General features: G+C 35.8%; 4 protein-coding genes across 10 annotated transcripts; 3 read left to right on the top strand and 1 right to left on the bottom strand.

The window, feature by feature from the left end:
- Nucleotides 1-6,152: 6,152 nt before the first annotated feature.
- On the bottom strand, nt 6,153-11,971 carry LOC120629616. 2 transcript variants are annotated; one of them, XM_039898603.1, is made up of 5 exons: nt 11,822-11,971; nt 11,166-11,304; nt 9,931-10,104; nt 9,323-9,464; nt 6,153-7,993 (listed from the first exon to the last, which is right to left on the bottom strand). In XM_039898603.1, the coding sequence occupies exons 1-5, from the start codon at nt 11,899-11,901 to the stop codon at nt 7,617-7,619; spliced, it is 912 nt and encodes a 303-aa protein (XP_039754537.1). In that variant the 5' UTR covers nt 11,902-11,971; the 3' UTR covers nt 6,153-7,616. The 2 variants fall into 2 exon arrangements, with proteins under 2 accessions (XP_039754537.1, XP_039754539.1); XM_039898605.1 differs by having other exon boundaries at nt 6,153-7,990.
- Nucleotides 11,972-19,869: 7,898 nt separating this feature from the next.
- Nucleotides 19,870-29,390, top strand: LOC120629266 (ubiquitin carboxyl-terminal hydrolase 7-like). Of its 3 annotated transcripts, none has more exons than XM_039898151.1 (10): nt 19,870-20,099; nt 21,175-21,494; nt 22,036-22,199; nt 22,914-23,173; nt 23,618-23,792; nt 24,393-24,543; nt 24,760-24,913; nt 26,545-26,678; nt 28,539-28,639; nt 29,203-29,390. In XM_039898151.1, the coding sequence occupies exons 1-10, from the start codon at nt 20,043-20,045 to the stop codon at nt 29,340-29,342; spliced, it is 1,656 nt and encodes a 551-aa protein (XP_039754085.1). In that variant the 5' UTR covers nt 19,870-20,042; the 3' UTR covers nt 29,343-29,390. The 3 variants fall into 3 exon arrangements, with proteins under 3 accessions (XP_039754085.1, XP_039754084.1, XP_039754086.1); XM_039898150.1 differs by having other exon boundaries at nt 24,351-24,543; XM_039898152.1 differs by having other exon boundaries at nt 24,351-24,543; nt 28,539-28,629; nt 29,203-29,290.
- A 4,935-nt stretch (nt 29,391-34,325) lies between these two features.
- On the top strand, nt 34,326-48,268 carry LOC120629293 (ubiquitin carboxyl-terminal hydrolase 7-like). 3 transcript variants are annotated; one of them, XM_039898194.1, is made up of 11 exons: nt 34,326-34,417; nt 34,509-34,588; nt 35,697-36,019; nt 38,168-38,331; nt 38,608-38,867; nt 39,146-39,320; nt 40,376-40,568; nt 40,773-40,926; nt 42,443-42,576; nt 46,724-46,830; nt 47,785-48,268. In XM_039898194.1, exons 2-11 carry the CDS (start codon nt 34,532-34,534, stop codon nt 47,922-47,924), a joined length of 1,707 nt encoding a protein of 568 aa, XP_039754128.1. In that variant the 5' UTR covers nt 34,326-34,417; nt 34,509-34,531; the 3' UTR covers nt 47,925-48,268. The 3 variants fall into 3 exon arrangements, with proteins under 3 accessions (XP_039754128.1, XP_039754126.1, XP_039754129.1); XM_039898192.1 differs by having other exon boundaries at nt 34,326-34,588; XM_039898195.1 differs by having other exon boundaries at nt 34,326-34,588; nt 46,724-46,820; nt 47,785-47,861.
- Nucleotides 48,269-60,660: 12,392 nt separating this feature from the next.
- LOC120629200 (WD repeat domain phosphoinositide-interacting protein 3) lies at nt 60,661-69,830 on the top strand. 2 transcript variants are annotated; one of them, XM_039898050.1, is made up of 6 exons: nt 60,661-60,757; nt 61,966-62,247; nt 62,995-63,146; nt 68,250-68,453; nt 68,772-69,009; nt 69,493-69,830. In XM_039898050.1, the coding sequence occupies exons 2-6, from the start codon at nt 62,073-62,075 to the stop codon at nt 69,594-69,596; spliced, it is 873 nt and encodes a 290-aa protein (XP_039753984.1). In that variant the 5' UTR covers nt 60,661-60,757; nt 61,966-62,072; the 3' UTR covers nt 69,597-69,830. The 2 variants fall into 2 exon arrangements, with proteins under 2 accessions (XP_039753984.1, XP_039753983.1); XM_039898049.1 differs by lacking the exon at nt 60,661-60,757 and adding an exon at nt 61,720-61,853.
- The last annotated feature ends 2,259 nt before the right edge of the window (nt 69,831-72,089 follow it).

The following is a 72,089-nucleotide window of genomic DNA, read 5'->3' as shown; positions in this document are numbered from 1 at the left end:
AATTTGCCTACAAATCTTTGACTCGGGCTTTATACAGCGTATCTAATGCAAAAATCAGAAGACCATAATTTGGCACTATAAAACGAAGGAGATTATACTTTGACGATATTCAATACTCGAAAACGACTTATTGAAATAAGATTAGTCCTGTAACAAAAAAGCTCTACTACTTAATTCTTAATACCTACTACGAAAACTACTACGGAATTTCAGGTTTTAGAGTCAACAAAAAACGTTGAAGTCTGTCTGTTTAAGCGCCATTTACGCATAGACATCGTAGTTAGCTTATCTTCCTACCTTTATTTACAAAGCGCCCATGTTCCCAGTCGTTTAAGTAATCGTCCGCTACCCAAACTGCTAATTGGAAATGCGGTGAACCCACGAACTGCCACCTTTGAAATCTGATGCATGCACTTTCTGAAAGCATTTTCGTAACGACGTTGCATTTTGCATTTTTGTTAGAGTTCGTTACTAAAGCGGCAGTTAGACGACGCGATATTTTCGATGCACGCCAGCCGCTTCATTCCCGCATACCTACGTATATGACAAATATGAATTCTATTACCTAAGCAACAACATTTAAAATACTCGCAATCGGTAACTCACGCGACAAAGTGGACGCTGTGCGGAATTCGCACAATCGTTGATTACTCCTAGAAATTTAAATGATGGGTGGATAATAATTACGGACAGTCGATTGGCGCTGCTTTTCTGAGTCCAAGGCCGTAGGTTCGATTCCCACAACTCGAAAAGTTTGTGTGATGAACATTAATGTTTGTCAGTGTTGCAAACGAATACTCGAAAACGACTCCTCGATTTCGAGCGCGCAAAACTTTTACTAAGGCTACAGCATACAAATGCAGTGCACTAAACCCACCACGACATCAGTCATCCCATTATCAAGGTATGATTCATACATTTAATATGCTGTACAGGAGAATGAATGGGGCAATTTAGGATATAACGAGGCTCCGTTTAAATATTTCGTTGTAGCGTTGTGACACGAAATTATTAATGCTTCCATTTGTTACGCGCTTTGAGATTCTGGAGAGCGCAAACAAATGCCACATTACAGAGATGGCGACCCTTTATTTATTAAATAAATTGTATTATACCACGGAGGTGGTAAATGATAGTACCTACGTAATAAAATAAGTAAATCAAATCAAATACAAATTGTTTAGAGTGTTCTGAAGATCGTCGACAACCCAAATCAATAGGGCCGACTAGCGCAGTGGGCAGCGACCCTGCTTTCTCAATCAAAGGCCGTGGGTTCGATTCCCACGACTGGAAAATGTTTGTGTGATGAACATGATTGTTTTCCAGTGTTTGGGCGTTTATCTGTTATATTATAAGTATTTATTTATTTATTTATTAAACATCTTTATTGCATATAAAGGAAACACACACAGGAACACTTACGTTAACATAAATTATATGCAAAAGGCGGCTCACTAACAGTGATCTCTTCCAGGCTACCTTAACTATTGGAATAAGGCAATGAGAGACGGGAAATCGCAATTATATATATAAAAATATATATAGATTATATACATAAATAATTAAATAAAATAATAAATGTAATAATATAATTTATATAAATATAATATATATTAATAAATATGGATAAATACACACACATATACATATAATATTAACATGTTTATAGTGACAAATAGTGCATCCTTACACGACTTTTAAAAATCCCAAAGGATTTAGAGCGCCGAATGTCATCAGGGAGTTCATTCCACAGCATTGCCGCTTTTATTGTAAAGGACTCTGAATAACTGCGAGAGTTACACTTCACCATTCTAAGCTCATTTTCTCGGGTGAATCGCTGAGAGCCTTGGGATGTGCACGGGCCAAGAAAATTGAATCTTTCTTTAAGGTAGGGTGGTGTCCAAGGAAGAAAAAGAGTAGAGTAGAGGATAGATAATACATGCAGATTACGCCGATGCCTTATAGGAAGCCATTTTAGTTTTATTTATGTGTATTATATTCATAAAAAAATTCAACAGCTATCTTTGTACCCATAACACAAGCTACGCTTACTTTGGGGCTAGATGGCGATGTGTTTGTCGTAGTCAAAAATAGAGAAATAACTTATACGTTTCAGACACCCAGTTATCGATTGATTGACTGTTTAATATATCACCTTGATTAGTTAGCACCAAGCGAAGATTGGTCAACGGACCATTATCTAGTAGGTACCGACATTAATACATTATAATAATAAAATAATTAATAAATTAATTAATACTTAGTCTATTAAACTCTCCGAGACCGGTCAAATCACGGTTAGTTGTCCGTTTTTTTATTTTTATTTACAGGACAGCACTCGAACTCGATGATAGATCCACATTCCTTAATCAGTCGCACCAAAGGAAGCCGAAGGCATCGGCGAAAGTCAGTCGCCAGAGCTGTATCTTTCATAGAAGCCTATACAAAACTCATTCGTTTAAATCGCGTTCTGTACTTTGTCTGTATTCTCTCCGGACAACTGGCCGGTAATCCATTTTATTTAAGCAGAAATTCTAAGAAGTACGTCTTCTTAGAATTTCTTCTCTCTAGTCTTTTGGTCGTGGGTTCGATTCCCACAACTGGAAAATGTTTGTGTGATGAACATGAATGCTTTTCAGTGGCTGAGTGTTTATCTGTATATGTGTATTATATTCATAAAAAAAATTATTATTTTCAGCAGCTATCTTAGTACCCATAAAACAAGCTACGCTTACTTTGGGCCTAGATGGCGGTGTGTGTATTGTCGTAGTATATTTATTTATTATTTTTATTTATTTATTTCGGTGGTACATTTTTTGTTGCCTTTAGAATTGTTGCTCAGTTTATAGGCGTTTGCTTTCCACTTAACATCACGACACATGAGCTTGGCCCTTACCGTCTTATGCCCATCAACCTGAGGCGTGGACGTGAAGCGTCAAGTGCCTATAAATACAGGCACTGTCAACTACACCACGCATGCTGCTTTGTGAATAGACTAGGTAGCAGATGAAATAAAATGAACAAAATCTCCAGTAGGTACGAGTTTTAAAAAACCTAAGGATAGGCATATTAAGGGTTATAAAAAATCCTAGCCTTACGTATTTATTACTCGTACTGGACATTTTCTTCATTTATATCATCTATATACCTGTGCATACCATCTATGCACGCCACTGCTAGGTAGGTACTTATTACATGATCCGTTCAATATCTCGACCTAAAAGAAAGCTTTTAAAAAAAATAAGTACAATTCTCCCATAAAAAGCACTTGACGCTCTTAAAATGAATGATGATAAATAAATCCACATTCGTATCGGAGCGGATATTAAAAAGGCTACGTAGCACCAGCGAGATAAAAGGCAGATAAAATTATACATTACGAAACAAGTAGCTACAGCGAAAACCTACTTGACTTAAACCTACGAGTTTGAAAAAAATGAAAAGTTTATTTGAACATCAGTATTACAACTTGTTTGTTATATCATCATCATCATGTCAACCAATCGACGTCCACTGCTGGACATAGGTCTTTTGTAGGGAGTTCCACAATAAACGGTCCTGGGCCGTTCGCCTCCAGACCTACGCTGCGTTTACCGGTACGGGGTCGCCATTCCAGCACCTTAAGACCCCAACGTCCATCGGTTCTCCGAGCTATGTGGCCTGCCCATTGCCACTTCAACTTCGCGACTCGCTGAGCTATGTCGGTAACTCTAGTTCTTCTACGGATTTCCTCATTTCTGATTTGATAACGCAGAGATACTCCTAGCTTAGCTCACTCCATCGCCCGCTGAGTGACTCTGAGCCTTCTTATGGGGCCCATAGTTAGCGGCCATGTCTCAGTTCCGTAAGTCATCACTGGCAACACGCATTGTTCGAAGACTTTAGTCTTCAGGCACTGAGGGATTTTGGACGAGAAGATGTCACGAAGTTTCCCGAACGCTGCCCATCCGAGTTGGATTCGGCGGTTCACCTCTTTCTCGAAATTGGACCTACCTTACTGGATCGGGTGTCCTAGGTATATGTACTCGTCTACAATTTCGAGTACATACAGGTAAAATATTGTTATAAGTCATAACAGAATAAATCGCTAAGCTGAGCTTATTGTAATGTTTATAATGCTGAAATAAGATTAGTTCTGTAACAAAAAAGCTCTACTACTTCTTAATACCTACTACGAAAACTACTACGGAATTTCAGGTTTTAGAGTCAAAGCCAAATTTTGTGTTGACCCGTGAATTATTAAACCAAGATTACTATTTATTCGTTCTTACCAAGGTTGGGAGGTGACCGGATCTGAAGCTCTGGCGATTAATTTCATAATTAATCAAGCGTAACAAAAAACGTTGAAGTCTGTCTGTTTAGGCGCCATTTACGTATAGACATCGTAGGTATCTACCTACCTATATTTACAAAGCGCCCATGTTCTAAGTCGTTTAAGTAATCGTCCGCTACCCACACTGCTAATTGGAAATGCGGTGAACCCACGAACTGCCACCTTTGAAATTTGATGCATGCACTTTGTGAAAGCATTTTCGTAACGACGTTGCATTTTGCATTTTTGTTAGAGTTCGTTACTAAAGCGGCAGTTAGAAGACGCGATATTTTCCATGCGCGCCAGCCGCTTCATTCCCGCATACCTACGTAAATGACAAATCTGAATTCTATTACCTAAGCAACAACATTTAAAATAATCGCAATCGGTAACCCACACGACAAAGTAGACGCTGTGCGGAATTCGCACGATTTCTAGATTACTCCTAGAAATTTAAATGATGGGTGGATAATAATTACGGACAGTCGATTGGTACTCCTAGAAATTTAAATGATGGGTGGATAATAATTACGGACAGTCGATTGGCGCTGCTTTTCTGAGTCCAAGGCCGTGTGTTCGATTCTCACAACTCGAAAAGTTTGTGTGATGAACATTAATGTTTCTCAGTGTTGCATGAATATTATAAGTATTTATGGATATTATTCATTGAAATATTCATCAGTCATCGCAGTACCCATAACACTTTTACTTTGGGGCTAGATGGTGAAGTGTGTATTGTCGTAGTATATTTATTTATTAATTATTTTATAACATCTAACGTGAACTCGGCTACCAAGCGTTAAATCAAATAAGTAGGTGTACAAATGTGTAAGGTGTAATGTAGTTAGCAGGTATCATGGGTTTATTTATCTTCACGACGAGTATTGGTAGCTAAGCGACGATTTGTCATTATAGCATGCTTGGAAGCGATAAACAACCGCGCTGCAGCCACACGGTATTTTACGCGTACTCTAAACGCAGCCTTATGCTACACATATACCGAAGAGCAAACAGCTTTGTATTCTTGTTTACTAACACCAGTCTTCACAAACATTATATGCATCAGTTTGCAACTTTGCGTGCATTTCCTTATAGCATTTTCATAAAGACGGTCCATTTTTGTTTAAGCTAACTACCTATTTATACATACGGTAACTTAACTACTTAACAAAAGTAGGTAGTGCCTAATGCCTGTATTCACTAACCCCAGGCATCGCCTAAATCGAATTAAGGCGATGTATACATGAAAAAAAAGTTTCACCAACCCTTAGATTTTTTTTATGATTATAGACGAGCGCTTTGCAATCACACCTGATAGTAAGTGATGATGCTCCCAAAAGATGGAGCGCGCTTGCCTAGAAGATGATGACCCTTGATTTGTAGGTACTTGGGTGAACAATATTGGTGAACGGTGAATTTATTTATTTATTTATTTATACTCTTTATTTGTACACCACTCAGAAAAACGAGACAAAAAAAAGAACATACACATGAAGAATGAAGCAGGATACAAATTTGTGCCTAGGAATGTCCTTCGTTTTGGCGTTACTTATTTAGGCATTGCCTAGTTCCTCGTTAGTGAAAACAAGCAAAATATACTACGGTTTTTGTAGTAACTACCTTCTTAAATAAAATATTTAGTTACGCCACCGCCCAGCTAGATATTTCCTATTTAGTTAGTTACCTTTATTTTGCAGAATTTTCAAATCTTATCTTTAGTTGCTGAGATCATCGCGTTCAAGTAAACAAACAAACAAACTCAACAGCTTTATATATGAGTATAATATCTTATTATAATGAAAGTCAACCAGCGAACAAGTGTAGAAAATAAATAAAACGTGCTAAGACAAAAAGGTCTTCTAAAAGACCTCAAAATATCTTACACTATTAATGAAATGTATATAGTCTTTTCCAGCAAAAAAAGATTAGGTATTCTTAACCATATTACTGATAAAATTATTGTTCGCTTAACACGATTACCTAACGACAGTAATTAAAAATTTTATTAATTTAAATTAATAATTTAAAAATACTTTAAATTATGTAGCCATAGACTTTACTGAGTATCTTGGTTTTTTAATTTGATCTTCCTCCAAATAGGTCAAAAATCTTTAGTTAAAATATGAAATTTACTCGTAATTTCTGAGTAACTCATTGACTCCAAGAATGCATCAAAATTTTCAAAATAATAATTGTAAATTGCAACATAATTATTGTCATATCACAATTGGTCTACAAAGCTTCTTAGAAAATTGTTTATAAAAACAAAAACAAATCAATTTAACGTTTACAAGTAAGTCAGTAAATACTTAAGTGTAGCAAAATTTTAAGTCGCCCACAGGGCAAAAACATGTTGGCTTATTACTAGAGTATGTTTTACCTAATTCACAGAATTAATAAGTCTACAACAATCCAGTATTACCAAGGTTTGCGAAAAACAAACAATCTTAAAAGATGGATTTTCTTCGCCATACAACGGCGATCCATTTATGGCGCCGAATGACCGTTAATATTAAGAATTCGTCATATAGGAATTATATAATTAACACTTCAATAAGTAGTCATTCGAAGCCCTATAGATTGGTTACCCTATAGCAAATGCGACCGAAAAAACGCGATAGCGGTATCACTGTATTCCATCGGATAAGTGAAGATGTAAGATGATAAAATCGGGTCTCTATGAGTTTATTATAGGCATCTATAAAGATTATCAACAATTCCTCGTGGATTTTATTTTTGTGTAGGTAAAAATAGAGAGGCGTGCACATTTCACGTCTCTTGTAAAGCGGCACTTGGGGTATCCTTGCTTTTTATCGTCACTTTGACTCAGTTTCTGTTCATAACAAATCCTCTGTTTCTATCTCAGTTTCGTCTCCATGTTCCGATATTATTTTACTTTCTTTTAGTTTTAGACTATATGTTGTCTAATAACCTGAGAATTATTTTGAATCTTTGATGCTTAGTCTCTGTCTAAGACTTTGTCGAGTATTCGTTCTGCTCCACTCCACTTTTTAGTTCTCATGTTTTATTATATCTTCAGTTGCTTGTTAATGTTTCTTTTTTGATATTCTTTAAGGATCAGGTTGAAATCTTTTCATTCTTTGATAAGTACTACTTAGTCTTATGGAGAGCATAAACATGCCTTTGTTTTATATATTAGATGTATGCCTCTCATTCTCTCGTTTTGAAGTGCATTATGTTACGCGCAGCAGGCGTTAAATCTAGGTTCCCTTTCTAGGTTATTGTATTCGTTTTTTAAACTTTGAATTGCTGGTTATTTTGTAATCACTAACTAAAGTAATTTTTAGTTGAGTTTTGTTTCTATGACTTTATGCAAGGCATCGATAGCTTTTGTCGCCACTACTTGCCACTGTTTTTGTATGTTCAGCTCCATCTCTCTCAATCTCAAACGTTCTTTTTCTATCTCAGTTTCGGCTCGACCTTTTTCTATTACGAATTTTATGAAGCTCTCATTTAATTTGTCTTTGTTTTTTCTCTTGAACAGTTTAGAGCGCAACACTGTATGATTCCTTAATTTAGGTGTACTTTCGTATACCGGTATCTGACCTTCAATTGCCGGGATGACGGATTCTTGTTGTGTGGACGAATCTGACATAGGCGGTGACTTAGGAATATTAGTCTGTGGTATCCTTGGTGGTTCCCATTTTTCGCTTTTACCTACTTGAAAAGGAACATGAAGTTATGTTTTTGCTGACAATAGTTCGTTCAAATACAATCAAAGACTGCATTGCTCCTAGATTGCCTACAGCCTTCTTATATAACTCACGTTTAAGTATGTAATACATAAACTGCATCAAGAAGTTTTTTTAGGAAAATAGGAACAGACATACACACAAACACTAATGGTGAGCACAACTGAGATATCATTACCCTCTGTTTCTTTATAGTTAACGAACGAACTTTGTTTTGAGTCAGTAAGGCTTCTTTTATAATGAATAATATAATGTAGATAATGACGGGGCCCGATGGCTTAATGTGCTATCCCATGCACGGTAATGATCTTTAAGGCCATTTTTTTCATACTAGATAAGCTCACAAGCTTATTTCCTTATTGCGCGCTTGCCTATAAAATACCCATTCACTCTTGCTTTGAAGGCATTCAAGCAAATATTTATCAGGAAACACCGATGCCGGAAGGGCGTTCCTAACCTTAGCGGTACTTATCAAAAATGTAGATGAAAAGCGCGTCGTATGAGTTGAGTGAACACATAAGGATGCCACCGTTCACGGCGTCTGGCTGTTCTGCTGTAGAATGCTACTGACTGCTAACTTCTGATAAAAATCAAGGTACTTTTACCAATTCTATTAATACATATGTGTTGCCACAGCTAGGCTAAACTAACTATCACCAACTATCCTAAGTCTTATGTCTTATGCTATCCCAAAGCTCAGCACGGACTGTCCTGTCATAAGAGATTTATATGAAGGTCAGAACCTTAACATAACCAGTAGGATCCCATTGGGTCGACATTGGTGGCATTATTTGAAATTAATGATCCTTATCATCCTCAGCCTATTAATATGGAGAGAAATATAGATCCTTTCTATACAACGTGTAACCGAATTATGAAATACTTGAAGGGTGCAAAAGTATATTTCAAGGTGACTCCTTATGAAATATACTTCTGCCTGTAAAAATATTAAATTAAAAATATTAATTTCCATACAAAATAATTCAGAACATTCTAAGTGTTCACTTATGACAACCCTATTGAAGGTAAAAGACCGAAACGCGCATAGTACCTACGCTGTAATGTTAAGACGGTACCTGATTTCTTTTAGTAAAGACTATGCAGTGGTTTACTCAAAAACTATTAACGTTTCGGTTTCACAGATAAGCCCCAGAGACAGTACTAAATGTACCTCTAAAGCCTTCGAAGTATTATGATGATGGTGATGGACGGCTTAACATTGTCTACAAGACTCACAAATTTCTTACCCGTGGGGTAACACTGAAAATTGCTTTACAGAAAAATCATTGGTACTTACTAATCATAGGTGGGGCCTCAATTTTTATGATAGTGGGATAGTCTCTCAACCCTACAAAAGCAGGTTGTAAATGTTCCTGTGACTCTTGTGGTGGTGATAGTGACGCCACTGTTCTGTCCGAATCTTGGGTAACTGTATTTTCCTACGAAAATATTAAATTCTTAAAACCTAGATTAGGACATTGCATGCTAGATTTCATCTCTTTATTATCATTATTAGTAATAAAAATTTTCCTTAGCCTAGCAGGTTCATATATCCTTATAGATCTCCTCTCTTAAAGGAGCATGGTGTTTGAGCATACTCCAATACAGGTCAGCAGGCTTTAACAATTTTGCACATAAGTGATAATAACCAGGACTAGTGGCTTAACATACTCTCTGTGACATGGGCGTGTACATTCCCTAACTCAAGGCTGGTATAAGTTTTTTTTTCAGACCACACCGAACCACCACTCTGAGAGCACCACTTCAAAAAATATTTGAGTCAGGTAGCACATTTATTGAGGAAAATTGTAGACTTTGTTGCATTATGCGACACTGTAGGACGCAGCTAGACTTTGTAACAAAAAAAAGTACGGATAATAGGTTTGAATGCATGTATATGTATACCTCTGAAAAGCTTGTACCCCCTGCTTTACTGCATTCAGACAGCATATTAAGAACACGCTTTTCAAAATCCGACAGTTGGGCTTTACTTGATACTTTTGCTCCGACGCCATTTTGTACAGTAGCCTTGAGCTTAAGAGCTTTGCGCTTAGTGTTATTTTTTAGATCACTCCACACCTACAAAATACAAGCACATACTTTCTAAGAGCCCAACATGTATAGTTAAGTAAATATCTTAACTAATGTAATAAATTAGAAAGTGTCTGTTTTTTTTAGAAGAGCACCAATCTTGATGAAAATTGGCAGATTATATATTATAGCTTGCATCCTAAAGACAGACGTAAACAACCAGGACTTCATAGCTTAACAAAACTTGGCAAAATTTTTCAATGAGATATCCTGGACAGTAATAATAAAACAAAATTATAAATAATACATATCAATAAGCTAGGAATTCATACAATCTGAAGATGGAACTGTTGTGCTACAAATACCAACAGTCACTGTATTAATCAAATAAATTTTTTGTAGCATCATCTATTAAAATCATCTAAACCAACCAATGGTAGAAATGAATCTTTTGTTGAAATTTCTAAATAAAATGCTTTTGAGTTGTTTTTTCTTGTAGCTCCCTCTAACTTAGCACCCGTTGCTTCATTTTCCAGGGCATAATAACACATATTTAACATCAAGTATATGGACTGTGGTTAATCTGCTACTGCTTTGGAAGACAGCTGGAAGAATCCAGCAAGGAACAGCTACTCTGTTCCAACATGAACCTTAACTTTTAATTTGGTATCTAAAGTGCATGAGGAATAAGGCGGAGTAGTCCTTACATAGGACAGATAAATACAGTACAATCTAGTGTACAATTAAAGCGAGTTGACTTATTGGTCACACTAAATCTACTAAATCAACGTTCAATGTTATACTTACAATTCTATAAGTGGTATAAAGTTTACCATAGCAACTAATAGAGTTATCTAAAAAGATACCTGGCATCGATATCTTCCATGACTAACCAGCAGTTTGTAGAAAAAAACTCACCGATATGTGTTTGGTGAGTTTTTTTAAATTATTTTGTCAAATTACGTTTACACAACGTGTTAAGTGCAGTTGTAATTCACTTGCATATCAGTCCATGTTTTAGTGTGTGTGCTATGTTTGAAAACGTGTAATATGCATGTTGTTAGTGGTCTTAATAAATAAATAAATAATAAAATATAAAAGTAACGTACTTTCTTCCATTTTTCTGTTGGCTTCTTCTCCCCTGTTGGATCACTATTCAATAGTGTGGTTAGCTCCTCCCAATCTTGTATAACCTGAATTCTAGTCTGTGGATTGTTAGTTTGGACTTTATAAGTTAAATCACCATTTCTGAAATAATACTTCAGGTTAATAAAATGCTTATTTAACTTATCATTTTATAGTCATATTACTATTCAAGAACACAAACACAATTCCTGAATGCAAAATTAACATAGAACTAAAGTCTAATTCTCTCATTTATTTAAGCCTATGCATAATTAGCTGTTCTCTTCTCAATTCCTTATCGAATTATTGAAATGGGCCAACTTAGTACTCAACAACTTCAGATTCTTCCTTCTTGAAAAGAAGGAATGCAGTACAAACGAAATTTGTAGTTGTAGTGCTAGTCCAGTTGTTTCTTCAAACTTAAAGCTCGAGCCGTTTAGAGTTTGCGTGGGGATGAGGGTCTAACACGTAGAATACATCTGAATAATGAGATAGTGTTTTCCAGTTTAATTACTAACTGTATCTTTCACATCAATATATATATAAAATGGCTAAGGGCCTTCCTGTTTATGAAAGCTAATACTGTTAAATGCAATATGGGTTATAGTGTTAGAAAACAGTAAAAATAGAAAGTTCTTACAGCTCCATAAAGTTTAGCATAATCTCAAATTGGGTCGAACTAGTTCTCATATTTTTGTTATAAGACATTGATAATATCATAAGCCATTCATTGATTTTTTTTTATCGTTAATCTATAGTATTTACTAACAATTCACAATAGAAATTACAAATCCTATAGGTAATGCGGTAAATAAACGAATTTTGACACAGAAGTCTGAAATCTGACATCTGACAGTGACATTTTTATTTTTCTAAATTCTTCCTCGTAGGGAAAAGGCAAAAGTATATCACCCTACAGCCATGTCTGTAGTGTTTCATATCCACATTCAATCGCATTGTAAGGCGTAAAGCCATGTCTTAATATATATATATTCTTAAGTGATCTAATTCTTAGTGAGCCATGACTAATTTTTCCTAAAGTGGCAATTAATTAATCCTTTGTACTTGTATTCAACTGCTTTCTACTTATACATTTCCTAAACTGTTTGTTGTAAGCAAATATAAAGAAAACTTCTATGAAAACATTTGGAAACATTTTACTTGCAACGACTACGTAAATTTACACACGCAATATTCAACACCCTGTTACACTAGACTTTCCTAGTGGTTGATTAAATTATGTTTTTCTCAGTTTTAATTTTCAACTAAAATATTCCCATTCAATTTTTCACCTGCTATACCTATCCCGAGAAAGGGTTTCTAATAAAAAGTTGAACGAAACGAAGCGGCCAAAGGCTACAGAATACCCGAAACTCACCAGGGTATTTTTTTAAATTAACGAAACTGCAAACCTTTGTCAAGTCATGCTCGTGCCGCGCCTATACCTACAACCTGTAACCTGTCCTGTACAATAGGGTGAATGTAAACAGTGCAACAATGTAGTTTAACCGACCACAGACCTGGTAAACACGGGTGCCTAAGGTATACATACAACCCTTGCTAACTATTGTGGGGTCCGAACAAAGCGAAGCCAAATGGCAATGAAACTTGCTTACAATTTATTTTCAAAACGCTAAACCCCGTGAATACTCATGCGAAATTACTATTAATAAAGAATAATCATAGCAAAGATTTTTAAATAGAGCATCAACCTTTGCTAGCCTGGGCAGGAGACATTGTTTTCCCCGAGGAAAGATAAAAATGTATCTTCTCTAAACCTTATTAACATTATAATCTCCGAGCATTAGCGCACGAGTAAAAATAATATCCACATAATATTCGTGTAATATATATATATAAATGGGGCTATGATACTTCTAAAAAACTACTACCTACTAATTAATTGTTAATGTATGTATATAGAAGGTAGGGCCGGCACCGTTTTTTGTCTAGCTAAGCGATAAACGTCCCAGAACGCATTATTTCAACATTAAACGAATGTGAAAAAGCTTTCGAGACGCAGTTTAAGCGCTAAAAATTATCGGGTCGCGCAGTGTCGAGAAATGGGGAGGAAAAATTCTATAGCGGTGATTGAGTTAGCGCCTCAACTCGGGAAATGGACGTCCGATGTAGCCTCTGTAACGCAATACCGCGGCTGCGAGCACCCATTTGCACGGGATTGAGTTACTGAACACGTTTGACTGAGTTAGGGATACTGGAATAGACTAAGGCTGATTTCCTTCTAGTGTAATACCCGAAAACTACCTCGTCGGTCTAGTGGCATGTTCGACTGTGATCACGATGTCCTGGATTCGACTCCAGGGTCGGAAAGGAAATCATATATTGTCACTTACATAATTATATATAAGTGGATATTATTAAGGCCGTCGGTCCCGGTTATAATAACTGAATTGTGGAAAAAATCGTTAAAGCCCACCTACCTGCATTGGAGCAGCGTGGTGGGTATATGCTCTAAAACGCTCTCTCCTATAAAAGAGGAGGCTTGTGCCCGGCTGTGGGAGATTAATAGGCTACAAATGATAGACTATAATAAATATATTCTAAGCTCTGAATCAATGTCTAACTAACAACTACCCAGCTTAGAGATCGTGATAAAAATATCTCCGCCGCCGTACATGTTCAATTCATATCTTAGTTTAATGTGACTATTTTGGTTCTTTTATCATCGTTACAAATTGATATTATAAGTGCGCTTGTTTGACCTTCCTTCAAGCCCTGACTTAGTTGAGAGGTTGCACAGATTTAGTTGAGAGGACAGAGAGCAAAATGGGGTACTTTTCAAACAAACGGTTTCCATGGATTTTGTAAAAAACCGTAATAAACACGGATGAAAATTTAAAATTAAAAGCTTGTTACGCTTATAATTTTGGCTAAATATGTCGCTTCAATTTGCTCTTATTCCACATGTTTCTGAAAGTGACATAGCAGAGACTCGTTTGGAAGGAATGAACAAGGTTTCCGATGGTAAGTGCTTCCCAAAAATGCCCCTGATATGACGCTCAGTTTTATTGTGCTCATTCGGAAAATAGCAATCTAGCAAAATGGGATCTGTTTTATTTTTCCACAAAACTACTTATTGTCTTTTCACACAACTACTTATTGTACCAAAAAGAGTGTAAATATTAGAAAGAGAATAGGTAACTAAGAAGTTAGTGTATAGTATCTTAACATTTTTTAATGACTTAGGAACATACTTGATTTAGATAGGTTATATATATTATTTAGATAGTGCAGGTATATCAGATTAATTACACTACGATATGCATATTATAAAGGCGAAAGATTGTACGTAAGTGTATGTTACTAATTTACGCCGAATTAGACTAAAATTTGCATGGATATAGATAATACCCTGGATTAACATAAAGGCCTCAAAATTAGATTTACTGTTTTACTCTTGCCACGCTCGAGGTGAATAAGGCTGCAAAACGTAATTCAGTAAGAAAAAAAAAACATTTCAACACCCTAATAAATACCAATGTACAGTTCATAGTTAAGAATAAATTTGGTTCCAAGACAATCGGTTCACTAGCGTATGCTCAAGATGGCCCTGTCTAGAGAAACCCAAGGATAGCAGCTTAGGCATAGGCGAGTGAGTGAGGTGTTCTTATATCACTAAAAGATAACCCTTCACTGCAATCTAACCAGGTGGTATGTGATGATGCAGTGAAGATGTTCTCGGGCTAATCTTATGTCATCATTTATAATATGTATATGGATAGGAACAATACGAATATTAACATACTACACAAAACAACAGTATTTCTGTAAACCCCAATTCCTAAATGACTCCGTTGTCGATAGGTAGGTAGATCGGAAATAATATGTTTCCAATAAGAGGGTCTTTGGCCGAGTCAGCTTCCTTTACAGTTAATCGGATCTCGGAAAGGGCCTTGTTTCAATTACTGCGAAGTCAAGATTGAATTCCCTTTGACGATCACTGATATGGTTAACAAATGTATAACAAACTCCAGCTTTTGCCCACTACATCGTCAACGTTTACTAAATTTGTTCATCATCATCAATTCAACCAATTGACGTCCACTGCTGGACATAGGTCTTTTGTAGAGTTCCACAATCCAAGGTCACAATCTGGTCGCTTGCTTCCAGCGGCTCCCAACGACTCGCCTGATGTCGTCTGTCCACCTGGGGGCTGACCTACGCTGCGTTTACTGGTGCAAAGAAGGTTCTCCGAGCTATGTGCCCCGCCCATTGCCACTTCAGCTTAGAGACTCGCTGAGCTATCTCGGTAATTCTAGTTCTCATTTCTGATTTGATCACGTAGAGATACTCTTGCACAGTACCCTCCATCACCCGCTGAGTGACTCTGAGCCTTCTTATGAGGCCCATAGTAAGCGACCAATTTTAAGTTCCGCAAGTTAACTGTCGTAGCGTTCGCCTACACAAGTGCTACGAAGTGTTTAGTAAAATCGGCATTCGAAAAATATGAGAGAAATGTTTGTAGTATATACGTGACAGCACTAACGGTTTTTTTGACACAAGAAATGCGGTCTTATGCTTTACGAAATGCATTCTATCTCACGCAGACCAGTCGGTGTTGTAGTTACTCGTAGTAACATTGCAACCGACTAGCATTTTTATATTTAGAAACCAAAACCCTAGATTTGCGACAGGCATCCATTCATACTTATATTATAAAAACTAAAGTGTGTCTGCATTTTTGTTTATTACCTAGATCGGCGGGATGACTACGTATCACGCGACCGGCTTGTTCCCGGTTGTATTAAACATCACTTTTTTATTTTTATTGTAAGCATAAATGACGTTTGACACCAAAGATCGCGAGATTTACATCTATCACAATCTTCTTTGGAGATACGTAATCACCCTACCACTCAACGAATACAGCTATACTTATAAAATTTAACACCGATATAGTTTGTATCCTTGGGATGGATATAGAATATTTGTATTCCGGAATAATCACCCCGTTGATTTAAAAAGCCTTTGTTACATATACATGGCTTGCCGGGAAAATGAATGATTCCTGCGGGATTTTTATGAAACGAAAAAAACTCGGGACTTAAATCCTGCAATAGCTAGTAAAGCTTAACCCCAGTAACTTATTGTCCATGGGACGTTTTCAGTAAATATCCTGCTTGGTATATTATTTCTGCCGCTAATTAGCATTGTTGCAATGCGGCGTTCTGGTCTGAAGGGCGTGAGTTTCGATGTACGATGTTTACCCCTTTACGGGCACACGGCGACACGTTGCAGGACGTGTTCCTGGCATGGTTTTCCACGTACCATCAGGTGGGCCACCTGCTGGTACGTGGAAAACCATGGTAATTTTTTCACCTCTTTTATATATGTGTCAGTAATTTAAACACTTTTTTTTTAGTCGCAAGTCACTTTGACGCTCGATTCATCCTCCGCTCGCATCACCAAGACATAAGTAAATGCGAATGCACAACATTACAGTCAAACGGTCTTTGTGAAATACAATACCTAAAACCAGTTTTACATAGTTAATCTTAGTTTCACAAATTTATAGAGAACACAATACGCAATATCCTGCGTTCCCAATTTGTCCTTTGTCCCGTTTATTACATTTTCCTATACATAAAAGCCATTGTAATGTTCATTGAGTTGAAATTATTATTGTATGTGATTGTTATACATTTACAATGATTTATAATAAAAGGTGAAATGTCAGCTTTGCTTGCATGTAATAATGTACCTATATACGAGTATATTACTAGCTAACCCGCGCAACTTCGTCTGCACCAAATCGTTTTAATATCTTAAAAAAACCTAGAAACTTATTGCAGCGCTACCTACAACGTCCAGTTTTATTTCCAAACTATGTTATTCGCGACCCCTCGTCGCCGTTTCAATTTGAATAATTTAAAAATGAATTTGCAGGTATATAATAAAACTTAATATATATATTATTTTATTTTAGTAGGGTGGTACGCATTCATTCGATCGTTGTCCCATATGCCTTTCGACTTGCTGTTATTTGTGAAGAGTTTTGTCCTTTATCTCCGACAATATTTATCAGATCTCTATCAAAATTAGACAATACATGTTTGATAGTATACACTTTAAAAAAAAAGAATTATTAAAATCGGTTCAAATTTAACGGAGTATTGATATGGAGATAGATATGAAGCAAAATTTATAAAAAAATTCATCCCGTTTCCCGGAGGAAACTTATCGTTTATCGGGATAAAAAGTATCCTATACGTTGACCCGGAATACCATATATTTAAATCCGTTCAGTTGTTTTCACGTGATGCCCGGAAAGACAGACAGACAGACAGACAAAAATTAAATAAAAATCTGTTTTGGACTCAGTATGGATTATAAAGCATCCCCCGATCAAAATTTTTAAATGTACAGAAATCTTCCAGTTACAGTTTTATGATAAGTATAGATATTAGAGTCGAAAGCGAAAGAAGTTGTGATTTGCACTATGTTGTGCGCCGTTTTGAGACGCGTCGGACAATATGCGCTGGTAACGAACAACTCAGTCGCCTACAAAAATGTGGAGTGGAGGATGGAGGAGGTTTTTAGTCCTTAGGTCACGTCATAATTAATATATTGGTGAAGTCGGGCATGCCAGTTAATGGTATCCATGAGGATTTTCCTCCTCCATATAAAAAAATATATATATGTCAATATCAGGACTAAGTGACTATCGGTGTTTACATAGATCTCGTGACAAAAATGCGATCATCATCATAAACAGCCTATCACATTCCACTACTGGACTAAAGACATTCCTCCCAACGCATCGGGAGGGTTTGCCCGTAAACACAACTGGGCAGACGGGTTGGTGATCGTAGTAGTAGCACAGACAACTGCCTGGTCTCCGTTATACAAGCTTAGTCGCCACTTACGAGATCTGCGGCAAGAGGCAGCGTAGTGACAACTGTATTCTGATCTGCCGTCTCCACACGCCATACGGCAAAAGTTCGATAGATTATTTATATTTTTTTATCTAGAACTGAATGAACTTATTACCATAACATTCTAGAATTATCGAAACGTGTCGGTAATAATTATAAATGAAATTAAAAAATAAAGCCGAACGTAATAATCAAGGCGCAGAACAAAGGAGCAGCTCACACAAAGTAGTCAAAAGCTCGCACGCAGGCACGTGTATACAGTGCATGTACGCAAAGTGAAAATAATGAGGGGAAATATAGAGAGAGCTAATTAGTGGGCCTTGTTACTGTCTCTCCAGTTTCCTTTTATAACCGTTGTATGTATAGTTGTGAGTGGTGTTTACAGGAAGCATCTATTGTATCAATTTATGTTTGATACGGTATCTAATTTTTTTCCGCACAAAAGTACTCTGTGTACACAAAATTTCGCCAAAGTTTATACGTTGAACCATGCATAAGTAAGAAAAACAACATAACTACTCACATTTATAATATTAGGAAAGGACACTAACATGACAAATGTAGTTGTTATATTAACATTACAAATATACACATGAACATCTATATATATAAAAAAATTATGTTGGTTGTGTACGCTTCAGAGACTCAAGAAGTTCTGCATCGATCCAGCTGAAATTATAGCATGATATATAATACGCATCAGGGATTGTTTTTATCAATTTTTCTCAACCATTCAATCAAAATGTGCCACAGCCAAGCGTGGCAGGGTACAGCTAGTAATTTATGTAAATGCCCAGAGGCTACGTAGTATTTTACATAATAGGTACAGTTACAACCAATTACAAATTAATTTTGCTTTGAACGATGTCCTTTTGTCACGCCTCCAAAGCCTTATTATAATGCCAGCTTTAGAAATTAATATGTTTGTATAATTTGTCTTTAATAGAAGGCCATTTACAAATTTTAATTAAGCGCCCAGCATCTGTCCGTCAATCCCCAAACACTGAATAATGTCGTCGCAAGATGACTCGGGGATTTAATTAATATCTGGTAAACGAACCTATCCAGCTATAGGCTAAAACAGAGTACAATAATGTGGCTTAGCATTTAATATTCATCTTACAAAAGATAATGAGATAAGTAATGATATAAAAACACCATTGCTACTAATTTAAAATCTGATTAAGAATTATTGCCAAATAGCGCCACGTGTTATTGAGAAATAATTGAGCGACAAAAATCATAATAAAGTAATCCGTAGGAGAACCGAAATCACCATCAATCCCAAAGCATTAATGCCAACATAATAAAAAGGTAGTACGCTAAAGTGCCAAATGTTGGATCTTCTATGTCACAAATAGGACGATGAACAAAACGTATTTTAAAGTGGATCACGGACCAGAAAACGAGCGCAAACACAACGTGGGATGACCTATATTCTCTATGGTGCAAATATTTTATCTACTGAACAATAGCCCAGGTTTCGTAAATTGAACTGAAATTCAATGAGTATACAAGCATTAGTAAAATAAAAAAACTGCAATAGTTATTATCATTGATTTAACGATCATGATCGCAACTTATAGGCTCATTGGCGATTATTCAATTTGTAAATTTATTATACTACTCTGGACTGATAATAAATAGTATAATAGACGTCAGGTGGCGTTGATTTTAAGCGGAGGTTGTAAAGCTTTTTTAGATATAACCTTATTTGTTCATGAAGTATTCCAAATAAAGAAAAAAAATATATATTTCGATCAAAAATCCATGAATGTCAATTGACAATTATCACCATTTTTTTTTATACTTACCTACATCCATTATGCATTATTATTGTTCAAATTGATGTGTAAAAATCGTTTACTTTCGCACACACTACTGCTGTAAAAAACGTGAATAATATATGGAATGGCAATGGAATAAAATGTTTTTTCCGTAGTTTTATTCGATTTCTGTTGGAAAATGCTTAAAACTGGCAGCGTGGAAAATGCAACAGCCGATTCGCCTCAAACCAACGCAGTGAGGTTTTATTTTATTGCTTCAATATTTACAAGTAGGATTTAAAATGTTGTTTAATACCTACCAAAAAGACAGTTATGTGATTGCAGGCAAGATTATTTTGGTAGAAAGCAATTAAAAAAAAATGGATAATTTTAAGTTAATATTTGTGTTTTATTTAAACACAGTAAGTAAATAATCTTGTAACTTATACTATACAATATAAATAAACTACTTCCTGCATTTTACAATTTTTTATGCTCTGCACTTTCAAATATCATGCAGAATTCGTTAACGAATTACGGGCTGCTTTTTGCATAGATATTTACTAACCTAAGGACTTGAAAGACAAATAAGATCTTTTATTTCCCTAGCTTAGAAATGCCTTTGTGGAAATGCGTTCAACGTAAAATTGTGTTTGCTATTTAAGGATGCGTACGGATGAAGCAACAACATGAGCACACCTTACCCTCTCCGCTACAAAACCTAGCATTAATGTGAACGTGATGCGAACTACTATACGTCGCCTAGCTTTGTCCTCGCTCACTGCTTAGCTGTCTAGCACGTTTCTGGTGCAAAACCAGCATCATTACCATCATCATCATATCAACCGATAGACGTCCACTGCTGGATAGAGGTCTATTGTAGGGAGTTCCAATTTTCACGGTTTTGTTTCGCTCGGATCCAGCGGCTACCTCCGATGCGCTTAATGTCATCTGTCCACCTCGGTGGGAGTCGACCAACGCTGCGCTTACCCGACTCATAACCAACAGTAAAACTTCAAAGATCTTTGTTATCATTTTTATAAATGTTCTTACCTTCACTTGGAGGAATTATCATTTTTTATAAATTTAAAATGCACGTAAATTTTTCGGAACCGGCGGGATTTGAACCTGCGACACTGACAATCGGGGCTTGAGCGCTTTATCAAACTAAACTACGCTCTCCTACCGCCGATGCCGAAATTAGTAAATGCCTTTTTACATCAGTTGTAATGTTTATGCATTTTCCATGCGTAACTACAGTAGTTCCATATAGTTTCATACCTTCCTATTCCGTTTCTTTGGCAATGCTGGTTCCGCATAATTTATTTTAGGATATTAAAAAAGAAGATGAAGATTTCGCTCGTCCAGAAGCAACCTTTCGCTTCACCGTGCAAAATATAACGCAACTGAAAGACCAAGTGCTATCACCACCTTGCTACGTAAGATGTCTTCCCTGGAAGATACTCATCCTTATCCGGAACACAATTACCCCGGATCATCAGCAGCATAAAGACCTGGGAATTTTCCTTCAATGTAATGAGAATAGTGAGTCTCCAGGGTGGACGTGCTATGGACTGGGAGAGCTTAAACTACTGTCGCACAAACCTGACGGCGAACATCTATGTCGGAAACTCCACCATATGTATCATAGGTAAGATAAACTCACACAAGTATACGTGAAATAACCTTGGAATAGTTTGTGTTACATTAATTTTGTAAAGTGGGTAAATAATTAAACTCTCTATTACTATAACTTAATATGTTATGGTTATTTTTTCAATTCATTAGCATTTAAACGAATGTGCTCATAATAATTCTTATTTAATTAATAACAGTTGCTAAGAAATAATTAGAATTGTATTTGATTCACAGCACATGTTCATGGTATTGTGTAAGTGAGTAAGTATTTTAATAGAAATACGGGTGCATTTTCCATACACTCGTCTTGTATAAGACTCGGACGATGCAAAGATACATCATTGTGTATTGATACCTCAGTTGCTATCATTTGGCAGCCTCCCTGGCGCAATGGTGAGCGCTGTGGGTTTAAATGGGACTTGGGAGGTTCCGAATTCGAACCGGGCAGGGACAATTTGGGGAATTTTGGAAAGGGGGAATTTATAATTTCTAAATTTAAGTCGCGTATCATTATTGGTCTATCATCGGTGTATTAAGATTACTTTATCTGCCAGCAAAGAAGATGACTGGGGCTTCGCACACTTTATATCTTGGCAAGACTTGGTGAACCCTGACAATGGCTACATTGAAAACGATTCCATCACAGTAGAAGCTCACGTTGTTGCGGAAGCACCACATGGAGTTTCTTGGGACTCCAAAAAACACACTGGATATATTGGTTAGAAACAAAGCAAAAAAACATTGTGTATTCAAATTACATTTATAAAAAAAACACTGTTTTTTTTTATTTTACTTCAAGGTAGCCCTTAACTGCTTACTCATTCATCTGTTGGATAGTGTGGTAGCGGGCAAAAATATTAGGGATATGGCAGTTACACCAGATCCATGGTAATATATAATCGGTTTCGGTACTAGAAACCTACATTGCTTAGCGGCACGACGCGCCGCTACCCTTTGGGTATATTCTTCATTTCTCTTCCCGAGGGGTTGTCTGGAAGAGATTGATTTAGCATCAACAATGTTTGTGAAAATATATAGCTTTAATTCGTAATTTTTAATGGATTTGTTTCCCATAAAGTGTATCTATGTATCTATAAGAACACAAAATAAACTTAGCCGGGTTTTCTATTTGCTTACACCCTGTCATTTTGTCATTTTAAACTAAGCTAGAGGAATTTTAGTAGAGCAATAATTCATAATTTGCTTAATATAAACTTCGAACGTATTGAGAGATATCCCTAAAATATCATGGAATTTTATTAAAATAACCATAATACTTAGCCTAGTAGTATGCACTACTATTTTATGTTAAGGTATAGTATATAAACATTTTTCTCTTTAATTTCGTTAAATTTTTAATCTTAGGTATGTTAAATATTCAAGTGATTGTTTTAGTAATGCAATATATTAAGAAATTTTCTTCTGTTTGCAGGTCTTAAAAATCAAGGTGCGACATGCTACATGAATTCACTTCTACAAACACTATTCTTTACTAATGTACTTCGGAAAGCTGTTTATAAAATTCCTACAAGTGGAGATGATAGTTCACGATCAGTTGTTTTCGCACTACAACGAGTTTTTTACGATCTGCAGTTTTCTGATAAACCGGTAGCGACCAAAAAGTTGACGAAAAGTTTTGGATGGGAAACGCTCGATTCATTCATGCAACACGATGTCCAAGAATTTCTACGAGTAAGAAAGCTATATAACTTATGAGAATTTCAATATATGTCATTACAAATATAGGTATATTTAATTAAAAATACGACAAACAAATTGTTATAAACTAATCTAGGTGGTAATATATATATATATATATAGTAAATCTAAATTTTTCTGGACCTTTTTCCTGTTCCTAGATACTAATAAATACCATACACAAACAGGTGGAAAGTCACAGGACAATCTTTTTTGATTACTCTTAAATGAAAACTGATAAAGTTACATGTAATTATAATAATTTCTCTAAATTTGAGATACTTATTACTATTGCAAGCAATATTTTTATAATCATCCTTTATCCAGCGGATCATTGTTATCTGCCTAAGTTCTATCTACGAGTAAGTTGGTTGAAAAAAAAAAATAACTACTGGTTATTTTTATATAATGATATATTCACTTGCTCTTCTAATTCAGGTTTTGCTAGATAAATTAGAAAGTCACATGAAACATACTGTTGTCGAAGGTACAGTTCCAAAACTGTTCGAAGGCAAAATGACCTCATTTATTAAGTGTAAGAATGTTAACTGCTCAAGCACTTGCGTCGAAACTTTCTACGATATTCAACTAAGCGTTAAGGGAAAAAATAACAGTAAGTTACATTTACTTCACTCGGGATATTACAATTTTTTATATAAATTAACTTAAAATTAGGTTGAAAAGAAAGCGGAAGCTAGAAACGGTGATAGCAAAGTGGGTAGGTCTTCAACTTCACTTCGGGTAGCCGAGTTTGAATACCAGCAGTCAGTGGCGTGCATACAGTGTACGCACAGGTTATGCAGATGATAAAAAGTGAAGAAAATCTCTAGTACGAGTTATAAATACTTAAGGGTAGGCTTTTTATAACTCTTACAATGCCTATCCTCAAGTTTTTTACGAATCTACTGCAGCAATAAACTAACTTGAGCACAAATTGACAAAAGACCTTTTATAGATCCGAGACGCAATTAATAGCAAAGTGATTTAAGTAAAAACGAAGTCAAAAAATAATTGGAGAAAAGTTATAAAAATCATAAACAAAATATTTCTAGTGTTTGTTTTGTGTTTTTTTTTCAATCCCAACCAAGTGAGAGAGTTTACCAGCACGCATAATAGATGTTAGGACTGACAAAATATAATAAATATAGTACAATATGTTTTTGCGTTTTAGTTTATGAATCGTTCAATGACTATATTAGTACGGAGTTGTTAGATGGAGATAACAAATACGACGCTGGCGAACACGGGTTACAGGAAGCGGAGAAGGGTGTACGATTTGATGTGTTCCCTCCGATACTGCATCTTCACCTATTGAGGTTTCAGTACGACCCACAAAGAGACGCTTCTGTTAAATTTAATGACAGGTAAATGAGAAACCAATAATTCTGTGAGTTTAAGTCGCTTTATATATTTTCATAACCATATGTTATTCATATCTGGACACCAATAAAACTCTATATTTTAGGTGAGTTAGAGTGTAAGAAGAAGAATGGAATACATAAAATAATCTCGCAAGAATCTAATGTTTTAATACTTTTAAAAGTAAGTATTGAAATTACTAGTGGTTATCTTTTTTATAGATTTGAATTTTACGAAGAAATAAACCTAGATCACTATCTCCAAGAGAAACCCCAATCCCCAGCACACTATACGCTTCATGCGGTCCTGGTACATTCTGGCGACAACCACGGTGGACACTATGTTGTTTTCATTAACCCAATGGGAGATGGAAAGGTAATTTTTTAAGTATTTCAGCCCAAGATAAATCGGGTTTTACGAAGTAGTTATACCAACACAGCTTTAACTTCGCTTGCGAGGAAATTTAAACATAAGTAAATGTCCCTTTAAACAAAATTTAAGATACGAACAGTTGGCTAGATTAATGTAATGGCATCCCTAATTGTTAATTTTATCATCTTTACTTCATGACATAGATAACTTTTAACAACACTTTAAAGCCTACGCACACCTTACGACTCAATACCGTTTCAACGCCAATTCCCATATACAAACGACGTAGATTAAATACTTAAGTAACTTCCACTTTTTCTTATGTGTAAAATATATATGTCTATATGGTCAATATAAATGGAGACGAGCGCATGTTACATATTATCTCAACGTAATCACTTGCATCGCAAACTTTCAGTCTTAAAACTTAGGTTGCTACCGCAGAACTAGCACACTTAGTCGGTAAGTTTACCTCATAAGGTATTTAAATTAGGCACCATATGTTAAGATTGGATTCTATAGTAACACTACGGCGCAAGCTATCTCGTTAAATTAATGTAAGTTTGGTTTAGGTAACTTGGATATGTCAGTTAAAGGTTTAGGTTAATTAGGTTGCAATGTCGTCAAATAGTTGTTGCAATGTCGTCGTAGTGCAAGGAGGATCTTCTCAAATAGTTTTACTGTCAGCTTTCTCTGCAACGTTCCCTCAGACTACTGTTTTATGTATTTATTTATTGTTATTACACTCCTATTATAAGGATCTTGGTAATTTTAATGTAAGTTCATAATTTATCTATATTTATATGCATTAGTGATATGATATACTATATATATTTATTTATCTATATATTGATACGAGATGCAAAAACTTCGTACCCCTTTTAACGAATATTGCGCGGATGGAAGAGTATGAAATTTCCCACACTTATAGTTTATATAAAGAAGCATTGCAGAAGGTTCATTTTTTTTTATTACGAATAAAACATACATGAAACACACACTACTAACACACTAAATGTATTTGACACATACAGGCATATTTACTCTTTTTTAATCATATTTTGGATGATAACTTGTTGGCAAATTCAGTGTTGCCTTGACGAAATCTGCGATTAAAGAAGTTTAATATTTTCGGACAATAGAACCTTATAATGTCATCATATAAATCATGTTCATACATATAATCTAAGTTAGTTATGATCCTAGTTCGATCACTAGTTAATAATAAATGTGTAATAATGTATCTTTTAGCAATAATCTCTATCGTAAATACCTACATATTTCTCATTATTATCATAAGTTTTGGATTTGTTTTTGTGACCAAAAGTGCGTGAAAAACACATATGGGTACATGCGTTTTTGTCGCAGGTGCTAGACCTAGGGTTACCGGGAAGGTAATGCTTTAGCAATCAGTCCGTCTTTTTATATTGTTTTTTGTAATTATATTATCTTTTAAAATAAATATAGTTAATAAAGAAGATCAAATATTCCCCCAACCGCTCATCAGTTGGAGCTCTGCATAAAATGTATAACAACAAATTTGATATACATGGCAGGTTTTTATAAAATCTTGTTAAACTGCAGCATATCAAGCTACAGCAACTACTAGCAAAGCGACACCGACTTTGTTTCAGTGGTGCAAGTTCGACGACGACGTCGTGTCCCGGTGCAGTAAACAAGAAGCGATCGAATACAACTTTGGCGGCAAGGAGGATGCTCCGTATCTTTCCCGGAGAGCGACGAGTGCCTACATGCTTATTTATATACAGTAAGAACAATTATAGGAGGCTTAAGACGTGGCTAGTTACCACCCTACCGACATAAATATGGCGCCAAACGATTTATAAATAAATAAATATACTATGACAATGTACACATCGCCATCCAGCTCCAAAGTAAGCGTAGCTTGTGTTATGAGTACTAAGATGACTGATGAATATTTTTATCAATAATATACATAAATACTTATAAAATACATATAAACACCCAGACACTGAAAAACATTCACGCTCATCACACAAACATTTTCCAGCTGAGGGAATCGAAACCACGGCTTCTTGGACTCAGAAGGCAGGCTCGCTGCCCACTGCGCCACTCGGCCGTCAAGCCGATTTAGCGTTTCGATTCGATGTTGCGCACATATGCTTACCTGTTAAGTTTACTGCCATACCCTAATACGTAAACACGCGACCATCTGAGACAGCATCATCACTTATGTAACACTACTACACATTTTGTACTATAGGAAATCACGACTTGCTAATTCTCGATACATGTTCATAATTTACGCGGCACAGGTAGTTTAGGCTAGGTCATATACCAAGTTTAGTTACGCCGGAACTCAATTAGGGGCCAACGAACCGCCAACCTTTGTAGTAGCGTGTAAATTGCCTACGGTTTGTTTGAAAATTAACATCGTACCTCACCCCAGTTCGATTTGTGGTTAGTATCTCCTTGTGTTAAATTCATTTGATTTTTTTTTATTTTACTACACGTTAGCCCCTGACTGCAATCTCACCTGGTGGTAAATGATGATGCGGTCTAAGATGGTAGCGGGCTAACCTGTTTGGGAGTATGGCTGTCGTACCCCTAATGTGTTTCTACATGACATCGAACCGGAACACTAAATCGCTTAGCGGCACGTCTTGGTCGATAGGGTGCTACTAGCCACGGCCAAAGCATACCATCAGATCACACCAGAGAGAATTCAGAATTAACAAATTCCCAAATTGCCTCTGCAGGGAATCGAACCCAGGACCTCACCGTTGCGGGATGGCCAGGGATGTCGTTAAAAATAAATAATGAGTACTTTGCAAATAAACTTCAAGAACAAAAATACTTTATTACTCCTAAGTAAAAGTTGCCGTCTATGGGACGATAGTTCATATTTATGAGTATTGCTTCAATTTCGAAATGACAGATAAATTATGGATTTTGCAAGGCTATAAATATTATATATATAAATATATATATATATATTAGACATAATATATATATTATGTCTTTTAGGTTTTGCAATAGGCTACTCTTGCTTTTAATAAAAAAAGTCTAGATAAGTTGATTTATTTCTATATTCATACGATTTCAAAGTCAAAGTCAAAGTCAAAAATATCTTTATTCAAGTACGCATCAAAAGTGCCACCTGTGGGCCACAGGTGGCACTTTTGATGCGTACATAAGAACCACACGGTATTGAGATGATGGCGATAACCACATTCGTAAACTTAAAACTAAAGCTACGAGGGTTCCAAACGCGTCCTGGTCTAAGAAGAAGCCCACAACAAACTTAGCCGGGTGTTTTTTTTTTTGTTATCACCATCTCACAATGTAAACATATGTTTCAAAAATAAATAGAAATACAAACAAATAGATAATATAAAAGGAGATTTTCTTTTAGAATGTTTAAATGAATATCATTTTAATATACATACACTATGCTAAACTAATTTAAACAGAATTCGTGTCCACCACTAATATTGAAGCATCAAAACCCACTCCAATTAAGAGTTGTTTCATTTAACAGTTGAAAGTAATTATTTTACCTCTAATGTTCTAAACGTTTACCATAAAATGGGAAAATGAGAAAAAGTTGCCAAGTAAAGATACTGAATATTTTTAATTCTTTCAGAACCACCGAATTGAAATATGTCCTACAGGACGTAACTGACATACCATCAGATCTATGCGAAAGGATCAACGCAGAGATGCAATACGAGATGGTAAGAACATGTAAATATCAACCTTTACCCCCTTTTCTCATATAATTGTCCTTATGTCAGCCAATGAGCGTCCACTGATGGACATAGGTTTTTTGTAGGGTCCAAATACATCCTCCACCTCGTCGGGGGTCAACCAACGCTGCGTTTACAGGTGCAAGGTCCCCATTCCAGCACCTTGGGACCCCAACGTCCATCGGTTCGCCTAGCTATGTGCCCCGCCCATTGCCACTTGAGCTTCGCGACTCGTTAAGCTATGTCGATAACTTGTTGTGTGTAGTACAACTTGGTTACAAAACTATGAGTAAACTAAAACTATAACTGACGTATTTCTTATTGGTTGTTGAACTTATGTTTCTAATGTTATATTGAACATAGATCATGACATAACGCCATGATCTATGTTTTGTGGCAAATAAGTAAAATAAAAAAACAGGTCGGGTTATTTTGACCCGAACCTCATTAAACCACATAAAAAAGTAACGTAGTTTTTCGGTGCTATGGCATATCCACCGATGAAATTCTTTGATATAACTTCAACATACGAGTATAAGCAAAGGGTATTGAACTTTTCAGACGGCAGAAAAATAAAGTGCAGAAATTTCAGATCTGACACCTCAGTGTCACCGTACAAGTATTACGCGAAGATAGTCAACGCACTAAAACAATTCTTCACTTTGCAGGCCCTAGCTGGCTCTAAATACAAAGCGAGATAGTATGCTGTAATTTTTTTGGACGTAAGCTTATTTAGGTATATTTTACTTTGTGTAAATGTTATATTACTTGTTATTATTTATGTACCAATTGTCAATAAAATTTATTGCTTGTTTCTTATTTTTGTTTGTCTAATTTTATTGGAACACATGGGAAGCATACCATTTCAAACAAAACAAGAACTTTCCAAATCGTTTAATAAGTGAAAAAGTTCTGAGTTCTTACAAATATAGGGCCCGTAAAGTCTATGTTTTCATATTCGATCTATTCCAGGACAACAGGTAGCTCTTTGAAACCATTCTCTCATTGGTTGAATTCACATCAATATTTGTAAGTTCCTTAAGTATTGCAGTCGTTACTGTAAAATTCTATTGAAGAATATCCAAGTTAGTACAGAGGTATATCTTCAGTAATAACAACTCTAAATCTCCAAGGTTTCAAATCTGTATCTGCTTAATTTACAGGTAGATAATAGATAGAAGAAAATAGACAAACTTGAAATACTTGTATTGCAAAAACTTTATTGATAAACTTCGAGTCCGGAATATCTTTTGTATACATTTTACTTCAAGTTAAAATAAAAACATTTCAAGGCCCCGTTGGCTTTCAATTACCGGACCTAGCTTTTAATCCACGCTGTGACGGTGAAAAACTGTTCTAATTAATAGTGGAGTTGGATTATTTAGCGAAACATGCCGTAGAGCGCTCGCTGTTTTTTTTAGTTTTAGTTTTTTGTATGACGATGAATTAGTTCTATCCATAACGTTTTTAATCCTTAAAAGTTTTTTTTTGTATACCGATTGATATTTTAATGGGAATTTGATATCAGAGAGTGACGGCAGATCAGTAGCCTTCAAGATTTGCTCGCTCGCAATCGAGGAGTCGTTCTCACACATCGACAAGGTGAATAAGGTATAAGGTCCTTATATCACTTGTTTTAGAATCGCAAATAATGTACTCCTGATTTTTGTTGAACAAACGTTATGTCGAAAGTCCGTACAAAGTGATGTAGGGAAATTTGAGCTTTAATACAATCTTCACAAGATCCATTTCACTTCTAAGTTCAAGTATTTCCATACTCTAAAACGACTCGATTGCGAAAGAATCTTGTACGAAGACTCTTGTACAGATTACAGTTGTCACCACCCCTCTTTTTCCAGCGGATGTGATAACCAACCCGTCTGTCCAGCGTTAGTTAATGGACAAACCCTGCCGATCGGAGAGATCTTTATTCCAGCAGTGGATTGTCACATGCTATTGATAATACTTAGATTTTATATACTAATTATAAAAATGGCATGCCTCTAAAAATTATTTCGAAATGCCTCGTATTACTACAATACCAGTGGGCTTTGTGCGGTGTGTAGACTAAGTAGTCTACACAGCGCACAAAGCCCCCTGGTAGCTAGGTAGGTACCCGATACAAAGTTGTATCGGGTACCTACCTATCTACTGCTGGTGTCTCATCGGTAGGGTTGCTACGATCGAGCAATCACCAGACCTCTCGTACTTTTGCGAGCCCAATGAGACCCCATGATTATAGACGCATACATCGCACGCAACGCACGCACGCCTGACACACACTCGACGTGATCATTGAAGCACGGTAGTTCAATGATCACGTCGAGTGTGCGTCAGGCGTGCGTGCGTTGCGTGCGTTGTATGAGTCTCAGAACGCAAGCCAGCGCACATTCACGACACACGCAACGCATTACGGTTGATCCATTAAACACATCGTCAATGCTCGATCCTGCAACACATCGTGGTCGCTTCATAACCACGCAGCACCTCAAGAGCTACTGTTGATTCTCACAGATTGCCGCTAAGACTTTTTCACCATAGTGGTCAGTTACCATTCTCTGAAGGAAAGGTAATCCTGTGGCAGTCTCTACATTACAAAATTAGATGGTGCCACAAAATCTTAAATTGCGCTATTAAACTTTTCAAAAATGAGTGCGACTTACATTTCTTTCATAGATGAGCGAGAACTCGGTCCCCGAGAACAACACCAGCACGGAAGAAGTTCTTTCCATTGTTACGAGTGCATAACCAAAGCTTTTTAGACGTGCCAAATTAATTTAGTGATTCGCGTTGGAAGTTGCAAAGAAATTAGCACGAATATAATCGATTTTTTAAACGTATACCTGTGGACCCCTATGACACTTTTGGAATCATTTTGCATATAATTTAAAAGCAGAATTAGGTACATTATTATCACCAGCGTCCGATTACAATAATTACTCGCTGTTAATGATTCGTTGCGAATTAGATGGAAATCGACCATTCAGGTTAATTGCTGCTTCTCTAATGAGGGACAAATCCATCGAATCTCGATAGCATTTATTCCCTCGATAATACTTGTCGGTACCAACCAACAATAAATTCTTTATTCGATACTTTCTGCGATATAGAGCTTATAAGAAATACTAATTCTTATCCCTTAATATGTCGGGATTACAAATAAATACAATAAGTTTATGTATGTTTGGTTGTTACATTTTGGAAGTTTTAAGTTATATAAAACAACAAATTATATTTAGTAGATATAATTAATAAAGTTTGAGAGTTTGTGTGTAACTTGGGTCCCTATTAAAATCAGCGTAGAAGGGTAGGGATTTTCATAACAGACACCTAGGCCTCATAAGTCTGTTATTAAACCGGTAACCACGCCCATCAGACCGGAACCCAGCAATGCTAAACATGGATCGTGGTCACAACAGTACACTCGTTACAGTAGCCTCGCAATATATTTATAATGATATTATCTTTATTAAACAAAACATAAGTTTTAGATTTTATTTAGTTTTGAAATAGTTTATTTTAGGTTATATTTATAATTTTGTATATTATATAAAATAAAAAGTTTAAAAATGTAAGTATTAGATGAGAAGAAATTAATCGGATAAATAAACATAAGTAATTATAAACAAAAAGTCTATATAAACAGTCGACTAACTAGAAACGGACATAAATTAGTAATATCTGCATATTGTCTGAGAAAAGTTTAGAAATCCTTTGTGGGGATGGGTATATGCTTTTATAACATGATACCGAAGGTAATATTAGATCTACCTTTACCTAAGTTAAAACAATATATTATAACACATTTAATTAATCATGGTTACTACACGATTGATGAATTCCTAAACGACAAGGCTGCTTGGAAGCAGACCACTCTGCTGCATCTCTCACAAAACAGAAAATTCTAAAGATTGTTAAACTTTAAAATGATGTTGGAAAGAGCAATCTGCTGAGTTTCATGCCGGCTCCTCTCAGTGGAATCTGCCTTCCGAACCGGTGGTAGAGTCACTACAAACAGACTTGATGTTTCATAAGTGCTTATTAATTAAGGCCTACTTGAAATAAATGAATTTTGAAATTTTGAAATTTTTTTTAGAAAAGGAACTGGGGAGGTCTAGTTGGATGTCACGGGCAGAATCTATCTAAACGCTTTCGTGTTCTTTTAGAAGGTATTTTCACTATACCGTAAACTAATATTAATATGCAAACATTGTTGCTATTGTTGAGTTGGTCCTCAGACCTAGATATATAGATGGATACACTTCATTGCACATAATAACATTGGTATGTAAGCAGTGGCGTGCATAGAGGGTATGCAGATCATATAAAATGAAGAAAATCCTTAGTACAAGTTCTAAAAAACTTAAGAATAGGCATTGTAAAAGCGTACCCTTAAGTATATATAACACGTACTGGACATTTACTTCATTTTATATCATCTGCATACCCTGTGCATACCCTCTATGCACGCCACTGTATGCAAGGCGGTCTTACTGCTACAGCAATCTCTTCCAGACAACCTTTGGGGAAGTAATTCATATGGGATTCATATTTATTTTGGTAAATACAAAACAAAATATACCTGCTATCATAATTGACTTCTGTTATAAATATTTACAAATACATATAATATCTACTAAAAATATAATATGTATGTAAGTATACTATATATATAATAATTATAATCCTGTATACTCTATTGTTAATACAATATCTTGAATTAAATTATTACCACTTTATTATTTAACAATATGGCACATGGCCGCAAACTCAGCCTTATGCTGTGCATTGGAAACAATGAAAAATGATAAATTCTGAAGGAATGAATACAACGTGTACATAAAAACCAATGTACAATTTTCGAGACGTATCTGTAAAACCTAATAGTTTTGAGTAAACCACTGCCATCGTTTTTACTGAAAGGAATAAGATACAGCTCTAACATACCATGCAAAGTTAAAATCTAGTTACTCTTGTCACTTTATTAGGAACGTGTCGTATAAGTACTATGCGTGTACTATGTCTTTTATCTTTTTATAGGGTTGTGATAAGTAACCACTAAAAATGTCTGAAATTATTTTTTATGAAAAATAAATATAGGTACTTACGTACTTTTGATTTAATATTTTTATCGGGCGATACTTATGAAATATACTATATGCATTATATAATATAGTTATAGTACTTTTATATTATATGGATTTTTCAATATTATTTCGCCATTCGGTTACACGTTGTATTACATGGGTGGGTTCGATTCCCACTACTAGAAAATGTTTGTGTGATGAGCATGAATCTTATTTAGTGTCTGGGTGTTTACATGTATATTCTAAGTATTTATGTATATTATTCATAATAATATTCATCAGTCATCTTAGTACCCATAACACAAGCTACGCTTACTTTGGGGCTAGATGGCGATGTGTATTGTCGTAGTACATTTATTTATTTTATTATTTATTTATTTATTTATTTATTTATACTAACATAAATATGACAAAAAAAAATATAGTCATTCATGAGTGCAATGCGGATACAAACACTGCGTTGATGTTAGTTCGACTTTCATAGATTTATATAATAGGATAATGTTGTACAACCTCTATTGCTATTAGAAAGTTATACAAATACAGAAAAGAAATATGTCAAATAAAAATCTAAAAGTGACGTCCACTGTCCTCTTTATAGGTCAGTCCATCGGCCAACAATTATTCAACTTATTTATATTTTTTATATTTCCTTGCATCCATTAGATATGTATTAATATTGCTTAAATGTAGGTTGAACTAATCGCTTACTATACCTATCTACTGTTGTAAACAAATGTGAATAATATATCACAATGAAAAAAAATGGTTTTTCCGTAGTTTTACTCGATTTATGCTGAAAAATGCTTGCAACTGGCGCCGTGGAAAATGTAACAGCCGAATCGCCACAAAGCAACGCAGTAAGTTTTCATATTATTGCTTTAATATTTCATCATCATCATCATCAAATCAAACGACACTGCTGGACATAGGACTTTTGTAGGGCATTCCAAACTCCACGATTCTGGGCCGCTTGTATCCAGACGCTCCCTGCGACTCGCTTGATGTCGTCTGTTCACCTGGTTAAGGGGTGACCAGCACTGCGTTTACCGGTGCGGGGTTGCTACTCCAACACCTTGGAAGTTGGAACCCCAACGTCCATCGGTTCTCAAAATTGTGTGCCCCGCCCATTGCCACTTCAGCTTCGCGACTCGTAAACTTTAGTTCTTCTACGGATCTACTCATTTCTGATTTGATCACGTAGGGATACTCCTAACATAGCTCTTTCCATCGCTTTAATATTTAAAAGTAGTATTTTAACTTATTTAAATCTATGAAAAGAATAATGAAATGAACGAAAGAAAATGAACACTATTCAGGGTTACGGGGTCGCAAGAGAGGCCTTAAAGGCTACCCTTTGATCCTTAAAAGGTAGCTAAAAGAAAAAGTAGAAAATATTTCAGTGAACGTTTGTGTTTTTTAACGCGGTAAGTATTGTTCTAAGTTTAACTAGACGTTAAAAAACCTTATACACAGTCCTTTCGTTACTTTTTTTTTAAAAATTAAAATATTGTTAATTTTCATTTTCAACCATTTTTTTTAATAGAAAAAAAAAGGTTGAAAAATTTATTTTCAATAGCATAAAAAAACTTATACACAGTCTTTTCGTTAGTTTTTTAAAAAAATTATAATATCGTTAATTTTCATTTTCACCTTTTTTTTCTATTTGAAAAATAATGATAGAAAAAAAAGGTTGAAAAATTTATTTTCAAAAGCATAGTTTAAAAGAAAAAGTAAAGAAAAGATGGTTTTTTATTGTAAGACAAGTTATAAAAAATGGAGTTTTAGAATACGCTACCATTTTTTATTAAGGCCCTTTAATAAGTTTGTAGAAAACAATAGAAAACAAATAATCTATAAAAACAAGAAAACAAAGAATAATGTTCTATTAGTAACTATGAACAGTATCGTACTTTTACCATTCCGTTTTATTCGACAAATAAATTATTTCCGATTAATATATTTTAGGATATTGCAACGGAAGATGATATCGCTCGTCGTGAAGCGACCTTTCGGTTTACCGTAGAAAATATTAGCCAGCTGAAGGAACGAGTTCTGTCACCGCCATGCTACGTTAGATGCCTGCCCTGGAGGATACTTATCCTTGTCCGGAACAGCACAAACACCCCGGAACGCTCAACGCAGCAAAAAGCTCTTTCAATTTTCCTTCAATGCAATGAAGGTAGTGAGACTCCAGGTTGGACGTGCTATGGGCTGGGCGAGCTGAAACTTCTGTCACACAAACCTGATGGTGAACATCTATGCCGAAAACTCCATCATATGTACCATTGGTAGGATAAACTTCTTTGATTGCGGCAATATTATTCTTGCAAATCTTTTTAATGGGCTATAATGTAAAATTTAAGTTAGATTTCCGTTTACTTTTGATTATATATAGTATATTCATCAAACGAGTCGCTGGGAGCCGCTGGAAACAAGCGGCCTAGGACCGCGAATTTTGGAACTCCCTACAAAAGACCGAGTGGACTTCAATCGGTTGATAGTATTAAAATTATCTTTGAGTAAATATGTTCAGTACCTACAGTGGTTTCCTTCGCTGATTTTGGCCAAGGTATTCAATCTCCAGAGATTTTCCAACTACGCGGGAGATATTATAGTGCACAGGCGATTTCACAAACACAGGCGTATTCTGTATTTCCCTCACTCTCATAGTCCGATGGAACTGCGGCTCTGACCCGAACGTTCGGATCCACATAACCACTTTAACGAGCTCTTCGAGGCGCGGAAGTTAATCACCGCCAATTTATTTATTGGCGCAATCTAGAAAGCCCAGGACCTGGTGACCTGCATTCTAACATGCTTACAGCTAAACCAACTAGGCAAAGAGTAACTATGTAATACGTACAAGAGACAACATAACGTCACGTAAAGCAAGTTATTGCGCTCAACGTAGTGGGTAATTTTTTGTCATAATAAGACAAAACATTGCGTAACTATAGAGCCACCACTGTACCACCATCTAAGGTTGGTAAGTAAATTTAAGTCTGATACTTTGTGAAGAATTACTTCTGTACAAAAGAAAATCAAATAAACACATTATTCTTTACTAATACTATAAATGCGAAAGTGTCATCATCATCTTCGCCGAAGCTCGATAGCACTGTGTGGACCTTGGCTTGGTGTAGCAAATTTCACCATCGCATGTTGTCAGAAGTAGCTTTCTTCTAGCACTGAACTCCCTAGCCTCTCATGACTCTCTCTACACTATCACTCCACCGAGCTCTCCCATTTTCCCTCCAACTTTTCGGACGCCCTCTTAACAGTAATTTGACGGCCGATTAGCGCAGTTTGCAGCGACCCTGCTTTCTGAGCCCAAGGCCGTGGGTTCGATTCCCACTACTGGAAAATGTTTGTGTGATGAGCATGAATGTTTTTTAGTGTCTGGGTGTTTATATGTGTTTTCTAAGTATTTATGTATATAATTCATAAAAATATTCATCAGGCATCTCAGTACCCATAACACAAGGTACGCTTACTTTGGGGCTAGATTGCGATGTGGGTATTGTCGTAGTATATTTATTTATTTATTTATTCATAATTCAAAAGTCAGCTTGTTTGTTTATTTGTTTGTTTGGCACTTATGTTTGGCTCAGTTACAGCACCATTTAGGTGGGCATAGTATCTTTCATCCCAAATCTTCCCATTTCTTCTCTTTATCTTTTTGTCCCACAAATAAATAAATAAATATACTACGACAGTACACACATCGCCACCTAGCCCCAAAGTAAGCGTAGCTTGTGTTATGGGTACTAAGATGACTGATGAATATTTTTATGAATTATATATACATTAATACTTAGAAAATTAACACAATTACCTACGCGACGCAAACTCACATACGCACAATCATACACTCAATCATCGAAACAACAATTTAAGGAGAGCACTGTCGCCTGTAATACAGGTTTTTACCTAAATCAGGGACAGTAGATTTTAAATGGCACCATTACATACATTTACTATACACACCAATATAATTTGTGAGGCACGCATTTGTTTGTATAAATATTATAATAACTACTTTACATTTTAAAAACTATATGTACCTACATTCTTGTGAATAAATAAATTATTATTATTATTATTATAAAATACATATAAACACCCAGACACTGAAAAACACTTAATGCTCATCACACAAACATTTTCCAGTTGTGGGAATCGAACCCACGGCCTTGTACTCAGAAAGCAGGGTCGCTGCCCACTGCGCCAGTCGGCCGTCGAGACAAAGGAACTCAGCAACCATTTTTCCTGTTTTAAATTTAAAATGAAATCATCATGAGGCATGAGGTGTATGAACTAATAAGCATGGCGTGCCCTTCAAAATTAAGCATGGCGTTATTACTTTCCCGGACGACCTTTGTAACAAAAAGCTCGACTACTAATAATTAAGTATTAAAATTGACTTTATCTGCCAGCAAAGAAGACGACTGGGGCTACGCGAATTTCATATCATGGCAAGATTTAATGAACCCAGATGATGGATTTGTTCAAAATGACTCCATCACAGTTGAGGCACATGTCGTGGCGGAAGCTCCACATGGAGTTTCTTGGGACTCCAAGAAACACACTGGATTTATCGGTTAGTATCAAAGTCAAAACTTTTTTTATATCGATAAACATATTATTTGATAGACATGTTGAAGGCCCTGTTGACGCGTACATATAAGATTGTTTCAATTGTAGTGAGATTATTGTGATAGTTACCTTCGGAAACTTAAAAATAGAGTTATAAGGTTTCCAAACGCGCCGGTTTAAGAAGCGAAAAACTTAGCCTATGGTTATTATTTTCTAATTCTTAACAACTTTTTTTCCGTTTTACTTATTCTTCGACTATTTTAAGTTTTAACAATTGCAGGTCTTAAAAATCAAGGTGCGACATGCTACATGAATTCTCTTCTACAAACCCTTTTCTTTACTAATGTTCTTCGGAAAGCCGTGTATAAGATCCCCACTAGTGGTGATGATAGTTCACGGTCAGTCGCTTTTGCACTGCAACGAGTGTTTTACGATCTACAGTTTTCTGATATACCAGTGGCAACTAAAAAGTTGACGAAAAGTTTTGGCTGGGAGACGTTGGATTCTTTTATGCAACACGATGTCCAAGAATTTCTTAGAGTAAGGATTTTTTTTTAGTTACAGTAAGAAAATATTTTATTTTATTTACTTATGTTTTTTTAATTATGTATTATTGAATGTGTCTGTGTCCTGTGCCACAGATATATTTGACCTACCTACGTAGCCTGTGACAGGTCGCTTTCTTCGCCTTTTGCGTTTAATACCATCATAATATTACACGTAAAAGGTGATCAAATTGCGTACCTATTCTTAACCCTCCACACTGCACTGGTTGTATTTTGTCAAAACTCTATCTATATTCTTGCGTTATTTTCCAGGTTCTCCTAGATAAATTAGAAAGTAAGATGAGACATACTGTAGTCGAAGGAACAGTTCCAAAACTGTTTGAAGGCAAAATGACCTCTTTTATAAAGTGTAGGAATGTAAACTGTTCGAGCACCCGCGTCGAAACTTTCTACGATATTCAACTAAGCGTTATGGGGAAAAACAATAGTAAGTGAGCTCGTTAACTTAACTCGGGATATTGCAAATTTGAATATGAGTTAAGTTAAAATTAGCTTGAAAATACAACAGTTGGGTAGAACTTTTTAATTGGATATTCTTTATGGAAACTTATTATCATAAGACACACTAAAAGGTATAAAAGTTAGGCGTGGTAGCGGAAAAACCGATGAATTTGTAGAAAAAAAATATTTGTCGCCCATGGTATTTTTTTCACCGACTTTGCATGAGGTGTGTGTGAAGTGCGTGGAAAATATATACAATACTATACCAAATTAAGAGTCGTTACTTGCAAAATTTAGATGGCGGGAATCTATACAATATCTCATTGTTAATTTGGAAGCAAGACGCGTTCTGAATATTAAGTGACAAAAATGTTAAGCCCCGGTTTCGCGCCGGTGAAATGTATATACTAATGTGGGAAAGTTTCGTAGTATGTACCTTAATTTAATATATCTCGTATCATTTCTTTAGGACAACAAATTATTATGTACAAAAAAGTCCGCGAGGCTATGTGTTACTACATTGGTTAAGACACAATAACCGCTTTATATTATAATTTGTCATACAAAAAACAGGTAATCGAAAAATAATCGAAAGATGGTGACATTACTTTCATGATATCAATCCTTATCCAAATAAATAGTTTTATTATTAAGATATATTATGTACCTGAAATTTTACCTTTATTAATTATTCAAATTAGACTTATCGTTTAGAAGTTACGACGATTATAGAAATACTAAAAGCAAGAAAAAATGCCGGGCCGCCGGGCCGCGTATAGTGTAGTTTGGATATAAAATTGGACCCGGTAGGTGGCGCTGCAATTAGGTTCCAGGTATTTTTAAGTTATTAAAACCGGTAAGAACCGATTTGGTTCAGACGAAGTTGCGCGGGTCAGCTAGTTACATATAAACCATCCTCTCGAAAACACTGTATTAAATTCCGCTCCGAAGTTTAAAAGATCTAAGCGTTTAAACAGCCGAAGTGACTTTGTTTTATACTATGTTTGTGAAGATATAGTACGATATGTTATTGCATTCTAGTTTACGAATCGTTCAAGGAGTATATTAGTACGGAGTTGTTAGATGGAGATAACAAATACGACGCTGGCGAACATGGGTTACAGGAAGCGGAGAAGGGTGTACGATTTGATGTGTTTCCTCCGATACTGCATCTTCACCTATTGAGGTTTCAATACGACCCGCAAAGCGACACGTCTATTAAATTTAATGACAGGTAATTAAAACCCAAAACTTGATGAAATTATAATTTTCAAATTCAATTTAATTTTGAATAATAGTAAGACTTGGCTTGGCTTGGCTAGTTCCAGTGTATAATAATCTGTTGGTGAACCTAATAAATACTCGTAAAATAAATAAATAAAATCTTTTATCAATACTTTTCGTTGTATTTGTTACATACATTTTGAACATCTTTTAGATTTGAATTTTTTGAGGAAATCAATCTAGACCAGTATCTTCAAGATGCACCTCAATCTCCAGCACATTACACGCTTCATGCAGTCCTAGTACATTCTGGGGACATCCACGGGGGACATTATGTTGTGTTTATTAACCCAAAAGGAGATGGAAAGGTACTTTTAAAATTGTTTTATATTCAGTCGCGGATCTACTTTCGACGTTCGATGACCTCCCGCGCAGTGGCGAACGCCGTAGTTTTAAATTGAAGGTCTCGTATTCGATTCCCAGCTGGGGCAGTTGGGGAATTTATAAGCTCAATATTCTGCAGTCTGGTCCGGTGGGAGGCTTCGGCTTGGCTAGTTACCACCCTACAAACAAAGATGTGCCTCGAACCGATTTAGCGTTTCGGTACGATGTCGCGTAGCCACCTATTAGGGGTATGAGTTTAATATGAGTCACATATTCCATAACAGGTAAGCCCGCTTCTATTTTAGATTGCATCATCACGTGAGATTTCAGTCAAGGACTTCTTCTTTAGGTGCCTCTCCAACTAGTGAAGGTTGGCCGTCAGTTTTTGATACTATTCCTTTTCTCTCGCGAGGCTAAACAGCTGGGCGGCACTCGCGATCCCAGTCCACTCCCTTATATTGCGCAACCAAGACTTCCTCTTGCGACCGATGCGTCTCTTTCCAGCAACTTTGCCCATAATTATCAGTTGCAGTAGCCTGTATCTATCATGCCGAAGCACATGCCCTAGATAAGCAACTTTTTTCTTTTTGACTGTCTTCCAAAGTTCGCGCTGACAACCAACTCGTCGCAAGACTTCCTTATTGGTAACCTTTTGAGTCCAACTAATTTTCAGCATGCGTCGATAGGCCCACATCTCGAATGCTTCTAGACGTTTCCTGAGATCCTCTTTGATGGTCCAGGATTCGCATCCGTAAAGAAGTATTGGCCATACGTAACAATGTAGAAGGCGTTTTCGTAATGCGATGTTTAGGCGGCGGCTAGTGAGCACTTTTTTCATGCTTTGAAAAGCACTACGGGCGACTTCTATCCGGGTTTTAATTTCTGTTTCACTGTCCCATTTTTCAGTCAGCGAAGTGCCTTGATATTTATACCTCTGCACTCTCTCCAATACTTGGCTAGCCACTCTAATCGTTGGACCCAAATTTGCATTATTAGACACTACCAAGACCTTTGTTTTCTTGATGTTTATAGTTAGACCAGCCTCTACGCTACACTTATTGACACGATCAACAATCCTCTGTAGCTCTTCGTCCGTGGACGCAATTCAAACTGTGTCGTCAGCATACCGTAAATTGTTAATAATACGACCATTAATTAGTCAAGGACTACATTATAAAAATAAAAATAAATATACTATAACAATAACACATCACCATCTAGCCCCAAAGTAAGCGTAGCTTGTGTACTATGATGACTGATGAATATTTTTATGAATAATATATGGATAAACATCCGGACACTGAAAACATTTCATGTTCATCATATAAACATTCTCCATTTGTGAGAATCGAACCCACGGCCATGTACTCAAAAAACAAGGTCGCTGCCCACTGCTCCAACCGGCTGTCTTGTGGCTTGCCAAATAGTTGCGGAATTAAAAAAAAAAAAAAGGATAATACTGGGACTGATCTTCTTAAAGCCAAACCGAATATGTTTCAGTGGTGTAAGTTTGATGACGATGTCGTGTCCCGGTGCAGTAAACAAGAAGCGATCGAATACAACTTTGGCGGCAAGGAGGATGCTCCGTATCTTTCCCGGCGAGCGACGAGTGCCTACATGCTTATCTATATACAGTAAGAAAAATTTTATAAACGCTTTGTGCCTACTCACAGTGAGTCGCGAGTAGCAGCGTAAGTGATATGAAATTATTTAAGCAATTAAATATCACTTGTTTTAACCTGCATGCCTGAGAGTTCTCCATAATATTCTCTCCCGGCGAGCGTGAGTGCCTACATGCTTATTTATATACAGTAAGAACAATTTTATAAACGCTTTGTGCCTACTCACAGTGAGTCGCGAGTAGCAGCGTATGTGATATCAAATTATTTAAGCAATTAAATATCACTTGTTTTAACCAGCATGCCTGAGAGTTCTCCATAATACTCTCTCCCGGCGAGCGTGAGTGCCTACATGCTTATTTATATACAGTAAGAACAATTTTATAAACGCTTTGTGCCTACTCACAGTGAGTTGCGAGTAGCAGCGTAAGTGATATCAAATTATTTAAGCAATTAAATATCACTTGTTTTAACCTGCATGCCTGAGAGTTCTCAATAATATTCTTTCCCGGCGAGCGACGACTGCCTACATGCTTATTTATATACAGTAAGAACAATTTTATAAACGCTTTGTGCCTACTCACAGTGAGTCGCGAGTAGCGGCGTAAGTGATATAAAACTATTTAAGCAATTAAATATCACTTGTTTTAACCTGCATGCCTGAGAGTTCTCCATAATATTCTTAAAGGCGTATGAAGTCTATGTACAGGAATCCGTACTTGGCCAGCGTGGTGGGTCACACAACACTTCCCATTCTGAGAGGAGACCTATATGAGGAGACTAAACTATCTGCCTAAATGAGCCCACATCCTATAACGGTCCACTGCTGGACAACAGGTCTGATGAATTCCTAAACGACAAGGCTGCTTGCAAGCAGGCCACTCCGCTCTCATCTCTCACAAAACTCTTAAACTTTAAAATGTTGTTGGAAAAGAGCAATCTGCTGAGTTTCTTGCCGGCTCTTCTCAGTGGAATCTGCCTTCCGAACCGGTGGTAGAGTCACTACAAACAGACTTGACGTTTCATATGTGCTTATTAATTAAGCCTACTTGAAATAAATGAATTTTGAATTTGAATTTTGTTTGTAAACGGGAGGATTTGAAAAAAAAAAAAAATTCAAAATTCAAATTCATTTATTTCAAGTAGGCCTACTTTATAAGCACTTTTGAAACGTCAAGTATGCATGTTTGTGTGACTCTACCACCATTGCCCATAATCACCACGTTGGGCAGACGGGTTGGTGATGATGATGATGATGATAATATTATTATTCAAAGCTGTTACGGAAGGGTGTAAAGGGGGAGTATTATGCCGAGGGGGTTTATTTATCTATCAAAAATTTTATTTATAATTATATTTTATCTTTGAAATAGTTATTTATCTATCAAAAGGCTTATCATTTTATAAATTATTATTAGGTTTTTTTACATACGCTTGGAGAAATTATCGATTTAAATAAATTTCAAATGCGTGTTTAAAATTTCGGAACCGACAGATGAACGTCCGACTCTCTGACAATAGCATTCTGAGCGCTTTAACCAACGAAGCTACAGCTCTCCTACCGCCGATACCGAAATTAGTATGTGAGAGACATAAGAGAGTCGCAGGTTCAAATCCTGTCGGTTCCGAAAATTCCTCTATATGCATTTCAAATTTATAAAAAAACTTATTACCATAAAGTGATGTTGAAGTCGTTACTTCAATGAAATACTTATGTGGTCACAAGATAATCTGAAATACGAGTAGGTACCTACGTGTTTATAATGAACGTGTCGAGTACAGGTTTGCCGAACTATGTCAAAATGCAATTAGTGACGAGCAATTCACCGGCTTTGTGCCCTGTAATTTTGCGTGCGATAGCATTTTCTATCAACTTCAATAGTTTCGGTTAACTTTGACGCCAATAGAGCCAGAATAAAAACGGCCAATGCGATTCGGAATCGCGCACGAACAGTTCCATACCATTATTACATTATCTATAAAAACTTTAAAACTCTAAGTCTACCCTACTAAGTCTTGGTAACTGGATCCCGTTTTACCCTTTAAGTACGGAACCCTTATAACTCCCTAAATATCTACCTGTTATGTTAATAAACTGCAAAACTGCAGCATAAAATCCTTATAACTTATAAGATGACATAACGACTTATAAAGCATCCCATGTAATGACAAACAACTCCATATGTATGACAGCAATCCCAAATATAAACAGTTGTAAAATTAAAAACAGTATAAATAGTTTGAGCATAAGACGCAAAAATAAACTGGCAGTTAAATGAATAAATAAATATACTACGACAATACACACATCGCCATCTAGCCCCAAAGTAAGCGTATCTTGTGTTATGGGTACTAAGATAACTGATGAGTAATTTTTATGAATAATATACATAAATACTTATAATATATAGATAAACACCCAGACACTGAAAAACATTCATGTTCATCACACAAATATTGTCCAGTTGTGGGAATCGAACCCACGGCCTTGGATTCAGAAAGCAGGGTTGCTGCCCACTGGAAAGGTTGTTTGCTGTTCAATATAATTAGTACTTGTAGTAACGTAATTAGGTTAGGTATGTATTTAATAATATAACTGCTTTATATATAATGTGTGGATAATAAGCTACAGTGGGGTGCCCATATAGATTCACTAGCGGGTAAACTAAGCTCGGCTGCCTACGCAGTCAGAAAAATTAGACAGATTACTGACGTTGAAATAGCTAGGCTAGTTTATTTTGCGTACTTTCATAGTGTTATGTCCTATGGAATCTTGTTATGGGGTAAAGCAGCTGATATCGAAACTATATTTATATTGCAGAAAAGAGCTGTACGGTCAATATATAAACTTAAATCACGCGAATCCCCCCGTGAGAAGTTTAAAGAAATAGGCATACTTACTGTAGCTTCACAATATATTTATAACAATATAGTATTTGTAAGACAACATATTAGTCTTTATAAACAAAAAGTGGACATAAACAGTCGACTTACAAGAAATGGTCATAAATTAGTGTCATCTGCATATCGTCTGCGTAAGGTACAGGGATCATTTGTGGGATTGAGTATACGCTTTTATAATATGATTCCTAAGGTGCCTGCCAATGCACAAGTTTAAAGAATTTGTTAAAACACATTTATTACAGCGAGGTTACTATACAATTGATGATTTTTTTAATGACAAGGTTGCTTGGAAGCATCCGGCTCCGCTTTCAGCTCTCACAAGATAGAAAATGCAAAATGTAAATTGTTGATGTTGGAAAAGAGCAACTGCTGAGTTTCTTGCCGGCTTCTTCTCGGTAGAATCTGCCTTCCGAACCGGTGGTAGAATCACTACAAACAGACAGACTTGACGTTTCAAAAGTGCTTATATTAGGCCTACTTGAAATAAATGAATTTTGAATTTTGAATTTTTTCGAATTTTATAACAGGCAGTTGTACATTGAAATAAAAAACAAAAAAACAGATCGGTATACCTAGGCTATTTTAAGTCTCGGAAAATATGTAAGTTCCACGTAAAACAGTAAACTCTTAGTGGATAAGTTGCGGGGATCAGAGTACCACTATAATGGGGAAGCCATTTACAGTTAATTGCGCTTTGACATTGTCGGTCTTACCTGCCAGCGACATGTTGATTATAAACTTGCAGATACAACCTTTGAGTAATTGTACATAATTACTATGCGTAGTAACTGCTTTGTGTTCTACCGGCTCATCATCATCATATCAACCTATTAACCTACCCAGGCCCATTGTAGGGCACGGGTCTCCCACAGTGATTAGGCTGTAATCCACCACGCTGGCCTAGTGCGGATTGGTGGACTCCACACGCCTTTGATAATATTATAGGGATATCTCAGGCATGCAGGTTTCTTCACTGTGTTTTTCTTCACAGTTAAAGCAATTGATATTTCAAATTCTTTGAGTACGAAAGTTCTAGCTTCAAATAGTAATACAAAATGAAAATGTATTATTTACACAACCATACATTATCATTACAATGAGTCAGTTTTTTCTTTAAGAGAAGAAAACTTCAAGGACGCTTCAAATCTGATGACCTCTGCCTACAAAAAAAGCATCGGAATTATATCATGACGATGCTTTTGTAAGCAGTCGTGAAAAAAATAAGTAAAAATGATAATTATACGTTTAATTATTACAGAACTTCCCAGCTGATGTATGTTTTACAAGACGTAACTGAGAACGATATACCGACAGATCTGTGCGAGAGAATAAATGCAGAGATGCGATGCGAGATGGTAAGAACATGTAAATATCAAACTTTGCACGCTGTTCACTTATTAACATTTACACCTACCAAAGATTTATAAATCGTCAAATACGCCCTTATTTTTATACATTGGTGCTTTATAATAGTCAGGGACTGAGTTACATAAACTTCTAACGATTGTTTGTTTGTTTGTTTGAAAATTTTATCGCGGACACACATTTTATACAGTGTAAACATAGAAAATGGGTCAGAGGCGGTCTTATCGCTAAAGCGATCTCTTTCAGACAACCTTTGACGTTAGGAAAGACGAAGAAATTGGCTGGTGCAGCAATTTATGTTTGATATATATATTTATATCATATTTAATATATATATTTATGTATGTATATAAAAATAATAATAAACTACTTACTAATAAATCCTAATACATATTATACATAATATGTGTATAGTAGTACGATTGCATAGATAGGAATATATTTCTTTCTTGTTTTGATTGGAATCTTTGTGTCAGTGTATATATATATATATATATATATATATATTATCAAAGTTATATATCTACAAATATATAACATCGATTTAATGTCATATTATCTTGGTCTGTCTGTCGGTTCTGGGTCTGTTTGTTCCAAATACCACCTACATTAAAATTTCCAGAATCTCAAATACTCTTGAAGTCACGGTACCTATTTAGCTACACACAACCGTTAACCCCGGGTAGTAAGGCTTACAAAGCAAACAACCTAACTGTTCGATAGATGCCGCCAGGCATATTGCAATTCAGCTTGAAGGCACAGTTACACTATCTAATAAAATGTAGAACTGGAACTGGTGACAGTAAAAAAATTAAAGCGAGCTTTGTGTGACGTACGCAATCTTTCTTATTTGTTTGTATCTCTGGATCATGCTATTCGGTGTCAGGGTATCCAGCGATTTAAGTAAATCTTTGAATTATCTACGTTGAAGAAAATTATTATTACGATTTACAGGCAGAAGAAAAATAAGGTGCAGAAAGTTGAGATCTGACACGTCTGTGACATCATCCAAGTACTACGCGAAGATATTCAACGCACTCAAACAGTTCTTCACTCTGCAGACCCCACCCGGTTCTAAATTCAAAACAAGATAGTATCATATGTGTAAAGACTAGTTCTTTAAACTTTAAGCTTCATTTACTATAATCCGCTGAAACCAGAAGAATCTGTACGTTGCAAGTTATAATATCATTAATCTATATGGTCTCTGTCGTGGCAGTTATTGTAAAATCAACATCTCAGTCAGAGATTTTCGTAGTTTTCGGGGATTATTTTTACTAAGTTAATCATGAATGGAATTCCAAAAAGTAACGCCTGCTTGTATCTAATAGAACTAGCACTGCTGCTTTTGGTGGGTACCTAATATGACGTGTCAGAAATTACTTTGTGTGTGTTGGTAAATTATACTTTTGTACATGTTCTAATAATATTATATACAATTAATTATTTACGTCCTGATTGTTAAAAAATGATTGTTATTTTTCTTATTATACGAGTTTAATAACTTACATTTATTAAAAGTTTTGAAAATAGCAACTTACACTAAAAAAGTTTTTTTTCAAATGGAACCCGGTCGAGTTTCGCTCTTGTCTTATACGTAATGTAAACAATCTTTTCATTAATTTTTAGAGTAAAGTATGTATTTAAAATATAAAAATCGAATTGTATTAAAACAAAAAAAAAAACAAACAAAATAAAAAAGATTTTCTAGTATGGTTACAACCGACTTAAAAAAGGAAGACGTTCTTAATTCAACTGCATTTTTTTTTGTATACACCGATTGACCACTGTACACCGATTTTAATGATTTTTTAGTTTGGTATGCCACAGGTTTCCAAGTAAAATGCAGAAAAGTACTAGATACTTTCTCTGATTCTATACACATAAAACAGTTTACTTTGCACCGACTTAATTATGTTGTAGAAAATATTTATCTCTGGTTTTTTATTTGTTTTACAAAGTCGGTTTTTTTTGTAAAAAAAATTTAAATTATTTTCTTAACAATTTGAAATAAACTTTACCTTAAACGAAGTAATGAAGAAATTAGTCTTTAGTCGAGAATACTAAACATTAATTAATTAACATGAGTATCACTTGATACGAAAAAACTATTGTGTAGGTAACACGATAGTTTTTTAGCTTTTAGATAAACAGTTTATGTTAACATCTGCCGTCGGCGTAGCCTCAAGACTGTAAACGGAACTGTATAATTTGTAGCTCGGATTTTTAAGCGTCGCTCCCAGCGTTATGCAGCGTCAGTAATTTGATACTAATTTATCGCCTGTATCACGCGATTTATAGCCAAGCTTCCAAAGAGTACTACTTTTTAAAGACAAATTATTAACCGTGTTTTATGATAGCGTTACCGAAACCTAACTAATTTTTCGTAGAGTCTTAAACTACTGACCGTACAATTTTTAATTACAATTATACAATATTAATTTTAATTAACTTATTAATTTAAAGCAAACATGATAATTTTGTATTTACAACTGACTGTGGTGTAGTCTGTAAACTGAACTATATAATTTATAGCTCGGATTTTAGCGTCGCGTCGGGCATTTTTCAACGTCAGTAATTGTAGACTAATTTATAGCCCGTACCGCGGGATTTATAGTCAAGCTCCTAGAGGATTGACTACTTTTCTAAATCAAATTGCACACCGTGTTTGTGATACGACGAATGACATATTCGCAACCATAAAATCAATATCTTACTACATACAGGAAGACTTTTAGTTACAAACACACTTTTTTGCTAACGCTTAGTACTTAAATAGTAAAATATTAGGATTCGACTATACACAGTTGTAGTGATGTTTAGACTATTTTCATGTGCAATTTATATTCTTGATGTTCGTTACCCACCTTACATTGGCGCGATAATCAAGAAAGAGTGTGAATTGCCCGTACTGGCTATTCCTTTGGGATTTAGTCCAATTTAGTTGTATGGTACATACATACCTACCTGTATCTGGAGCGTAATTAAACTAACAGCTATTCAATCTTTCACGAGTAAGTGAGAAAATTCCTCTGAAAGAAGTGTATGTCTCAGTCCCTGCGCAAACCGAGACACTTTTGGATTGGATACAAACCATCTATGAGAATTTTATTTACATTATCATCATCAAAGTCAAAGTCAAAAATATCTTCATACAAGTAGACCCATAGGTGGCACTTTTTATGCATACATTACATGAGAAGTAGGTTCATGAGATATAGGATAACCATATTCGTAAACTCAAAACTAAAGCTACGAGGGTTCCAAAAGCGCCTGGTCTAAGAAGAAGCCCACAACAAACTTAGCCGGGGGTACTTCTTTTGTTATCACCATCTCACATTGTCATTCAAAACTATTAGAAGAGTACCCTGGTTAGAGCAATAATTCACGCCCAAGCTTTTTTATCGATTACGTAGTCCTTTATACTATAATAGGACTTTTGTATAAACTTACGTTTAATACAAACTTTGAACGTCATCATCACTTCAACCGATTGACGTCTACTGGCAGCTGGACAAAGGTCTTTTGTAGGATGTTCCACAAACCACGTTCCATGGCCTCTTTTTCCCAGCGGCTCCCAGCGACTCGTCGACATCGTCTGTCCTCCTCGGTGGAGGCCGATTAACGCTGCAGCAGACAGGTAAGAACCTGTCCGCACATTCGTCGTCATTCTAGCACCTTGGAACCCCTGTGTCCATCTGTTCTCCGAACTATGCTCCCCGCCCATTGCCACTTCAGCTTAGCGACTCGTTGAGCTATGTCGGTAACTAAAGCTCTTCTACAGATCTCCTCATTTCTGATTTGATCACGTAGTTGATACTCTTAACATAGCTCTCTCCATCGCCCGGTGAGTGACCTCTGAGCCTTCTTATGAGGTCCATAGTAGGCGACCACGTTTAAGATAAGTAAGTCTGGCATCACCCACTGATCGAAGACTTTGGTCTTCAGGCACTTACTTAAATCTCGCGTAGTTTTACAATCTTTTCGGTTTATTTTCATACAATCTGGTTTTTTTTTAATATTGTACGACTACAAGATAGCCCTTGACTGCAATCTGGTAAAGCTGTACCAAATGGCCCCTGCTGATCCAACTTGGGACCTCTGTCCTAAAAGACCACAGCGTTCACCACTGGACCAAATAGCGCACGATATCAAATCAACCACAATCTATGAAGGCGTGGACACTGCTGGTTTCGAGATGTTTCAACTCAGCAGACACGGGTTGCTGATCAAAAATAATAGCCATATTCAAACATCAGAAAAATATATCGTGATATACCTATTATTAAATATTATAACACATTCACTGTGGCCGGATACGATAAACATTTATGCTGTCGTAAAATATAACGCTACGTTTCCAAAATATACTTCCCATCAAAGTTGTTACCGATTTTATTATGCAAATAATGCGTAAAAAATGTCGTCTTTCGTCCATAATAAAATAGTCTTATGTATACTATATTTGTTGATGCAAATAAATAATCGTTTCGCTTAGCTTCGGATTTTTTTTATTCTAGGATTCCACTTATTCAACAAATATTATTTCACTCTTGGCAGTTTTAACTTGGACAAGTCGATATTTCTATGGTGATGGGACTACTGGTTTTAGTTTCATCATCCTCATCATCATTAAGAACTTATTAGCGGGAAGCCAAACGAGAAGAGCCTAGGCCGTAGTCCACCACACTAGCCAAGTGTGCATTTCAGAACGCTTTAAAGAACATTATGGAGAACTCTCAAGTACGCTTCCATACGATGTTTTCCTCCACCGTTAAAGCAAGTGGTATTTAATTGCTTATACGGCGCATACTAATAAAAGTTAGAGATGCGTGCCGGGATTCGAACTAGGCCCGAAAGTGAAGCCGAAAACCTAACCACTAGGCTAGCACTAGGCTACCACTGCTCTTAATTAAGCTGTTTAGTACAGAGATTGATTTGAACAGAATTTGTACCCGTGTCAGATCGTAAAAAATCACTAAATAATCTCTTCGACGTTTTTCCGCGTTTGTAAGATAAAGTTCATAATTTGGCTCGAGCAGAATCGAGCATACTCGTGGTCTGTCATGGTAACCAAAAAACCAACGAGGTAGTCACGAAGATGTGAATTTGACGGATAACACCAAAAACCACTTATTGAGACCTGTCAAGTTCCTACCCAATAATGGCAGTTGCAAAGCAAGCATGATTTGTGCTGTAATTTTTTATCATTACCTGATAAAATTACAAGATTTATTAAATTTTAACAAGAGAACGAATGGTTAGATATCCCTGATGAAGAGGGGGGGTGGTTCCCATCCATGGTTACCGATTTATGACTAAGGAATAAGACTATCTACCATAAATACGAAAAAAGCATAACCCTTAGGCTTAAATTATTAAGTGAATTCTGAAATGGCGACTTACACTAGTGCATTCAGTTTTTTTTTTATAAACCGTCATAAAATAGTATAATTCTGCTCAACAATGAAATACACAATACTAATTAGCACTTCAGCCACTTTATGTGCCTGCTAAGGAAATGTAGACACATTAATGATGAAATTGCAAGGCTCAGGCTATATAAATTAAAGTATCGCAGGATATTCCTTATTCATTGTATTCGACCACAGTATTGATTACAAAATACTGATGACAGTACCCGCACTGGCAAACCTAGTGGAGTAGCAATACTGAATAGCGCGTCGTTAGGATAATTCGATTTGGGAATTGGAGCATTCGAGTATCCCACCGTTCGGGTATTCGGGCTTGCATTCATCCCGCCCCCGCCCGGCTCAGCGATGCAAGTTGGTATTTGAATGCAAATTGAAAACGCCATTAGATCGGCAAACACCGGCCTCCCGATCAAACGGTGAAAATCCAAGCATCGGAAAAAATCTATACACATTATATTCGGAATCCGTGGTTTAATCCTCGAACGTAACCTGACCGATTTTAGTAGTCATTTATTGCCTACTAGCTTCTGCCCACGACTTCGTCTGAGTGGACTTTAGAATTGGGTCTGAAGCTTTGCTCGTTAACAATTTTAAATTTTCCCTCGAGAACTACTTAAGTAATCGGGATAAAAGGTATGCCTATGTTTTTTGCCATGTCAAAGGCTACATGCAATCCAAACTTCATCCAAATCCGATCTGACGTTTTTGCGTGATTACTCTACTAGTAACAAACATCCACAGAGTGTGGATCCCACCTTTCGGGTATCATCATTATGTGTCTACATTTCCTTAATAGGTACATAAAGTCAAACTGCCAAGAGCATAAGAATGTTTGTTGAATAAGTGGAATCCTTAAACAAATTCCGCTAACAAATTAAGCTAAGCTACACGATTATTTATTAATAATATTAGTAGGAAGTAGGATAACAGTCCTGGAGGGTTTGCCCATAATCAACCCCGCCGAGCAGAAGCGTTGATGATCGGAGTCGATGGTAGTAGTAGCACCGAGGACGGTGCTGCCCGTTTTCCGTTTTATTCCCTTAGTCGCCTCGTACGACACCCGAGCGAAGAGGATGGGTAGTAGCAACTGTATTTTGATCTGCCGTCACCATAAGGCACTGCACGTTTCCACTATTTTGTTGTAATTTTTGATGATTATTTTGAAGCGACAAGATAGATAGGTGTTTATATTTAAAGTCGCAACTGACGGACTTAACAGATGGCCCACCCGATGGTGAGTGGAAACCCATCGCCTATATTCAAATTCAAACTCGAAATTCATTTATTTCAAGTAGGCCTAGTAAGCACTTTTGATACGTCAAGTCTGTCTGTTTGTCTCTACCAACGGTTCGGAAAGCAAATTCTACCGAGAAGAAGCCGGCAAGAAACTCAGCAGTTGCTCTTTTTCATCATCAACAATTTACATTTTACATTTTAACATTCGTTTTATAAACCAGAGCAACACTTCACAGGAAATGCGAGGCATATGTTTAAGGCTCATGTACCTATAATTACATCGGTCACCCAGTGGCGTGCACGTGGTTCTTGGCCAGGGTATGCATAATGAAGGAATATGGCATGAAACGGAAAAGTCCTTCTCCTTTATGAGACATACCGAAAATGTTTGGGTAGGCAGTGCTTTTGTGCATATATGAATTGCACAACACTGCGGTCACCATGCCCTTCAGACCAAAACACAGCAATGCTACTTGGCGATAGCAATGCTGCTTGTTTGAACTACAACATTGTTGTTTTTTTTTTAATTTAGTTTTCTTTCATTACCTTTTTTGCTATGCTTATAATCAACAGTTTCGTAAGGTACAATTTTTGAAAAAGTACAGCCCTGCTTCTGCGGTTTGATACATCGGCCAGGCTGTTCTTCCTATTACTATACACATAGAAATCAAGGGATCCGACGTAGTCTCCGTCCTAACTTAGCCGACGTAGTCACTACTCAACCTTTTTTTTTTTTTTGATTTCGCCTATTTTCTATATTCTCGCACATTATAAAAAATATCCCAGTTCTTGAGGAATTTACATCCATTCGAGCAAAAAAAGTAACATGGGAAACTTATCAGAAATTGTACGTGTTCGAAGTACTATCTGAGAACCACTAGTAACTCTAGTCTAGTCTAAAAAAATGTACGTTTAACTAGTGACTAGTTAAACATACAATTTTTGAATAAGTAGATATACCTTATATCTACACTATAAAAAACACACAACATAAGGTAAACTCTAGATCTATTAGTAGGAAAATATTTAAGTTACATTATTAGCCTTAGCTAAAGTATAAATAATAAACAATACCTACAATATTTACTCACAATGGTTACATAAGAAAGAAAATAACATAAAAAGTACGAAATCCAGACAGAAACATAAAAGAAATGAGAAAAGAAACGACTACAAACACAATAATATCAAAGGCCTTACAAAGAATTCTAACGGTCGAGACTTAAAATAAATTACTTTATTATTAAAGGTATATATGCTTAGGTATATAATTGCAGGTCAGACAGTTAGATATTTAATAAAAATAGTCGGAATATTAAAATTTATATGCAACTTACTTTTGCAGCAGCCATTGGTGGATAATAAAACTATACAAAATCGTAGTATCTCATCGCCCTCGTCATTACTAGCAACCTATTAATACCTTACTAAATACGGGATGTCGGGTTAATATCTAAACCCTGACATACTAATCTAATTATGACGACAGCAGAACTTTTAATTTAATACGTCTCGTATACAGAAAGATAATGTATTTTATGCAAGTTTAGTACGTATCGTACACAGGTCGCAAGTGTCTTTTATGCAAGTTTTGTATGACTCGTATTACAGGTGACAAGTGTGTTTTATGCCAGTTTAGTACGCTTCTTATACAGGTTGCAAATGCTTTTATGCAGGTTTAGTGCGCTTGGTAAACAGGTCACAAGTGTCTTTCATGCAATTTTGGTACGTCGCGTATACAGGAAGTTAATGTATTTTATGCAAGTTTAGTGCATCCCGTATACAGTTTGCAAGTATCTTTTATACAAGTTTAGTACGCAAGTGTCTTCTATACGAGAAATCGGTCCATCACTATTGGGAAACCAAACACAAAATGACAAATATAGTATAATGATTTTGCAATCACATCGTTTGATTGTGATGCCGGTGTTTCTGCATTTTCCATTTGAATTCAAACTCCCATCTCCGATAGCTACAGTTGCGGAGAGTAGTGACAAAATTCGGGCCCAAATACTCTAGCCAAAATGCTAGAATATTCCACCGCCCCAATTTCCGAATGGGATTAACCTATTCGTAACGAAACCGGCCACAGAACCAGTATAACTAGTAAGCTCACACGGTAGCAGGCCGCAATGCAACGCGTTGCACTGCGCACTGCCTGTGTGTGATCATCCTCTGCCTTTTTATATCTACAGCTGCACACAGGGTACTCTGCCAAAGGAGATAAGAGTATTGCGTTTTACGTTTATGTGCATACGATATAAAAATAGGAGAGAGCTATGCTATCAGTATCTCCATGTGATCAAACGTCAGGGATAAGACGATCCGTAGAAGAGATCCGCGAGTCGCGAAACTGAAGTGGCAATGGGCGGGGCACATAGCTCGAATAATAGATGGACGTTGGGGTCTTAAGGTGCTGGATTGGCGACCCTGCACCGAGGCACCCCCAACGAGGTGGACAGACCACATCGGGTGAGTCACTGGGAGCCGCTGGAGGCAAGCGGCCCGGGACCGTGGATTGTGGAACTCCCTACAAAAGACTCTCTACAAAAGACCTATGTCTAGCAGTGGACGCCTATTAGTTAGGTTGATAATGATGATGATGATATAAAAATACCATTACGCCTGATCTAGTCGACGAGAGATCTTGGAGCTATCGATTAAACGTTAGCTTATAGTTCAACTATAGTATAAATGATCCCTCACTATCTGATTACCTCACCGATAAAAAAGCTGAGGTTAGGTAGGTATGCCCGCCCGGTTGCCTTTTAAAATTTTAAATTACAATGTGAGCTTGTGATAACAAAAAGAACACCCGGCTTTCAAGTTTGTTGTGGGCTTCTTATTGAATCGTCGCGTTTGGAACCATCGTTACGAATGTAGTCCTCACCGTTATCTACGAGTAACTACCATGCACATTTTTTTTTGTAACATACTAACGCATCAAATTTGCCATATACATTTCATTACGTGCCCTCCGAGGCATTGTGGTGACACCGCGAATTTTTAGAGTCTGGTCTGTGGCTGAAAATGTCTTAACAGAAAACTCTGCTTAATAACTTAGGCTGTAGAGCTAGCTGGCACAAAACAATCGTGATTTATAACACAATATTTACGAATTTAGAACGTTTTTTCGTAGATGTTTAACAATGAATATCATCTCTTTAAGAATACGAATAGCGATATATAATAGAATAGGTACCTATTACTGACGCGAACGTATAGCTAACAACAAAGGCAATGGACGCAAAATTAAAAATCCTCCCAAGCCGCAGTGGTAATTAGCGCTAGGTATGGCTTTTTATCGTCTGGACGGACTAAGGACGGGATAATGGAGAGCGGTGACGATTAATATTTACTTAATATTCGCTGCAGCTGCAGGCAATTTGCTATTTAGTTTTACTTTGAATGACGCTTAATTGCCTACACATATTCCTGGTCTAAAGTAGATAGGTGGGGATCTTCACTTATTAGACAAGTACACATAATAAATTAGAATAAAACTTACACCTAAGTTGATAAAAAAAAGTGAGTCGAGGCAAATCCCGATACGTATCTGTTATCAAATGCGTCACTTTGTATACCACTATTGTTCGTGTTACTTTGTGCACAACAAAGTATTATTATTTATTATATTATAAAATCGTCTCCGACAGGCAATCTCTATAAGACTTGCCTGCACTGGTTGCTGCATGTGCTCTGGTTATGCTTTGATATTATTATAATTTAAATAGTATATTTTATTCATGTGACCTATCACAAGCACTCATGAAGCGTTCCAACATATATAACCATTATTGTAATGTGATGGCGATAACTACATTCGTTAACTTAAAACTAAAACTAGGAGGGTTACAAAAACGCTCTGGTCTAAGAAGATCCTACAAAAAACTTAGCCGATTTTTTTTTTTTTGTCATCACCATTTCACTTTATAAGAGTAACTATGTCTAGTTGTTTGTAAAACCTGGCCAGGAAAACAAAAAACTACGCCATATTTTGGTAATACATTGAACTATTGTTTCCACCAAGTCTACGTTTCTGAGATTTTTTCCTACCAACTAAGACGCTAGGCGATTTAGCGAAACCGATTGGGGTTTAATATAACTGCACTACCAGGTGCCTACCCGGGTTACTGTCAAGGGCTAACTTGTAGTGGAATTTATAAAAATGTATTTTATTTTATTTTATTTTTTCTTTAATTGGAAAACCAACAGTTGTAGATACTAACTAGTTAACAGATTGATTGACTTAAAACTAATAACAGGTTTCCACAGATAAGTCTTATATAAACAAGGGTACCTGATAGAACCCAGCAGAAACGCAGCAAACTAAAACAAAGTGTTAAGTTTACCTAGGATGCAACAGTTTATCTACTAATTTGCGACGTACACTATTCATATTACCATAAAATAGGTCAATTTCGGGGTCATTGTAAACAGAATTAAGAAGGCGAGAGACACGGATTAAAAAGTAATTAAATCTATTCTTAGTTTTAGTTAAGGGTACGTGCAGAATCTTTTTATGCCTAGGTAATCGCGAGGGTACAAATAAATCTAACTTAGTAAGTAATTCCGGACTATCTATTGACCCTCTAACAATGTTAAGTAAGAGACAAACGTCGGCAATGTTTCTACGTGTATGAAGGGGTACAAGGTGTAAATCCGAACATGATATTTCGTAGGAAGTTTTAGGAAGGTGAAATTTGTGCTTAAGGAATCTAATGAATTTCTTTTGAATACTTTCTAATTTATTGATATAAATGTGATACGCAGGATTCCATATTTGGCAAGCATACTCTAGTTGACTACGGACCAGTGAACAGTAGAGGATTTTGATGGTTTTCATTTTTTTGAATGGTTTACTAACACGTATAATAAAACCTAAAGCTTTAAATGCTTTGGTCACAATAGCATCTATATGATAATCAAAAATTAGTTTAGTGTCGAGGAGTACCCCGAGATCTCTTATAATATCAGTTCTGTTAAGGTTTTGATGTTTTAAAATGTAGTCATAGAGAAAAGGTTCCCTTTTCCTAGTAAAAGATATAGAGTTACACTTTAAGACATTAAGATCAAGTTTATTTTGAATGCAGTAATCATCTAATCTAAACAAGTCAGCTTGTAAAAGTTCCGCATCTTTAACATTATTGACTGTACGAAATACCTTCAAGTCATCAGCAAAAAGTAAAAATTTTGAATGTATAAAGCAGAGATCGATATCATGAATAAAAATAGTGAATAAAAAGGGTCCCAACAAGGACCCTTGGGGCACACCCGACGGTACTGCCATCCAATTTGATTTAAAACCATTTAACACAACTGTTTGAAGTCTGTTATTAATATAAGAAGAAAACCAGCGAAACAAATCTCCTCTGATCCCAAGGGAGGCCAGTTTTTTTAGAAGCAAGATGTGGTCAATCCTGTCAAAAGCTTTGCTATAGTCAGTATATACAGCATCAACTTGGTCACGACTATCTAACTTATCAGTAAGAAAATCTAAGAATAGTGCCAAGTTTGTGACCGTAGATCTACCCTTTAAGAAACCATGTTGGTTCTGACTAAATTGCGACTTTAGGACATTATAGCATTGATTATATACAATACGTTCCAAAACTTTGGCCACAAGGCAAAGTTTAGAGATTGGGCGATAATTCTCTACCATATTTCTTGGGCCATTCTTATGAATAGGGGTAATATAAGCAGATTTCCAAAGAGAAGGCATATATCCTTCAGATATAGACCTCCGAAAAAGAATAGAAAGGGAAACTGATAAACTATGCGCACAACTAATCAGAAAAATGGCAGGAATTTCATCTGGGCCAGCTGATTTATTAGGTTTTAAAGATTTTAGGGCTTTTTCTATAACTTGGGGAATGAATTCAATTGTATAAATGTCAGTTGTAATAGAATCTCCTGGCTGCACATGCGAAGATGAAGAAGTTACTTGTTGATAGGTTGAATGAAAGTATGATGAAAAGAGTTCACATATACCTGTTCCAGTGTCAGATTTAGAATGGGAATAAGTCATAGACTTAGGATAGAAGCTAGTTGCACGTTTGGCAATACTACGCTTAACATGTGACCAGAATAATTGAGAATCTTTCGTGAGAGACTCTTCAAGTGAATTAATGTAATATGAGTAACAGTTATCTTCAAGTAGTTTGACTCTGGTTCTTAGTATATCGAATGAAAGCCTGTCTTCTAGGTTTTTATACGTACGATATTTAACTAAATGTTTGTATTTCTCTTTAATTGCTTTAATAAGTGGAATACTATACCAGGATGGATATTTATTACTTTTATTTTTGATTAAGGGAACAAATCTATCTCGCAGTTCATACAAAATTTTATAGAACGATTTGACAACAGATTCAAGATCCCCGACATGCAATAGAGTATCCCAGTCATAATTCGATAAGGCTTCATTAATCTGAGAAAAGTTACCTCTTTTATATGCATACATAGTTCTAGATGACAATGGTAGTGTCTGGATGGAAAAGAACGGTAAATTGATACAAAGGGCCTTATGGTATGGATCTTCAGGTACTAGAGGGTCATCACAATGTAAAACAGTCACTGAATCATTCGATAAGACTAAGTCCAATATGCGACCGAAGTTATTTTTAATATTGTTAAATTGATTAAGGTTACATAAACTTAATGTATCAATAAAGTTCCTTGAATTATTATCATTTAAATTATAAGCTTGAAGGCCCTCTTCAGTTTCATTCCATCGAATGGAACTCATGCCAATGGTTGCCAATGACAATGGTATTGCCATGCAAATATGGTGCCTCTCGACCAGGTTTTTTTATGTTCCTGGCCAGCCTTTATTTTAAACCGTTGCTTCGGGCTCAACCGCAAAACCGACTTTACAATACATTGTTTGGACAGCTGACGTAAATTGATTGGCCTTTGACAACTCAACTGTCTGTCAATGACCATAAAACGGACGAGATACGCAGGGTGATTACGTATCTCGCGATTGGCTTGCGACAGGCGTAAATCTTGCAATCACTGCTGTCAAACGTCACTTTTCTATACAATAAATAGATAAAAGTGACGTTTGACAGCATTAATTGCAATATTTACGCCGGTCGCAAGCCTGTCGCAGGGTACGTAATCACCCTGCCGCGCCGGTAGGATGGGTTAAGCTGTTACACAATAACATAAACTACACGGTGCAGTATTGAAGTGAATCAAGAACTAGGAAGAAGAAACCCGGGCCCGGCGACGACCACGGCACACGTTAACAAGTAAAACTACATTTCAATCCTGGGTTCTTTAACTTCGTCGTACGATTTTCCTGCTCCGCGGATAGCGGACCTTACATTTTTGGTATTAGAGCGTGGTTATTCGGTTCATTCGGTTTTCGGCATGTATAAAACACGATATTTGATATTTTTTGGTAAGATAACATGTTCATAATATTACCTGCCTACCCGCTTTACGGTAACGTTTTATAAGTGCATGGCCAATGTTGGCCAACATTGTGTGTTAATGCTTGCTGATTTTTGGAACCGATAATTTGTATGCGGATTTTATAGTAGATGCTACTATCGGATACTGTGTGTGTGATTAACTGGATTCTGTTTATTATCATTTATTATCGGTGGTTTTTCAGATACTTTGGGCTTTTTTGCGATTTCCGATTTTTTTAAGTTTTTTTTTGGATTTGGAATTTATATTAATTCGTTTATTGTTCAGTATATTTCCGTCATTTTTTTTTTTTTGCAGATTCATTTTATTTTGCGGTTCTAAGTTATTATTTTACCATGTCGATCAAAGCTTATTGGTCCCAATTTAGGGTAAAGTTACAATAGTTGTTAGATAGCGCCGATCTCATGAATAGACCCAATCATAAAAAGCGTTCATGGGTACAGCTTTTAAGGGTGTATGCGTAGTTTCTGGCATTGTAGTGATGTCACGGAAAGGGATATAGTCATAAGGGCCCGTGCAGATTATACGTGCTTTGGCAGCTTTTAATAGATTAATGGCGGTTCTACCTTGAATCAATTTAGGACTACAAGACTGAAATATGTTGGCAGCCAATAATGGCCTCTATGGCGTGATGTGTCTAAAATTTATTAATTTTTATCTGTTTTAACATCATACCCCTATCTGGGGACATTTTTCTAATCTATTGATTGTCAAAATGCTGTCAACCTTATCTGCCTAAAAAATTGTCTATGGATATAACTGACATTTGTCAAGTTGCCGCAAAGTCCAACTATGGTTTTATAATTATTTACTTGTTATTTTACGGCAAAATTTACTAATTAACCATGAATTTGTCCGAGGAAAGCAGTTTTTCGAACGGCCTCCTTTACGTGGGCTTCAATCAAGATCAAGGTGAATAAAAAGAACTGCATTGTAATAATTCAATGCAAGAACGGAACTTTTTGTTGTGATGTTTTTATTTACTGTTATTTCGTTTTAAATTAAGTGTCGTAATTTCTTTCAGGTTGTTTCGCATGTGGAACGGAAAATGGATTTAGGGTTTTTAACAGTGATCCACTTAAGGAAAAGGAGAGACAAAACTTCGCGGAAGGTGGACTGTCTTATGTCGAAATGTTGTTTAGATGTAATTACATGGCACTGGTTGGCGGGGGAAAGACGCCCGTGTACCCTCCAAACAGAGTGATCATATGGGACGACCTTAAAAAGGATTCGGCTATATCACTAGACTTCAATAGTCCAGTGAAGGCTGTTAAATTGAGGAGAGATCGCATTGTTGTTGTTTTGGGTAAGCTTTCTTTGACTGCTTTTAGATCATTATCTAGCTTTTAACAAAGCACAATATACATTAAAGATTACAGACTGTATAGGATTACAACCTGTTATTTCTATTTCAGAGATTGCCCCTGCAGTCTTTTTTCAATGCCAAAACTTTCTACATTGTGACTTTTACAGCTATTGTGTAATATGGACTGGTCTAGTTACTTTCTATCGTTTAATTGGGTGTTTATGCATAATGTTGCTGGTCTGTCAAACTGTATTTAATTTGCACAGACTGCATAGATTGTCTAAGATTTCTATATAAAATCTATAAATGTACATCTTATTTAATTCATATGCAATTCAATTTGCTTGCTAGCATCTTGTAGACTGTTGACCAAATTAATACAAAAATTGTTGAGACAACAAACCACATACCTTCAATAAGTCTATGAATCAGCTCAAACAATTTTATGCCAATTGTTAACTTTCTGACCGGTCAGATCTTAGATGTGCATTTCACAATAAAAAACCCTATATACTTGGGTCAAGACAATCTAAAATGTTAATCACATGGTTATGGTGGCTGCCCTGTTATCATCTAAAAAGAAAAAGTAATGCTTGTTCGTGCTGATCAATTGTAAACTGTTGATGTTGGGAGAGAGCAACTGCTGAGTTTATTATTGAATCTGCCTTTTGAATTAATGGTAAAGTAAAAAACACACAGACTTGAAATAAATATTCTTTTGTATTCAAGTATGTCTATCTGTTTCAGAGAATTTGATTAAAGTTTACACTTTCACCGCACAGCCTCAACTACTCCATGTATTTGAGACATGCCAGAACTCTAGAGGCCTGTGTGTGGTTTGTCCAAACAGTAACAATGCCCTACTTGCCTATCCAAGCAGAAAAACTGGGCATGTTCAGGTAAATAATATAATCTTAAAAGTTTATGTATGTATAATGAAAATTTGTCTCCGATCTATCTGGAAATAAGATAACATCCATATGTAAGATTATTATAAATAAAAAGTGAGTCTGTTTGTTTATTTATTAATTAGTTTAGTGAATCATTCTCTGGAGTCTCTCGTTAGCGAGCTTGCAGGATAGACGTGTTACAAAATATTTTTGCTAAAATTAATTTGCTGCAATTAAACAAATCCCACCTTAATGTCTTGAAGTTAAAAGTTAAATTGAAATATTGAGTACTGTGCCTATTACGCCTGTTATATACCACGCATAATCAATCGACGCGCCAGCGGCTCCTTTCACCTCTTCGGGTAAAAGAGACGGACTCTGATTTTTCATCCCGCACCGGCGGCCGTTGTTGTGAATGCATACGCACTCCGAATACCGGCTGTGAATCAACATGGATATAGTACGCTCACCTACTGGAAGTGGCAAAAACATTGAGCGCAGTGGCTCTCAACCGAATTTATCTACTATAAGTGCCCAAAGCATTGCCTCTTCAGACCTACCTTCAGTTACCCTCCGCAATAAACGTAAGTACTGCCTGGACAATGACGTGAATATACAGCTAACAAGCATTCAAAAACAAATGACTGAAATGATGACACTATTGACTTCATCTATAACCGCACAAAAAGAAAGCTCAACTCAAATAACCAATGATATTGTTACAATCAGGGATGAGATAGCTCAAATAAGATCAAGCATGGGAAAAACAGAACAAAAACTTATAGCTTTGACCGCAGAACAGGATAAAATTAAAACTGCCATACAAAGCATCACTAGCTCAACTAATACAATGGATACCAAAGTTGCGTCCTTGGAGTACAGTATCCAAAAGCTAACGGCAACGTCTAATGAACTACCTATAAATGATGAAGAAGCATATAGTAATATGATAGCTGAAATAACGGATCAAAACCTGAGGAAGAAAAACATATTAATAGTTGGAATACCAGAGCCTCAATCGACTGACTTCAAGGAACGAAGGGAACTGGACAAAAATGAAGTACTAAAAATTATCAAACTGGTCTCAAAAGATATCACTGAACCAGCTAAAGTTGTGCGAGTCGGAAAATATAAACCTAATGAAAAACGTGCAATGAAAGTAAGCTTTGACTCGGAAGAAAGTGTTAAAATCCTGCTACGCAGCAGAAATATGTTGAAAAATGATCTAATAACAATCTTCTCTGACCAAACGCCATTTCAGCAAGCACGATTCAAGCGACTCAAAGACGAAATGAAACGCAGGAATGCAAACGGTGAGGACAACCTACGAATTAAGTATGTCAATGGGGTCCCTAAAATTATCAGCATCCCTCCAAAAAACTCAAAAAATTAAGTCAACCTAAATTAAAAGATAATTGCACTACCTATCAAGTTCTTGACAATTACGACGCAATAATTACTAACAAAAAAACACTCAAATGCCTATATACTAATATGCGAAGCATAGTCACACCTGGTAAACTTGACGAACTACGATGTGTTGTAGATTCCTTTAAATCGATTCTGCATGTTATAATTTTATCGGAGACATGGATAAAATCCGATGAAGAGGCCAAACGACTTCAGATAACTGGCTACACTCACTACTACCACTACAGACAGAATGCTGTTGGCGGTGGAGTCTCTATCTTTGCTCATAACAGTCTAAAACACAATTTTATTGAAGAACTCTCCCAAGATGATAACCACTACTTATGGATACACTTAGAAAAATTATCATTAGACATTGGCGCTATATATAAACCTGGCCGAACAAATGTCAAAAACTTCCTAGACACTTTCTCACTTCAACTGGATCGTAGAAAAAGAGCAGTAGTTTTTGGAGATTTTAATTTTGATCTATTAGATCCAAGCAGTTCAGTGGAAGATTATAAGGACACTTTAACAGAAAGTGGTTTCAAAATAATCAATAAAATTGACCCATTACATTGCACTCGTGAAACTGCTCAGAATAAGTCCTTAATTGATCATATCTCAACGAACCTCAAGGAAAACCGGTTCCATCTAGCTATCATTGAGTCATCAATGTCAGACCACAAGCAAATTTATTTTGAGATTGATAAATATCAACCACAATCTAAACCAAAAATCGGATACGAAGCTATTGATTATATAAGATTCAACAAATTAATGGAAAATAACAAAGTGGATAATATAAATGAAAACTATACCGAATTTGAATGTAAATTATCACAAACCATAAAACAATGCAAAGTTATTAAAGTAAAAATTTTGAATCCACCGAGACAAGATTGGATAAATAGAAACATTTTAGACAAAATTAACCAGAAGAATATTCTGTGGCAAAAACATAAAAATAACCCGAAAGACGAAGGTATCGGAAAAGACTTTATAAGAGAAAGAAACACAGTAGCTAAAGATATACAACTGATGAAAAGTAACTATTATCTTAAACGATTTTTTGAATGTAAAAATAAACCAAAGAAAATGTGGGACCTATTAAATAGTTTAGCTAATAATAAGACAAAAGAAATAGCGAAGCCGGCTAAACTCAAGAAAGGTGACTTAGAAGTAAAAGACGGAAACAATATTTGTGAATACTTTAATGATTTCTTCTCGACTGTTGGATTAAAACTCGCGGAAGCTATCCCCACAAAGTACCATAGTAACAAAACCTATACTAGCTCCATAACTGACGCTAATCACGCTAATTTTGGCCTAAGCAACCTTAATTTAACCACAAGTAAAGAAATTATTACTATAATAAACAAACTAGATAGTAACACTAGTTCAGGAATTGATAACATAAATACTAGGGTGATAAAATCTGTGAAAGGCAGCATATCTGATGAACTAACTCGGTGTATAAATACCTGTTTTAGAACAGGGACCTTTCCCACAACACTAAAAATTGCTAAGGTCACCCCTATTTATAAATCCGGTCCTAAATCGGATCCCAGTAACTATCGACCCATTTCCGTGCTTCCGGTTCTTTCGAAGATCTTTGAGAAAGTAATCTATAATCGACTAGAAACGTACTTGAACTCAATAGATTTTTTGTACCCTAAACAATACGGATTTAGACCCAAATCTAACACCCTCTCTGCAACTGTAGACTTAGTCACCAGAATAAAAAATAACATAGATGACAAAAAAATTGCACTTGGCATATTTATAGACTTAAAAAAGGCATTCGATACAGTCAGCCATCAAATACTCTTAAACAAATTAAAGGACATAGGTATCACTGACAATGCTCATAAAATTTTTGAATCGTACTTAACTGATCGCTCCCAGGTAGTGAAGATCGGGGAATACCAAAGCTGTCATAAATCGATAACTTACGGAGTTCCTCAGGGCTCGATTCTTGGATCTATACTTTTCTTGATTTATATTAATAATATAAGTAAAATAGGACTTAAAGGTGAATTATCACTATATGCCGATGATACCACTTTATTTTATTATGGTAATAAAATAGAGACAATAGTTCAAGACGCACAAAATGACCTTAACTTACTTAATGTCTGGTTTCAATGTAACTTACTGACCATCAATATAAGTAAAACTCATTACGTAATTTTTGCAGCAAAGAACAAAAAAATTAACAATTTTGAACCCTTAAAAATAAATAATACTACAATCACTAGATCAGACTGTGAAGAATACTTGGGCCTCATCTTAGACAGCAAACTTACATGGAAACCACACATAAGAAAAATTAAATCGAAAATAATTACTCTTACTGGAGCCTTGCGAAGCATAGTACGTTGCCTACCACAAAAAGTCCGATACATAATATACAACTCACTAGTTAAGCCACATATCGACTACCTTATTCAAATCTGGGGCTCAGCAGCCAACACCAATATAAAACTTTTACAAACAGCTCAAAATAAATTAGTAAAAATATTATTTAAATATGATTTTCTTACACCAACAGTAAAACTATATCAAGAAACAAAATTGATGAATATTTCAAGTACATACAAATATTACACATGCATTTTAATTCGAAAAATTTTAACAAAAGACATACACACAAATACAACTTTTACTATTAAAAATAAATTCCCGCAATTGAGACAGTTAAGAAGTGCAAATAATATAATACTACGCCCACCAAGAACTAACTACGGTAAAAAAAATATAACATTTGAAAGTGCCCAATTATACAATAAACTCCCTAAGTGTATAAAAGAAAGTAAAAGTTTCTACAATTTCAAAAAACTATTAAAGGCCCACCTACTAAATGAAAAATAATAACTATTTCTCCTATCTACTAACTGAGGCACATCTTGTCACTCTACATCTATGTAATATCCACTTCATGACGTAGATATGCCTAGCGTTAGTGGGTTTTTGTTACAATGGTACCATACTACCCTCATATTTTTGTATACTTTTAAGTTAAAAGTTTTAACGGATAGCTGCATGTAAATTAATTGTTTTTGGCATGTTGAATTAAGTCTATTTTTTGTGTAGCACGCTCTAACTTACAATCTCAGCAAACCTTATAATGTAATGGCTTAAGTTTTCATGTAAGTGAATACTCTTCTTATGAAAACAATAAATTTCTTAAACCGCAATCATGATAAAAGTAGGTACTGAAATAGCTAGTATCCTAGGATTAGGTGCATGAAATGCTTTAAACTGGGAAAAGGAATAGTTCCGTTATATTAAAAAAACTTCCACACATAGTCAAAACCTAGCTGATGACAAAATTGTTAAAAAAAAATAAAAATGTATTTACACACAACTTTCAAAGTTAGCACACTTTTGTATTTCTTTTTATCAAAAGCTGAAAGCAAACTTAATTTGATGGTACTGCTTTAGTGACATTTTTGACTTTATTTAAATACTTTCTTACAGATTAATGGATAAGATTTTTTTTATTACTACTTAAAATCATATTGTCCTTAGCTTTGATTCTGATCTTGGAATGATTGATTTGCCCTCATTACTGATTTACTCAAATAGTTTTTAAGGTTCTTTGTATGAATGTATGGATGAACGCACAACATAAATGTTCAGATAGCAGAAAATCATTACCCTACACACATAAGCTAATAGAATACATTAATCCCCCAGCTGGTTGAGTTAACAAGTCTCGCTGGAACAAGTGCAGCCCCGGAAGGTCATCTCATAGCAGCTCACGAAGCACCATTATGCTGCTTGGCACTCAACGTTGGTGGCACAAGATTGGCCACAGCATCATCAAAAGGCACTCTAATCAGAGTATTTGACACAAACACTGGGCAAAAGTTGGCAGAGTTAAGAAGAGGAGCACATCAGGTAAAAAAAATAGATCTTTAAGCTGTTTTAATCCAGGGGTTAGGACTTGTGCCATCCTTACGGGGAGACTGAGTTTTATCCCCAGAATGCACCCAAAAGTTGTGTTTAAAAAAAAAAGAGGTCTGATCAGTAGTAACTTAATCTCTTTACCATAGACATAACTTATCATATTTATGTCCTCACTTGGATAGCAGTTCACAAGTGAATTCTTAATCACTTACTATTTTTGACAAACGGACAACACATCTAAGATTTTATTGATCAACGGTAAACAAAAATTGTTATTTTGCTAATCCAAAATATTATATTTATTTCCAGGCAACAATATATTGCATCAACTTTAATCACACAAGTACAAACCTATGTGTGACATCAGACCACGGCACAGTTCACATATTCAGTCTAGAAGACGAGAAGTTAAATAAACAATCCAGCCTATCCACGGTTAACTTCTTACCAAAATACTTCTCAAGTAACTGGAGTTTTTGTAAATTCACCATACCCAATGGACCACCTTGTATTTGCGCTTTCGGTGTGGATAAAAGTTCGATAATTGGTATGTAGAATGCAACAAATAATCGAAAAAGATTCCTAGAAATCCCATTTACTTTTCACCAATTGGATTTTCAGTAGGCAACTCATATAACCTTATTTGTCTATCATTCTTGCCATAAGTGGTATTTGTTTTGTTTGTATCACCAATATCATAAATAGGCTTTTTTATGATAATATAATCGGATATATAACTCTTTATTGCCTACTGAACTTTCTCAGAAGTCCCATAGATCAAAGCTAGCAACAAAGCTCTTAGTCACATTTAAGTGTTCCGTACCCAAAGTGTGGCAAATTGTTAGTACTGAGCCTCTGTTTTCCGTATGACAATCCATCCATCTAACAATCCATCCGCCTGACAATCCATCCGTCTAACAATCCATCCGAATGACTCAATCCATCATAATAATAAGCAGGGAGTTGAAATTTTCACAAAATGCAGCTATAAAAACAAATAATCAAAATTTACAAAATATATTTGTTGCAGTTGTTTGTGCCGACGGATCATACTACAAATATAAATTTAACGAAAAGGGTGAATGCACCAGAGACGTCTACGCGCAATTCTTGGAAACGTCAGAGGACAGATAAGTGTTTTCCAGTCCGTATATGTGGAAATAACCTACTACGAAGAAATTAGTATGTTCGTATTACAGTATGGCCACATGTGCAACGCGTCACGACACAAAAATTGACGTCACGCAAGTTGAGTCAAATACAATGTTTCAGTGTTGTATGCTCAAATGCCCAGAAATACAACACTACAAGCGCAAGCAGTTCTGGGCATAAACAATTCTCCGCTTACATATGACACAACATTTGTGACGTGTTTCAAATGTGCTTCCAGCTTTAGAAACATCTACTAATTTCTTATCAATACAATATTGGTACTGTGTGATTAAACTCTTATGGTAAGGTCACACTAGGGCTCGATATGTCGCGCGACAAAAAGTTGCAATACAGCTAAAGTCGGGTGCTTTTTGTCGAATCAAAAGGGTCGTACGGAAGATTGGCTCAATTTGTCAGCTATTTAAAACGTTTTAAATGCTAAGGCGTTATTATTCGCAAAAATCTCTTGTCCTTAAACATGTAATAAACAAACTTTGTAAGAATTTTTATATGGAAAGGTATTTTAATTTTTTTTTAATTTCTAGTAAAAAACAACATAAAACACTTGTCTATCCATAAACCATTTTGAAATGTTCCATCTAAAGTCTATACATAGAGCGTGTTGATACGTGTCTGCGACAAAATAAAAAGTCGTAGTGTGACCTTACGCTAAATTAATTATAAAGAACGATAGTTAGATATCGGAGACCAATGCGACTGTTGTAAACAAAGTATAGACATTGTGATGAATATTTTACGTTTTATATGCCTTGCAGCCAATGCGAAAATTGTGTAAATATGCGTTTCAAATAAGAATTCATTAACAACATTAAGAAATTATTGACAAGAATTCAGTGTGACTGAAATTACAGCCAACTTATATTTTTTACTTATATTTTTGACTTTCTTGTAACATGTTTTGCAAAAAAAAAAATCAAATCCACTTAATATAACTTTGACCGACTAACTGACTCATGCCTTCTTTCATTTGAGTTATAGTTATCCATAAATTATGTAGCTCCATCTAGTTAGTGTAAGTGGCTCTGCCGTACTAACATGATTTAAAAAATTAATAAATAAATGCCAATTATTATTTGCACGTTTTATTACTTATCAGGTTATTTTTTAATTAATAATTTACGGATCAAGCACCGGCCAATAAACAACCTGATAGTTTATTTATTTGTGCACCACATAAAGTTCAGGAAAACAAACAAATAACAGACACGTCTAGTATGTAGTGGGATTCAAAAGGCGCCCTTATCGCTAAGTAGCGATGTCGGACCAGCACACTTTAGGATTAGGAAAACTAAAAAGAAAACGAAAAGGGTACACTGTTAAAAGCATACAAGCGAATAACAACATAATAATACACTTTGCAGAGAGTTCTAGGAATGTGCTACATAGTGCTACCCTGTGTCCATCAAACTAAGGCTGTTAAGCCTCGGACCGGAATGCTGCTTGCAGCAATCAGCTTTGTCTCAAAAAGCTCTGCTAAAAAATGTTGATGGCTTTCTTATATGAAACGCATAGTACTTTTAGTGAAAGTTTACAAGTTAACAAACGTTACATCGGCTTTATAGTCGGCCTTATTATCAGATGCAGTAAATATTTAATTACGGTATGTTACAATATCTTGTCTATTCTTGAACGCACAGGGTATATAATCTACGATAAACTGAATGCAATACCTAATTTGACGTAACTGCCGTCTTTTAATAATATCAAATAATTGTAATTTCATGCCAACTATATTATTTAAATACAAAAAAAACAACAAATAAACTGACATTTCAAAATGTTATAATGTTGCCAACCTTATCTCCGAAGTAATGACATACATTTACCAGAAGTTCCGATAAAATTATTCCAAACTCTTTATAGCAATTTGTTTTTGTATTTATTGACTAAAGGCGAAATTCGAAATGCCAAATAACCTGTTACTGCAATGTAGTGCTAATGATAAAATGAAATAATTTGTTAGCTTAATATTGCCATATTTTATAAAATTCTAATTTTATTTTAACAAAGGCATATATAATATAAAGACAGAATATTCGGTTCTACCCGTTTTTTGTCAACAGGTACGACCAAACATCTTATTACTTGACAGCTCTGAAAGTTTAACATAACGCCGCTGTTAAGTTTGCTAACTCAATAATTACTCTCAGGCTTCTGTATTTTTCTAAATAATGCGTATTGGCTCAATTTTTTCATTATATTTGCTTGATAAGTAACCTATGAATGAGATTGTAAAGCCATTGACTTCTTTAAGTATAAGTGGCCTAACTAGCAAAGTAAATATATTAAACAAAAATATCTTTAAGACTTCTTGGTCGTTAAAAATAAATAAACTATTCCAATTGAGCTGTCATTGTTACTCATCTTCGACACTGTAATACATATCTTCGAGAAAGTAGTTTATTTATTTACTTTATTAGAATAAAACTAGAGGCTGTAAAACTTTAGGCCGCA

The sequence above is a fragment of the Pararge aegeria genome, chromosome 14 (assembly GCF_905163445.1).
Source record: "Pararge aegeria chromosome 14, ilParAegt1.1, whole genome shotgun sequence".
NCBI lineage: Eukaryota > Metazoa > Arthropoda > Insecta > Lepidoptera > Nymphalidae > Pararge > Pararge aegeria.
The sequence above is the reverse complement of the archived record's forward strand: the minus strand, read 5'-3'. Positions and strand labels throughout refer to the sequence as shown.

Excerpts from the sequence above, each read along its gene's own strand:
- LOC120629616 (XM_039898603.1), bottom strand. The coding sequence starts at position 11,901 with ATGATATTATCAATGTCTTATAACAAAAATATGAGAACTAGTTCGACC. Across the intron at positions 10,105-11,165 it reads CAACAGAAAAATGGAAGAAA|GTGTGGAGTGATCTAAAAAA; the intron begins GTACGTTACTTT and ends TGTATTTTGTAG. Across the intron at positions 9,465-9,930 it reads GGGGTACAAGCTTTTCAGAG|GAAAATACAGTTACCCAAGA; the intron begins GTATACATATAC and ends ATATTTTCGTAG.
- LOC120629266 (XM_039898150.1), top strand. The coding sequence starts at position 20,043 with ATGCTTAAAACTGGCAGCGTGGAAAATGCAACAGCCGATTCGCCTCAA. Across the intron at positions 20,100-21,174 it reads ATTCGCCTCAAACCAACGCA|GATATTAAAAAAGAAGATGA; the intron begins GTGAGGTTTTAT and ends AATTTATTTTAG. Across the intron at positions 23,793-24,350 it reads CGTTAAGGGAAAAAATAACA|TTTATGAATCGTTCAATGAC; the intron begins GTAAGTTACATT and ends TTTGCGTTTTAG.
- LOC120629293 (XM_039898194.1), top strand. The coding sequence starts at position 34,532 with ATGCTTGCAACTGGCGCCGTGGAAAATGTAACAGCCGAATCGCCACAA. Across the intron at positions 36,020-38,167 it reads CTCCATCATATGTACCATTG|CAAAGAAGACGACTGGGGCT; the intron begins GTAGGATAAACT and ends TTTATCTGCCAG. Across the intron at positions 40,569-40,772 it reads TCTATTAAATTTAATGACAG|ATTTGAATTTTTTGAGGAAA; the intron begins GTAATTAAAACC and ends AACATCTTTTAG.
- LOC120629200 (XM_039898049.1), top strand. The coding sequence starts at position 61,787 with ATGAATTTGTCCGAGGAAAGCAGTTTTTCGAACGGCCTCCTTTACGTG. Across the intron at positions 68,454-68,771 it reads TAAGAAGAGGAGCACATCAG|GCAACAATATATTGCATCAA; the intron begins GTAAAAAAAATA and ends ATTTATTTCCAG. Across the intron at positions 69,010-69,492 it reads GGATAAAAGTTCGATAATTG|TTGTTTGTGCCGACGGATCA; the intron begins GTATGTAGAATG and ends TATTTGTTGCAG.